This window comes from Epinephelus moara, chromosome 22 (genome assembly GCF_006386435.1).
Source record: "Epinephelus moara isolate mb chromosome 22, YSFRI_EMoa_1.0, whole genome shotgun sequence".
Lineage (NCBI taxonomy): Eukaryota > Metazoa > Chordata > Actinopteri > Perciformes > Serranidae > Epinephelus > Epinephelus moara.
Genome location: NC_065527.1, coordinates 10,633,529 through 10,705,617, shown reverse-complemented (window position 1 = coordinate 10,705,617; position 72,089 = coordinate 10,633,529). Strand labels below are relative to the sequence as shown.

The 72,089-nt window shown below is 41.6% G+C and overlaps 4 protein-coding genes across 4 annotated transcripts; 3 read left to right on the top strand and 1 right to left on the bottom strand.

Annotated features, from left to right (window-relative positions):
• Positions 1-30,519: 30,519 nt before the first annotated feature.
• On the top strand, positions 30,520-37,324 carry gjb9b (gap junction protein beta 9b). Its single transcript, XM_050035652.1, has 3 exons — positions 30,520-30,674; positions 35,128-35,605; positions 36,096-37,324. The coding sequence occupies exons 2-3, from the start codon at positions 35,216-35,218 to the stop codon at positions 36,522-36,524; spliced, it is 819 nt and encodes a 272-aa protein (XP_049891609.1). The 5' UTR covers positions 30,520-30,674; positions 35,128-35,215; the 3' UTR covers positions 36,525-37,324.
• A 1,464-nt stretch (positions 37,325-38,788) lies between these two features.
• Positions 38,789-46,050, top strand: pef1 (penta-EF-hand domain containing 1). Its single transcript, XM_050035653.1, has 5 exons — positions 38,789-38,885; positions 41,065-41,293; positions 42,518-42,673; positions 43,234-43,377; positions 43,557-46,050. Exons 1-5 carry the CDS (start codon positions 38,865-38,867, stop codon positions 43,784-43,786), a joined length of 780 nt encoding a protein of 259 aa, XP_049891610.1. The 5' UTR covers positions 38,789-38,864; the 3' UTR covers positions 43,787-46,050.
• A 2,209-nt stretch (positions 46,051-48,259) lies between these two features.
• Positions 48,260-51,538, top strand: smim12 (small integral membrane protein 12). The gene is made up of 2 exons (XM_050035654.1): positions 48,260-48,366; positions 50,469-51,538. The coding sequence occupies exon 2, from the start codon at positions 50,497-50,499 to the stop codon at positions 50,767-50,769; it is 273 nt and encodes a 90-aa protein (XP_049891611.1). The 5' UTR covers positions 48,260-48,366; positions 50,469-50,496; the 3' UTR covers positions 50,770-51,538.
• Positions 51,539-63,546: 12,008 nt separating this feature from the next.
• On the bottom strand, positions 63,547-68,056 carry gja4 (gap junction protein alpha 4). The gene is made up of 2 exons (XM_050035651.1): positions 67,900-68,056; positions 63,547-65,734 (listed from the first exon to the last, which is right to left on the bottom strand). The coding sequence occupies exon 2, from the start codon at positions 65,723-65,725 to the stop codon at positions 64,577-64,579; it is 1,149 nt and encodes a 382-aa protein (XP_049891608.1). The 5' UTR covers positions 65,726-65,734; positions 67,900-68,056; the 3' UTR covers positions 63,547-64,576.
• Between the last annotated feature and the right edge of the window lie 4,033 nt (positions 68,057-72,089).

Here is a 72,089-nt window from a genome sequence, read left to right as displayed (position 1 = left end):
TTGTTCATAACCTTGAAGAGCCGAAGAGAAGTAGCGTGTGAGTGCATGCTCGTGTGACTGTGCATGCATGCATTTAAACAATTGAATGTGTTTACACACCCGCAGTATGCATCTTGATGCGTGGCCTCTCATCATCACTAAGTGGATTGAGCTGCATGATGGGCATATCAGGCACCCTCGGGGGACAAATGCCACGCGAATCATATAACGTGATTCTCGCCTGTCGTAATGGGTGACAAGTGTTTCCTGTCTGTCCACCCACCATCCTCTCATCCATCCATCCGAGAGCACTGCCTCTCCCTAAGCTTCGCCCGAGGAGACGTGGAAGCGGGGACGATAAGATGGAGAGATCGACAGGAGAGGAGAGAGAAGAGGGGAATAATGAGGGGGGGAAAGAAAGACAAGATGCCTCTGTGCCTCGCTCCGAGCCAGGAGATGCCCACGAGTCTTCAAGTTTCTTGTCTCATTTGCTCACAAAGAAAAGGCAGAAAAGTGAAATGTCTGCTGTGACAGAGAAATAGACTCCGGCGAAGGAAGATGCAAACACAGGGTGGCTTAGGCTAACACTGGCCCACAGCTAACGCCTGCTTGATTGAACTTTTTGTATATCTCATCTCCCTTTCCTCTCTGTCTGTCTTGCACACGCACATACATACAAAGACACATTACCCAAAAAGACGCGAAGAGGAAGTAGCACACCACCATGTAGAAAATGTAGGTCTGCTCTGTTTTCTCATAGCTATGCTAATTAGGTCAATTAATACAATGCATGTTTGGCATCACGAAGCGGTTGGTGCAGTTCGCAGAGCATTAACAGCCATGTCATGCCAATTGCAAGTCTGCAGCAAATTTCTGCTCAGACACCACCATTTGGCTCAGATACGGGCTCAGCTTAGTCTCCTGCGTGGCCTTACCTTTCTCATCAGAGGGAGACATGCAAAACTGGCCCAGGACCAGCCACCACCCATTTGAGGGAAAAGGCTTCTCTGGCTCGCTCATTTAAATGAAATAGCGGTACCGAGCCAGGCTCTGGCATTCACAGCCTCTTTTAATTGCTCCATACACTATAAAGCGGGAAAAAGGAGCTATTTGTCTGGAAAGTACACTTATCTAATCTCTTTTGAACTATTTCGCTTGGAAATACAGCTCTGGGAAAGCCAAGACAATTAGCACCTTTTAGAACATATTGAGATGGATCTTGGGCAAATTTCAAAAGGCGTTTGGGGATGATGTGATCATTTGAGATTTTTGAGTTGGAACTTGGCACTGCTGTTAAAGATACTGAGATCCTTCCCCAACATCTGAACATGGAGATTACAATGGGGCATCCTTTCATTCGGGGACTGCACATTTAGTTCCAGTATGAATATCATTATTATCATGCCATGTAGTAGCTCTTACAACTAAATTATTTAAAGTAGGCACATGTGCACACATACATCTATACCATATGTATAAGTGTCAAGTAGCTCCCATAAATACTCGTGCAGTCTGTAAATATTAATAGCAGATTTGGTGCTCTTGGCAAGCCCTCACCCACCAAAAACGAAACGTCTTATCTTTTGTATTTATTGCATTTATTACAAACAAGAGCTAATGAGAAGGCTAACAAACAATAATAATTAAGAAACAATAAAAGAATACAGCAACTGCAAACTGTATGTTCCTCTTCATCTTTCTTGTGTTTTTTGTACTGCACCCTGGATGCCTTTTGCCTTTTCTTTTTCTCTTACTGCATACTCCTGTTTCACCAAAATTAATGTGTTTTTTTTTTTTTTGTACATAGAGACAGAGTGCAACGTGACATAATCTGAAAGCCACGCCCCCAAAGGGGAAACGAGGCCTGCTTTCTCCTCCGCTTCTTCTCTCGTTCGCTGTCATTCTGCCTCCATAGCCACGCCTTCAAGTCTCCACGACTGAATTGCTAAAATGATTTGCTATAGCTAGCTAATAATTAGCTAATAATAAGATGGCAAAGGATTATTTTAGCACGCTATGCCTACCAGAGATGCAACGGTATATTGATAAGCTTAATATTGCCGGTCTACCTCAGTGTCCCTTCTCCTTACCTTGCTCGTCTTGGAAAATACTGCTTGAATCGCGGAGCGCTGGGCACAATTATAACAGAAGTTGCATTCATACTGTCACTGCTTCAGCTTAACATACATAAATACAGTTAACTGTTACTCTAAAAAATACATTCGGAGGGTTTGACAAAGTGTTTGCTGCACACATAGGCATACCGAGTGTCAGGATCCCACAATTTCTTCCCTGTTGAAGCCTCACGTTTTATTGCTTGTATCCACTTTTGTCTTCTACAAGGTTCCGTTTTTCTGCTCAGCAGCTGATAAAAGCTAGGCTCTGTGTTTTTATTGGCCGTGCAGCCCACCACACAGCAACTTTTCAGCATTTGGACTTAGGGAAAACGCAACGGGCTGGAAACGGAGGGGGAGAGTGTGAGGGGAAAGCGGGCCTCGTTTCCTCTTTGGGGGCGTGGCTTTCAGATTATGACAGGTTGCACTCTGTCTCTATGGCAAAACCTGCTAAAAAATGGGTGAAAGACTCCTTTCCCATTGCCAGTGGACTAGAGCTGTGTACAGGCCCTGTAGTGGATGAGTGTGACTTTATTGTTTGTTTCTTTTTTTTGTTGAACTCGTGTGTCACATTCGATGTCATGAACAGACCGGAAAACAGGTTAGTAAACAGTTGAAAATAACTTGAAGGCCAGAAATGTCACAATGGTTACTTCTTATTTATATCTCTTAATCCCAGTTCAGACCAAAGATTCGGGACGTTGCAGAGAAAAGTTGCAGCCGTGTGAACTGGCTGGTTTGAAATCAGCTGGTCAAATTGCCAGCGGCTGGTTTTAGAACATAAAGCACTTATTTCAACAGCCAATAAGCTTGTAGTGAAGTCCATTGGTCTAGTTAGAATGACCGCAAATGGTGTGTTCACTTGCTGAAGCAGGCGCTCTGTCCCCGCCGAGCCCTCTCTTTCCGTCCTCACGGTGTGCCGGTGTCAGACGGTCAGTTGCTGCTGCTGCTCGCTGTATGTGCTTATGCCCCCCACACACACACATTCTCACTGACTGATTAATTGGTGCTGGTTATTTATATTATTGTGGCATATTTATAATGAATACAGTCCATCTGATGCTCATTTTCTTGCTGTTTCATCACTACTACAAATGCACTATCCTCATTCATATGTTCACAAGCTACAATTATATTCAGCCACAAAATAAGCCTGAAAAGCTGGAAATCACAACAGAAGAACAGAGAGTTGTTGCATAGAGATGATACACATATCTCATCTAGTTGCATTGGTGTGAACTGGCAAATTTTTATAACGTTAGAACGGCTCATCGCAAGTTGTTGCCTGTTTCAACTGGTCTCGTCGCGACTCTTTGGTCTGAGCTGGGCTTTACTTTATCAGTCTCTCTTTCAAACTGGGTGCCAACTAAATTTGGATCAGTAGGCCTATTCAAGTGCTGCTTGGACGGAGACAGACAGTATTTTGTGGTGGCCCATCACTGCATCTCACCGGTAAAGAGGCTAAAATTAGCACATCTGCCCGAGTGTTGTATTTCCATCTCTGCCGATAGTAGCTGGAGCTGATAAATACCCTTGACAACTGCAGAGTTATTTGTCCGGGTGTGAATGTCGATTGTAACCTTTCCCATGAGATACAAAAGCCAGATGTTAGATGTTTTTTTGTGCAGCGGAAAAGGGATTTAATGCACTCCATCGTACCCATCAATACTCTTAGGAAGATCCACCACTGACTTTTAATTATTTAATTTAGTGTAGAAACATATTAGGATGCCTTGTAAATGAATAAAAAAAATTACACACACATACCAGTGTGAGAGTGAAAGAGTTTTTGCTGCCGTTATTTTACATTCTACAAGATAGAATGCTGCAGGCACCACTGATCTCTAAAGTACTATAACAGCCATTAAAAATTAATTGCTATTATTGCAGGACCCGTCCTCTCATTATTGCCAATGAAAACAGCTCTCGACTGCATGATATACTTCTTGTGTTCCCATCGTCTGCATTCTGAAGTTAAGAGCTTACAAAGTGTACTTGAAAGCAGCACCACCACAAGGCAATTTGCAGTGTGAAAAATAGCTATACTCAGCTAGCATTATTTGACAATGATGAAATGTGAGCTCTACATTTTCCTTTAGGTGTTTGAGACAGTGCAGAAAACTGTAAAGGGGTGATGGAGGCTTAACTCCTTCCCCAGCATTAGGGACTAAGCCTGAGCAACTTGGTGTGTTTCTTTGGTAGTGCACATGAGTGAGTTTGTGCGAGTGTGTGCGTTCGAAACGTGTGTGTCTGTGTGTGTGTACAGAAGCCCTTTATCAGATGCTGGCAGAGTGGAGCACGGGGGGATCGATAGAGCTTTGGCCTGAAACAGGGAGACAGTACCTGGATCTCAGCCGGCCTCCACCATTCCTCTCATTGATCTTCATTACCTCCACAGACTGGAGCTCAAGCAAGAAGGAGCTGGACGCAACGGCCCATACACACAGGGACACATACTGTACACACTCCCACAAACGTACGCACACACACATGCACTCACAGACCACACAGTCACAAACAGTCACAGTAATTTCTCTGACTTTGCAGGGACCTGAAGTGAACTGAGGCAAGACACCACTCATCCAGATTAAATGTAAAGAGTGTATGGACAACATCAGACCTAGGCAGAAAACTCAATATGTATTCATATTATGCATTATGTCTGGATAGGACATTCATTTTCAAGTCCAGGAATGATTCAGTCCACATCAGTGAAAGCGTATTTGAATGAGTCTAGTTTTATTGGAATGAATATATATTTGTATGTAAACCAAAGAACTACAGACAAATTATCATGTATTGTGTCTTCAGACTGTCCATTAGATTAGCTTCTGAATGAGTGTCAAGCAAAACTTGAAAGTCAACATGAATGAAAACTCCTTGAAGATTAGAATCATGCAAAGTGTGGCATCTACAGTTTCATAAAGAGGACTGAGCAAACATTTATCATGATCAAAAAGTCCAGAACAACTGAGTAAATTGACCTTGAGTTGAGTTTCTTTTGTTGACTTCTGTTTAAAAGTCAAGAATGAACAGTCCAGCTCAACTTTTGAACGATACCACAGTTTATTGACGGCCACTGCACAGCAGTATCTTTTAAAGGGTTACTTTAATGTTTTAGCACTGCACTTAAGTAAAGTTGGAAAACTTGCAAGAGATATAAAAAAAACATAATCAAAGTCTAAGTAGAACTTTCCATCCTTGGTATCAGTGAAGCTCCAAAACACTGGATCCTACAGTACTCATCCCATAATGCAACTCCCCAGACTGACAAATGCCCACATCTCTGATACTCCAGACTATCCAGTGTGTAGGAGACTTCCTGTTAAGTTTCAAGATCAGTCAGAGACGACTCACCCAGAGCCACAGAAGTGACCTGTTTTCACAGGCTGAAAAGTCCTGCAGGACACAAATAAACTATAATCTCATGTCTAAGTTTGTTGGAGTTTCCTTTTAAGGGTAAACATGAACAACTCTCCCAAATCCTAAAAGAAAAGTGATAAAATTCACTTTGTGACGTCATCAAGTATAAAGTCTGGAGCTGCTCTACAGACAATGAATGATGAAAAATGTTATGGCTAACACCGAGAGCACGCAGGGGAATGTTCTGAGTATATGGATACATTTTCTGTTTCAGAGCTGAGAGCACTACAATAGAATAAAGTTCATTTGGGTGTGTGGCCCAGTTCAGACAAAGACTCGCAACAAGATGAATTGAAACTCGCAACGTCTTCCAATGTGTCGGTCTGCAATATTCTGAAACCCTGTAAATTCACACTGATGCTACTAGACCACAGACCATCGCACACAGGTGTGCACCAAAACAACCGCACCGAGACCTTCTTGAAGAGGTGGTCTCTGTCCGAATACGAACGAACTCTGGTGCGGTTCGTTTGTGGTGAGAACGTGTTCCGACTTCGATCTGAACCAACTGCAGTCACATGACACATTGTTTGGGTTAAACATGAGCATGTTACAGTCCTGGAGGATTATTAATGTGCACCTCCTCCTGTACTGCCTTAATATGCACATTCAGCACATCCAATGCATCAAAACATTGTTTTCTAGTTGGAGCCGCGCCTCGTTTTCAAACTGTATGGTTTGACTAAAATGAACAATGACAGCAATATAGTCCACGATGAGCAGCGCTAAAATCAACCTGCGTAGTTGTCCCTCCATTGTGACATTAGAAAGTGTCACATTTATCTTGCAAGTGTACTCTTCTTCAACGTTTTGTTTACCTCCTGGATTTTTCCCACATGGAAATTCGGACCAATTAAGAGCAGCTTTCTCACACAAGGTATTTTATCTGGTCCGCTTGTAAATGCTGCCGTGAGAACACGAACCAACTCTAGGCAACTGTGCAACTTTGTACTAAAAGTAGACCCTGATTCAGACCAAAGCAAGACAACTCTAGGTCTGAAAGCACCCTTAGATATGAATGAGGATAGTAATAGTGAGATACTGGCTACAGTTTGACGACTTGAGCTTCAGATGTCTTAGACATATTCTTTATAAATACATCACAATAAACAAAACGACCAGTGTCAATTAATCAGTCAATGAGTATGTGTGTGATGTGCACATACAGCAAGCAGCAGCAGCAACCCATCGTGAGGACGGAGAGTGATGTCAGTCAGCAGCCGTGGGGGTGTAAATGAGACGGACTCGACAACGGGCTCAGTGGGGACAACAGGCTGTTGTCAGAGACTGGCACCGCAAGCAAACACACCGACTGCAGACAGTTTGTAACTGACTTGGCCAGCGGACTTTGCCACAAGCTGATTGGCTAGTGAAACAGGTGATGTGCCTTACATTCTAAAACCAGTCACTGGTGACTTGACAAGCTTGAGTCCCTGGTGACACAATCAGTCGGCTTAAGTTGAGCTAAGACCGGCCAGTTATATCCACTGCAACTTCTCCCTGTAACATTTTAAAATAGTTTCTTGAATTGAGCTTTAAAAGCAAACAAACATTCTGTGGGTCCATAAAATCAGTCTCTCATTCATGCTCTGTGAAACAGCTCCAGACTTAATACTCGATGACATCACAAGTTTAAGACTTCTCTAGTTTCTGGCTTTAAGCGAGAGGAGCTCATGTTCACAAATATTGTTTGAACTTTCCGAGGCCATGGAAATAACATGTTGGAATTCTTAATATAGGTGGTGTTCCCCTTTAACACGTGTCTCCAGATTAAACAGCAGTGTTGAGCAGAATGAGGATTATTTACATTACATATTTGAATCTGCAGGTTTCATTTTCATATCAAAGCAATAACAAACACTAGAAAGGTTAGCTATTATGTTCACAAGCAGCATGGAATAATTGAGCGGAATTTATAATGCAACTAATTACAGTAATGTAATCACAAACTATTAGATGCTAACGCATTGAATGCATTTTTCCAATCAATACTGGGGAAGGTAAAGTGATTATTGTTGTCGACACTGTTGATTAGGTAATGTTTTGTTTGCACACGGCTGCATTTGTTTTATTTGGAGTTCCAAATGCCTTCTAGTTTGCAGGAAAGCCTCTCTGGACCATCTCACAGTTAGCTGCTCCAATTTGGATGTCATTTGTATTCAGGACTTCAGAGAGGTATCCTGATCTCAACAGGGCATAAAATAAAGGTTAAACAAAAAGGAAATAATTCAAACTAGGACTCTGTTTAGGAAACATTACTGTTTCATGTCCAAATAATGTAGCTGTTGTATTCATTTACAATGGCTCCCACGTGGGCAGCTTTCCTACTTTATTATTTACACAGACAATAACACCAAAATTGGATGTAAAAACATTTCAGGTTATAATGGAGCTCCGACTTTCAATTAAGTTGCTAAGGTTTTAGTCTATTTAAAGGGAGTAGTATAATTGCTTTATTCAATTCAATTATCGAACTGAATGTCATTGACAACAGCGATAACAAACAAGCATGCAAATGCTGTTTTTAGTTCGAGAAATTGCCTGAAATACCCACGATAATCCTTTAAAGATTTTTAAACACTCGCAATCCAAGACAATTCACAGTCAACAGAAGCAAACAAGTCCAAACAGTTGGCGAAGATGCCAAGTCTGGCTCGTGGATTAGAGACTTTGTTTGTGCATTTGTTTGGGTGTCTCTGTTCACCTTGTCTCCAAGAAGCCAGGCATTTAATGCACACATGGGAAAGTGAGTAAAAAAAAAGAGGAAGAGAAAAAGCAAGGGAGGAGAGCAAGTGAATGAAAGGTGGTTTATTGAATAACCAAAGCTCTCAGGTGCCATTCTCCCCTTGTGACTTAAGTTAATTCAGTTTCCCCCCCCAGTCCCATCAAGCCTCGTCTGGAAAGTAGACGGCATCAAAGCAGAGCCGGAAAACACTAAATGATAGTAACTCAATTGTTGCTGGGCCATCATTGATTGTTTGCCCGGAAAGAAGTTGGAAGAGAGACAAGACACTTATTTTCTCCACCTCTCCCACCTTCAGTAATCACTTTTGGGATGTGTGTATATGTGCATGTTTGCACCTATTAGGATGAAAAGCCTTCTGTGCAGAGCTTTCACCTGTACGTGCAAAGTATATGTGCACAAAGCACTAATGAAACACAGTAATTTGAGATAAGGGAATAAAACACAAACATGAAAAACAAAGAGCGCTCTTTGGTTGCACATGTAAATAGATGGATATTTAATTAGTGCCCACAACATTTTGAATGCTCTCACACACTCAAAGACTGCCACTCCATATATTTAAAGCATGGTATTAAGCTGAAGTGCAGACAAAAGTGAAATTTCCTTTGCTTTCCTGAATTATTATTTTCTTATCCAGTGGTCCAGCCTTTAGAGCCTCAGCTGTGCCTTGTTATTCATTAGGGCTATCTTCTTCAAAACACATTAATCAAACCACATGCAAAACAAATGCAAAGTATGGAAGTAAGAACTGCCTGTATGTTGGTATTAAAGGGGCACTCACTGATTTTACTGTTTCACTTTACTCATTTTAGGGAGTATCATTCGGCTTAGGAGAACAATTGTATTATGTTTTCTGTTGTTCTAGAGGGAGCTTTTCTGAAGTCTAAAATAGCCCTGACGGTGTGTAACTGTGGAACCCAAATGTCAGAATAAATATTGACATTATACGTTCCTGCAAACCACAAATATGTAACATTTCATTTGTTGAAGCGTTATGTTACTTTAAGTTTCAAAAGCGCTGTGGTTAACATGTGTTTGAGTTTAGACACGAAGACTATTTTGTAGAAGTTAGAAAAAGATCATGTTTCGGCTTACAATAGGGCATAACCGGTTTTGGTGGCACAATTATGGCTGGAAATGCCGCCAATGTCTAGCTACACCCAGTTGTTGGGGTGCAATCACAGCCTGAAATACTGTTGATGTCTTACTAAAAAACACCTGATTTTGGTGACATAATCACGACTGGAAATACTGCCATTGTTTTGCTAAAAACCACCTAGTTTTGGTGGTGCAGTCACAACAGGAAATGTATGGAAATACACTGATCAGCCAAAACATTAAAACCACTGACAGGTGAAGTGAGTAACATTGATCATCTTGTTACAGTGCAGTGTTCTGCTGGGAAACCTTGGGTCCTAGCATTCATGTGGATGCTACTTAACGCACTCCACCCACCTGTCGATGGCAGTGACCTTCCCAGCAAGACAATGCATCATGCCACGTCACAAAAACTGCTCAGGAATGACCCAAGGAATGGGACAAAGAGCTCAAGGCGTCAACCTGGCTTCCAAATACCCCAGATCCCAATCTGATCGAACATTTGAGGGACGTGCTGATACCACAGAGGTACCCCAGATCCACGGTGGGTGCTCCTTGGACTTGACTTGGCTCTTACCTGTTAAGGCATGGATACAGGACCTCTGGAGGGTGTCCTTTGGTGTCTGGCACCATGGCGTTGGTTTCAGATCTTTAGAGTCCCGTGGGTTGTGAGGTGGGGTACCAGCACGTCCCACAGACGTTTCATCAGATGGGGATCTGGGGAATTTGGAGGCTAGGTTGATGCCTTGAGCACTTTGTCACGTTCCTCGGACCATTCAAGTTTTTGTGGTGTTGCATGCCGCATTGTCCTGCTGGAGGGACCACAACTACTGGGGAGTGCCGTTGCCATAATGGGGGTGCCTGGTCTGCACTGGTGTTTAAGAGATTCCAAGACAAGATTCCAAACAGAATATTGCATTGTAACAAGATGATCAGTGTTGTTGATATGATACATGTGAAACATACAAATGTCACATATCTGTGGTCTGCAGAAATGTACAATTTCAAAATATTCTTATTGCAGCTGAAATGTGATGTCATCGGGGTTATCTCTTCTTGGGCTTGAAGGCTGCAAATTTTCAGCCCATATATTACAATTTCGGGGTATGTAGTTTGAAAGACATGAGCCGGTCTAATAAAATGTGCTAGTGAGTTGCATTATGGGAAATGCAGGATCCAGTGTCTTGGGTCTTAACCCAATACTTGGGTATCTCAGCCTCAACTGCTTCAATTTTGACCATCCCTCTTTTAATCTGTGTCTTGTACTTCCTCCAACTTTGTTGAATAATAAATTGCTGGAATGCCCCTTTAATCAAATATACATCTGTATGCATAATTCTACGATCCCCATCTGATAATACTCAAACATATTTTTTACATAATAAAATACACCAGAAAGCATCCCCTTAAAAGCTCTTGTAAACTAGATGTAGGTCTGCATGTTCTGGAAAAACAGAGCAAATAAAAAAGACATAAAAGTAAAACTTCACCGACAATAAGTTTGAGCTACTGCTTAATGAGGGTCTTCTGCAGCAAAATGTTTTATCTGCCACGTTTACAAGTGGCTTGTCCAAGAAAAAAACGATCCCAGCATGGGGCCAGGAGACAAATCCTGTGGAGGCTTTGTCACCTGTAATAAGAAGTGTGCCACAGGTGAAGAAAAAATGGATTGACCTGAAAGTGATTGCAAAAGCGGGACTGCAGAACACAAAAGAGATGTCAGAGCCACAGGAGGGGGGCAGAGTACCACTTCAGTGTTATCCATAGATGACAAAATAGCAGCAATTATTGCTGAGACGTCTCAGAAAGCCATCATGCCAGATGGAGACTCTGAGAGGAAAACTTCTACAGGGGATTCAAGGACCAGCAACATATGGGGTACATAATACGGCTTTAATGTATTGTAATAAGGGTACTGATACTTAAGAGTTCATCATTAATGTAGAATGGTTACAAGTGGTTGTCTTTAATTTGCTTGACACTGCTCCACAAGCCGCAGTGGCTCGAAAAACTGCTGCTGTTCCTCCGTTAGTAATTAAGGAGGTCGAATTAAAATTCAAATGAATACATTTAATTCTGAAAGATATTGTTTCATTGTGGAATAAAGGCCTATGTTTTTTTCCAGACTATTTATCACTGACCAAAATAAGTTGCTATTTTTACTGTAAATAAGACTCACTTTAAAAGCACATCCATGTTACTACAACAAAGCTGACAAGAGGTCTTGCATTGCCTGAAGTCATGCTTGACCTCAACTCTCTAAAGGCGCCGATGTTCATCATGCTGTTGGAGTTTGTGTGATAAGTCATAATTTATGCAGAGACGTGAGCAAATACTGGTTAGTAAACAAACTGCTGACATTATCCATAGAATTAAACACCTTGTTTTTCACCTGGAGTACATCTCTGAAGGTGGCTGGAGGAGCTTGACAATCCATGGAGAATTAACTCAAGAGTAAAATGATTCCACCTTGACACTTGTCTTCAAGGTTAAAAGAACTTCTTTAATAAGAAGTTCTTTAGGTTGGGCATCAATCTTTATTTTTTCACTCCATTCAGTTGTATTGGACTTTCTAGGGACACAGCTCGACCTGATTTTGTTATAGCATCCACCAACACCCTCCAATTCCTACAATCCCTCCCAGCTGGCTGTTTGTATTTAATTTCCAAACAAAAACACTGAACTGGGAGGATATTTGAGGATGGAAGGCTGTTATTAGGGGCAATTTCTACAGTTACTGAAGCCTGAAAAATACAAAATTGGGAAATTGGTTGTGGGTCAATTGGGATGAAAAAATGGCAACCACTACGCTGAGTTTGATAGGCTCAGACATGAGGGCTCATTTATGCTCAACGTTAGATATGGAGACGGATGGAGTCTTCTGTCCGTAGTCTATGTTCATCTTGTATTTGTGCACATTTTCTGAAAGCTTATGGATATGGATTAAATGGGGTTGTATACTGGAGATCATTTAGGCAGTGTAGCGTAGTTCAAGTGAGATACAACTCTAGGAGACGACAAAGAAATTTAAATAATAGCGGACTGGAACGAATCGGTAATAAAGTGAAAAGAATTCTCTGCCCACATGTCTGGATGTATGCATATAATGGTCTATAATGATGCCTCTATTTAAAGGTACATTATTATGATTTCCTCCACCATCACATCGTTTGTTGTTGTGTGAAACTTTTGACTCTGCCCTCGAGTGCTATCTGTTGCCTGTATTTATGCCAGCATAAAGGACACATGAAACAACACATTCTCACTCCGACCTCATCAAATATCAACATTTGGTCATGGACTTTCCACGTCCAGATATGACGTGCAAGGTACCCTGGGTGTGTTGGTTGCTGATGTTCTGGGACACCATGTCAAGTTCTGGCTGTTACATGCATTGTCGTCTTTCAAAATACACTTCCGAAGTCACAAGAAATTTACCGTTTACACACAGTCTCTTTCAAAATAAATTTACTACGTTAGTACAACATTGCGACTTGACACTTTTCCCCCCAACAATAAACAGATGTGGTGGGGTTAGGCAACAAAATCGCATGGTTGGGTTAAGCCAATGTAAGCACATGATTAGGAAAAAAATAAGGTGTAGGAAAAAAGAATAGGGTTTGGCTTTACAATCTCAAGGGACACAAACACCAGTCTCTTGGGTGATGGTCGGTGTTTGTTGGACCCATCCACCATCCCTCCCGTCAACCCAGCTCGGACTTTATTTTCGTTCTTGTCCCGCCACGTTTCCCCCTGATGGTGCCGTAGCATTGTTCCGACCTCTCATTGTTCCGACCTCTCATTAGTCCGACGTCCTTTTGTTCCGATATGTGATTATTACTGTATTTGTGTACCATAGAGGATCAGCAACGCAACAAAAGTAGGCCACTGGTCGAGATACAAGTGTCATAGAGAGGAGAGAGTGAAACACCATAACCTCCTGTTATTAACTCTGGGGTCCGGGTTGTGTGGGGAGCTCTTCGTGGTGCTGAACGGCTCCCAGCGGGCGTATTTCTGCCTTGATGGTGCGCTGCGACCGGCTCTGTGTCAGCTGGGAAAGGCTTGAGGCGGAGCAGGCTCACGGCTTATGTGTTTGTCACTTTCTTTTTCATTTTAACCCACACCATGATCTTTTCCTGACCCTAACCAAGTGGTTTTTGTGCCTAAACCTAACCAGACCTTAACCACAGGGCATCATGATGATTTCGGAACAACGGGACTTTGGAACAATGGGTTTAATATGGTCGGAACAATGGGATGTCGGACCAATGGGCTGTTGGAAAAATGGGCAGACCCCCCCCCCCGACGCCGCCGGGTACCTTAAACTAAAACGGCAACTGGCCATGTACGACTTCGGAATGAGACCTGGTTATGAGGGCAGAGACGTTTACAACGTTTGAAATGGACATATCTACTTTCATATGTAAAAGGAGTATAAATAAGCCTTAATTAGCATCAAGGTCATAATTCAATGTTAAGTCTGCTTTTTGAGTTGTCAAAGAGAGCTGGGTCTCCAGGACCCAAAACATTATATAAAGTTAAGCTGTGATTGTCGTTGGAAAAAATGTACAGACTTTTATTTCATAGTAAAGTTGGAGATTTCCCTACATATTTACCGTAGACTGTATAAAAATAAAACTCATGGACAGAGCCACAGTGGCATCACCCATTGGTTTGTGCACTTGGCACATTTTCGCCATCTTGCATTTTTGGAGCCAGAATAGACCATATGTGGATGTGACTCATAGACTGTGGTGATGCCTTGCAGACAGCCTGTCACTCAAAGCAGCCCTGCACTTAACTATGGATAGCTTTAAGCCTTGATAAAAATGCAAAAAATGTCTTTTATCCACCATCTAGTGGCCATATGAGGAACTGCAGCTCACTGTTCTTCAATATTTTCTTTAGCACTCTGGCTGTTGCTAACTGGGATAAAACCAAGCAGAAACCTCCGAGGCTGAAAAATGAAACAGAGGTGCCAAAAACTGAAAGTGAATCATTCTCCATAGACCTCCATTTAAACCAGCTGTGTGGAACTTTTTACCATTTATAAAACTCTCCCTAGTTCGTATCACAACATTCATGACAACTATACGGGGGTTACGGGGATAGAAAATGGTCTTTGCAATGAGCTCCCAAAAAAACAGGAACAACCCAGTCAGCTCATTCATTTGTCATTCCCATCAGTTCAATTCATTTTTTTTTGTTCATTCATTTACAGCAGCTTAAAACGAGAACAGTGATCACTCATATTATAGTCTTAAGGTAGAAGCTAGTCGGCTGCCACTTAGAGATCCTCACGTGCATAGGTGATGCTGCATAACAAGTTGTTCATCTGTAATGAGAAGCCTCACAGAACAAAGAAGTGAAATTATAATCAGTGTCTCTTCAAGTCATTTCCTCAGCCACTTAAATGACTGATGAAGATGTTGTTAAAGAGGTATGGATGGGCGATGGGAGTGGAACTATCTGAACAGACATTGTCAAAAAAAAGAAGAAAACAAAACATGTCATTCCTGGGTTCCTTTGACAGGTGTTAATGTGTTATTCATTTGGGATAAATCTGTGGCACAGAACTTGTCTATCATAAGTTCTGTAGCTTGATGATTTCAAACTGGGTTGAAAGCTCCGATCCTTGTTTACTCACTCTCTCCCAGCTTTGTTCTCTCCATGCCGCTCCAATGCACGTATGGCATCTTGCTGAGTCACTTGGAGCCAAACAGAATCACAGCTGAAAAGTCATTACAAAAAAGACTGGAAAATAAGAGAGGCTGACAAAAGATATGAAGAGAGTGGCAGTGTTCATTAGCGACAAAGTTTTAAAAGTCATTGTAAAGTTTTAGCATAAAAAAAGAAAAATGTCCTCCTTGCTAAATTTACTCTGACTCCTATGTGGCCAAAATTCACTCAGATTAAGGCAAATTTAATCATGTCATTTCACATCTGCGGTAATAAGAGCGCTGTGTGAAGCCAAAACGTTTAGGAATGTATCGCTGTCCAAGGTCTGTAGCACATTAAGTGCCGACGTCAGTATGAGCATCAAAGTTTCGTTTTTAACATCCATGCTAGATTAATGATATTTCAAGCTTTCTCTTTTTGGCTACATCCATCTCGCTAGAAACAGTGAAAAGGTCACTCTCATGACTCAAACCGCTGACACGTTTAATAGTCCTCTGAACAGGCTGCAGTGAGTCATGCAGAGCGTCTTCTTTCTTTGAGGGTGTACTTTGAGGATCATATGTGGGTAGAAATGTGTGAACAAGTTGTCTGTGTGATCTAACCACAACTCCTCTTGACCCTCACCAGCATGAGCGGATTATAAGACCATGGGCCCATGGGCAGAAACATGCAAGGGCCCCATCACCTCTGCCACATAGGAGCAAGACACACAGACTTTGTGGTGGTTTTGTATCTCTGTGTAGTAATCATGCATCTTCATTTGGTTTTGTGTCTCTTTGTGGTCATATTTAGTCTCTTTGAGGTGCCTTTGTGTCTCTTTGAGATCATTTTGTGGATTTTTTGGGTCGTTTGTGTCTCCTTGTGGTTGTTTTGTGTCTCTTTGTAGTCTTTTTGTGTCGTTTTAATGTAATTTTGTGTCTTCTTGTGGTTGTTTTGTGTCTCGTTGATGTAATTTTGTGTCTTACTGGGTAACTTTGTGTCTCTTTGAGGTCATTCTGTGATTTTATGGTAATTTGCGTCTCCTTGTAGTCATTTTGTATCTCCGTGTGGTTGTCTTGTGTATCTTTGTAGTCTTTTTTGTCTCTTTGAGGTTATTTTGTTTCTTTTTAGGGTAACTTTGTGTCACTTGAGGTCATTTTGTATATTTTATGGTTGTTTGTGTCTCTGTAGTTATTTTCTCTCTCCTTGTGGTTGTTCTGTGTCTCTTTGGGGTCATTCTGTGATTTTATGGTCACTTTTGTCTCCTTGTGGTCATTTTGTGTCTCCTTGTGGTTGTTTTGTGTCTCTTTGTAGTCATTTTTTGTCTCTTTGAGGTCATTTTGTGTATTTTATGGTTGTTCGTGTCTTCTTGTAATTATTTTGTGTCTCCTTGTGGTTGTTTTGTGTCTCTGTGTGGTCATTTTGTATCTCCCTATGGTAGTTCTGTGTCTCCTTGTAGGTCATTTTGTATATTTTATGTGGTTGTTTTGCCTCTTTTTGTAGTTTTTTGTGTCTGTTTGAGGTGGCTTTGCATCTCTTTGACCCCCTTTTCTCTACAGTACATAAGCTCTGGTTCTTGATCAGAAACATTGTAATCAAGGATGTGTCATCAACAATGCACAAACACAAGTAGACAGTAGTAGTAGGATGGCCGATTGCATTGATTACCTCGGAGCGTTTGTTCTGTTGTTACAGGTATTTGTTTTTATCCAAAAAACAAGCACGGACGAACTGTTAATGAGATCACTGTAGGCTCTTTATTTCCAATGATGTCTCACTCAACCTCTCTATTGTTGTCTTCCCTATCCTCTTGTCACAGTTTGTATTTCAGGTCAAGAAAAAGCTACTACTTTGGGTTACAAGGGGGAACCAACTTTTTGTGTTCTAAACCAATGTGCTTTTAGTGGAAATGCGCTGAACAGTTCAAAGGTGCAGAGGGAGAGAGAGAACCTGTTCCATGTTCATGCAAAATGGGTATTTGTAGTCTTTTTGGGTCTCTGAGTCTCTTCCCGGTCAGTACGTGTTAATTTGAGTGACATTTTGCAGATAAAGGCCAGGGAGGCCCCTGATACTTGGGATCCTGGGCCATGCTCACCAGTCAGTCAGTCAGTCAGTCAGTCAGCTTTGCCTCACTCAGACACTATAAGTAGTAACACTCTTCTGTAGACAGTGTGATCTCCTAACTCCACTGAGCACCCTGTGGAAATTAAAGGGCGCTGCTCTGACTGACAGGATCTGACTACCAGCAGTGTGTATGTCTGTGTGCACATATTATTTCTGCAGTAGATAACTGAAGCTAGAATACAGAGGAACTGCAAAGCTCTTCAATGCCGAGTGTATTAACCACCTCTGCTGTGTCATTATGAGCCAGGTCATTCTCTCGAGCAGCAACAGTTTCTCAGAAACTGAAACATAACAAGAGGGTATTTTAAAATTTAAAGAGCTTACAGATAGCATCAGCAAAATCTGAAAGCTGCCTTTAGTGTGGCTGTTAAAAAATAGCCTGGGATATTTTAGACGCTGAGCAGGAGTCTACTGGTGTACAAACTTGGCTTTGGCCTCAATGTCTGATTGGAATGCTTTCCAAAAAGCAAACAAATAAATTCTTAAAAATAGCTATCCTTAGAGAATGTGGCCACAAAAGAGTATTTAGAATATCACCCACAAAAGCCTCACTTAAACTCACATTACAACTATTTAAAGGATCATTGAGGTTCATTACCAGGTAAAAGACAAACAGTTATTATCTAGACATTTTCATTTGGTGGTAAAAGTGAACACAGCCAAAAAATGTTTGTAAAATTCCCTCATTGTATTGAGTTGGTCTGTACACTGTGATGGAAGTTAACAATGGACAGTTTGGATAGTAACTTTAAAAATCATCTGAGCTCTCTCTTTCAAAGAAGGCTAACATGGGGGTTTGTTTAAAACATCTGATTTAAACAATCTGACTGACTGTCTTTTTAGCCATGTTGGTTGCGAGGGATGGAAATGTCCATCTGTCGGTCCACCACTGTGGTCAAGACTCTCAATGACTGTTGGATGAATTGCCTTTGGATCTTGCACGGACATTACTGGTCCCCAGAAGATGAATCCTAATGATTTGGTGATCTGTTGACTTTTTCTCAAACTAAACTGACTTGACATTTTAGCTTCTTACTGAAATATTTCAACAACTATTGGATGGATTGCCATTACATTTCGTAGATATAGCCCTAATGCCCAGAGGATAAATTCGAATGCCGATAGAAAATCCTTGACTTTTCCCTCTGGAGCAAACAGCAAGTTCACTATTTTGGTTCTAGGTCAATTCTCTTAAGAGCCATTGGATGGATTGTCATGAAAGACATTTGTCTTCCACTCAGGATAAACCGGATAATGAATTCATCTGACACTCTCAAAAGTTTAATTTGACCAGTACCCTATGACCAAATCTACAAAAAACTAGAAGCATACCCAGCCTCAGCTGTACTTTGTGTTAAGTGCAAATTAGCAAATGTTAGCATGCTAACATTCTAAACTACAATGAACATGGTGAACATAACTTGCTAAACATCATCATGTTAGCATTGTCACTGTGAAAAAGTTAACATGGTAATTTTAGGATTTAGCCCCAAGTTCCACAGACTTAAGTGCAGCCTCACAGAGCTGCTGGCTGTGACGGTTGCTTTTGCTCAAGAGGTAGGAATCCTACAAATAGCCTACAGCAATGCACTGGGCCATACTGGATCAATAAACTTACTTGCTGTTGGGCAATGCAAGCTAGGCCATTTTAACGTTGTTAATGATATGATGGCTGGCTGGTAACAAATGATCTCGAATTACAGTTAAGCTAAAATATGTTTCTGTAACCATGCAAGGTGAGAAATAGGCAATGTAGTAACAGAATCGTGTTTCATATTTTATCAGCATCGCTTAATTAAACCCTTTGACATCAATATTTGGTTCCTCCATTTTTACAATACAGGAAACAGTATGGAGCCAACCTCCTGTTTACAAATTCTCATATTACAGCCAAACAGTACACTAAAATATGTGTCTAATGACACAGAAACAAACAGAAGCTTGTTTTCTATTTCTCAATCTGCCTCCATACTCTGTGTTCATGGTGCATAAGTAAAATCTGTCGTTCGAGCAACAGACCTAGGCCCAGCCCAAGTAGGATTTGAGCTGAGATGAGCAGGGAGATCTGGGTGCAAGTAACATGGAAAGAAGTTCCCCACAGTTCATTTACACACACTACCTACATTGCTATGATACAGATCTGGTTGAAAATCGGCAAAGTACGTTTCCCTTTAAGCCACATTCAGATTGGATTTATGTCTTGAAGTGAGCTGATCGTAACATCACTGGCTCTGGTCAGTGATTTTAATCCTGTTGAGATTGCGTATGTGGGTATTTTTTTTACCCCCAACCTGATAATGATTGCATGATAATGATCCTTGTATTTTGGAGTGAGAAGAGCTAACATGTAGGCCTATTCAGAAGTATATGACGACAGAAAATGTCAGTTGTGTTTTTTAACCTTTAGATTTGTTCATATTTTGGCACACTGGCACAATTAAACGTATGCCAAATTAGCTATTTGCAGTTCCTATTTGCAATGTACTTTGGTATTAAGTAAACAGTGATATTAATGGTTCTCCGTCAAGTTATGAAGCACCTTTTTTCTATGATTTCTGAGCACAATTATAGTGATTCATTCACGATGGACATCAGCAATACTAATGTCATCGGGAAGTGTAAATAGCTGAATGATATCAATGTGTTTCATGTCTGTGTGTTAAGATTTGACTGAGTTAAAATGTTCATACCATTACAGGTCATGTCCTGTTACTTTAAGATTGTTAAAATGCCATCTGGAGTGATGAGTTAAATTACAGAGGAGCACAGTGACTATATTATCCCCACCTCTGTCTGTAATTTTAATCCTGTCCAAATAGGACCGAAGAGTCTGATAACAATAACCAAAACTATTCAAACAAGACCTAAATTGCAATCAATAGAAATTATCTTTAACTTCACCAACACTACACCTGCATTTTAGAGAACATTAAATTGAAATGCATTGTTATGCAGGGCAGCAGTTGGCCTCTAAAAAGGTGTAGGATTAGATTAATAATGGATGTTTGTAGAATAATGATGAATATGTCTCCTTGCAGAGAAGTGGTACACAGATTAGAAGAGGAGACCCCCAAAGGAGTGGCATCCAATCTGCACAAGATCTCCCCCCTAATACTCCTTGCTATGCATGCATTCCCATCACTTGGCATCATCCTACGCTGCATTGTTATGCAGGGTTACAGGCTAAAGGCATCACTTTACCACCAAGATAATTGAAGATAATTTCTGAATAGCATGCATTATTTATTATATGAGAGTTTACATAATAATAGATTTTCAAATTACTGGCGCTCTTTTTTTATATTTCCGGGCCATGGACCTGAAATATAAATCACACAAACAATTTAAGTTTGAAGAACCTAAATTAACAAGGTCAACAGTTAACATCAGAATCACAGTCCTCCACTTATTAATAGACAATAGACATCATAGCCTTTCACTGCTTAATCACTAGAAGCCAGATTGTCTGCTCTAGCAGACAACAAAACAATGTAGTGTAGTTTTACATGCAGCTCACTGCTCCCTCAAACACCACAATCACTGCCAGACTCACATACAAAAAGGAACGGTTGCTCTCTGGAATAGCAAACCCTGACCTACTCACTGTAGCAGAGAAGACAATAAATGGCATGTGCTGCCATGGTACCACAGACCCTTTCCCCAAATCTGTTACATGTAGTTATGTGTTATTGCGTTTGCAACAGACAGTCTTGCAACAATAGATTGAAACTCAAAATTTGTAGGAATTTTCCAAACAGCAGGTCTTAGATTTCAAACTAAAGAAGACAAAGGCAGGCATCTCGTTAGTCGAAAACTGTTGGCTCAGAGTAATGCAAGTATCAGATGATGCCAGTGCTAAAACTAAAACTGTGAGTTGGTTGGAAATTTCATCTCCAGCTTACTTTTTAATGTTTGCAGCTAATTAGTTTTAATTAAAAACAAGCAGCCTGTAAAAGGGTCTTAAATATGCACATGCAGGCTAGATCCATGTAATGCTAAAAGACTCAGGCTAATATGTCCCTGAACTAGAAGTCGGCATCACCTCCAACCCAGTTGTTGAATCAAATGTTGGCAATGTATGTTTCTGCAAACCACAGATAATGTTATATTTCTACATTATTACGTTGCAGATATCTCAAAACTTTTTGTTTCAACAATGCTATGGTTATTGTGTGGTTAGGGTTAGACACAGAAAACACTTGGTTATGGTTAGGAAAATATGATTTTCTGGTTTAAAATGCCCGTATTTGATGGCGCAATCTTGGTTGGAAACACAGTAAAGTCTTGTAAAACCAATCACTCTTTGTGGCACAGAGATGTCTGGGTAAAAAGAGACATTTTGTGTGGCGCTACGCTATCGTTGCTGGAAACACAATGATGACACATAAAATCAACTGCATTTTGAAGCACTATTCCCCATGAAAACAACCTTATGTCTCATGAAACCAACTGCTTTTCATGGCAATATCCCCGCTGGAAACACAGCTGTAGCTTGTAAAACCAACTGCTTTTGTTGGCACTATCCCTGCCGGGAATAAAGCGATGCCTCATAAAGCCAGCCTCTTTCAATTCAATCAATCAATTTTATTTATAAAGCCCAATATCACAAATCACAATTTGCCTCACATGGCATCACAATTTGCCTCACAGGGCGGCACTGTCCCCAGTGGAAACACAGCACTGTCTCTTGTAAAAAAAAAACAATCACTTTCGGGGCGCTGTCTCTGCAGGAAATGCAGCAGTGTCTCATAAAACCAACAGCTTTTTGGCACTATCCCTGGTAGAAACACAAAGATGTCTTGGTGAAAAATAACCCCTTTTCATGCCAAGTGGCAACACAGGGATGTGTTGTAAAACCAACTGCTTTTCATGGCACTGTCTCTGCTGGAAACACAGCAATGTCTCTGTAAGAAACAACCACTTTTGTGTCACACTATCCCGGCAGGAAACACAGTGGTGTCTTAGTAAAAAACATGCATTTTTTGTGGTACTATCCCCCCAGGAAGGTCACCTAGAAACACCCATGTTTGGTGGCTAAAAAGCCGCTGGAAATGCTGTGACGATTCGTAAAAATGCAACTTGTTTTGTTGTTTGTTTGTCTCGATTAATGGTCTTGCAGCTTAGCAGGCATCTCGCTCAGGTGTCATGCTATCTAACATCCCCTACATCCACATGACAAAGTAAGCTCATAATCTACATCACTTTAGAAATGTTATGATATGTAGGAAACATACAACACACCATATCTGTGATTTGCTGAAACGTACAATGCCAACTTTTTCTTCTGGCAACTGGACCGCACCTCCAGGTGATAAGGAGCAACACTGTTAGCACTGCAGGTACAGCTGGTTAGCCCTGTTAGTATAGCATGATAAATTAATCTGTATTTGTTCTAACATAACCCTTTTGGTTTGGATGCTGTACAAGTGCAGCAAAGAAGAAGACAGTGAGGCCATGTTTGTATTTCTGCTTTTGAAAAGTTAGCCACAGTTTGTGTAAATACTGACCTTAAATGCTGGTTTCATCCACGGCGGGCGAATATACGTACCTTAGAAGATGCAAACCGCTGCAGGATAATAACAGGTGAAAACATAATGTTTGCAGCCTGTGTTGTTGCTAAGGATTTTTCAAGTGTTGTTGTGCAGTGGAGCAAGTTACATGCTCACCTTAGTGAAAAGCATAATTGACTGTTATCCCAGCAAAAAGCCAAGTACATATGGAGTCACACAATCCTACACATTTTTATTGCAACTCTGACTCATTTTGTGTATTTCATGTGGAGCCCACTGAGTATAATTAACGGTTATTTGATTGGCTGTAATCAGTGGCTCTCAGCATAAATCAGCTCACAGACACTTTTGTGTTTTTCCAGTCAGTCCCTCTTGACAAACCTTCCTCTCCACAAACCAGCATCCCGTTGAGTCAGTGTAACGGACAGAGAAAGACAGGAAGAGAGAGAGAGAAAGAGAAGATGGTGACCTCCTCGAGGGGGCATCCTGACATCATCCACAGTGGCGGTGGAGACATGGTGCTGTCACAACACACAGCGAGGGGGGGCCGGCTCTGTGTCACCAGCTCTGACACACTGGGGAATGACCCAAGCTGGAGCAGTGACTGTGACAGTAATGGGACAGGTCTCTGGGAAAGGGATGGGTGGTGGTGTTGGGGATAGAAACAAGAGAAGGTGGAGGGGTGAGTTGTGGGAGAGTGGTATGTTGAGGATGATCAGAGAGACAAGGCATAAGAGTCGACAGGATGACTGTGTCAGCATGGATGGATACAGCATTGTTTGGATATTTGAAGTAAAACCGTTCAGACCTGACAAGTGAAAAGCTATGTGTTGCGTTTTTGAACATCAGTATGTCAAATTAATGGTGATGGTTTTGTACAAACAAACAGACCAATGTCAACAGAACATGAACCCTTATTTGACCGTTGCCTTTTCCTCCATCTTTGTAGTTTGTTGTGAGAGACAGAAGCTCGCAGTCTTCTTAGCAAGAGTCTTATTTCTCTTAAATGTCTCGAAATTAAATATCTCAGTATGCTTCCATTACCAAGTATAAAGCCCTCATTTTCTTTGATTTCCCATGCAGATAATAAACTTGTCCTCCAGTTTTATTTCACACATTTCTAATGGGACTCATTTAGCAGCTCCAGCATTACAAGAATATGCATGTGCATGCTCAGCCAATCAGTCTGAGCCCATTTAATCTTTCAGGGTTCTGACCTATAAAAAGACAGAGGCAACAAGACTCCTCTATGCATTCAGGATTGCCAGCAGGAATTGTGCACACTATCCAGAGAATGCAGTGGTGTAATCCACCATTTCAAGATACACCGCTGAATGGTGCTCTCCACAAGCAGTGTGGGAAAAGAGGTGTTGATCCAGTGATTTGCTCATTTGGTTCAGTTTTCTCGATTCTACAACGTCTGCACTTTCAAGAGGGGTTTGGGAGAAGAGGTTGCTTTTTGGCCACCCTCACCTAAAATGTTTTTCTGCTATAGGAAGAAAACATTCACTGATATATTCCTCTACTCCCTCAGCGGGAGTTGCTTTTCATTCTTCAGGCCCTAAGAACACTTGTGAACCCACATTTTCAGGCAGGCCTCTCTTAAATTGTTGTCACTAAGTCTGCCCTGCAGACTCACAAGAGTGAGTTACTTGTGTATTTTTCAGTTTATTTCAGATATCTTCCAGTAAAAAAGAGCTCTGAATCCCATCGCTTTCAGGCGCTTCGCCTCAGACACTCCTTTAGAATTAAAGCGAGGAGTTTTTAACTGTTATGAAACCTTCTCAGTGTAATACTGATGCCTCTATATGACCTACATAAGAAAATGACACCAGCAGCAACAAGGCTGGCTATTTCTATACAGTAAGTGGTGTAATGGAGGCTACAGGATATACAGACCTCTTTTTCTGGCTATTAACAGTATACCCTCCTTTCAACCACAAAGCTATCGAAATAGTATACCCACTTTCTCCTCAGTAACCTACTCCTCTTTGTAGTAGTACACCCACCTCATCAACTACTACTGTATATAGTTATTCTTAAAGCTGAGGTAGGCAGAATTTGAAAATACATCCTCCTCCTGCAGCTCTCCCCTCACCAATGTCTGTTCTAAGCACCCACGGACACATACATGTGCTTTGCAGTGTAGGCCTTATCCAGTGTTTCGAATACATTGGTATTGGCAATCTGTGCAGCAGGCACTCAGGCTCGTTGGCATCGGAGGGTTGCAGGAGAGGAAAGCCACCAGAAACATCAGTGAGGCTGCAGAGAAACCCTCAAGGTGGCTGTGGATCAAGAGGGCCTACAAGAGAGCAGAGGGACTGATCACCCCTGGCTGGGTCACCCAGGTGAGAGTGCCTGATGATCTAAGACCCGAACACCCTATGACCCTGGGTTCATCTCTGATGATGTGTCCTAGCGGCACCATTTAGGTGTTTTATTTCACTACAGAGTTGCACACAAACTTTTCTCTCTGTTTATTAGACCACAAATGAGACAAGACGTAGCTAGCTAGCCACCCCATGGTCCACCTCACTTCCCTGGGAGGAGAGGGGGCAGCAGCTCGGGAGACAGACCTTCAGTCAGTGGCTGTAGCGGCTCATGTTTGTCCAGCACAAACCCTGAAGCACTGTGGGTCACAGCAGGCTGGTGGCCAGCAGCAGCCCTGGATCAAACCTGTTTAACTGCAGCAACAGAAGGTTTGCTAATCCAACGGAGAGTCAGGGTTGTACCCCGGAGCTGGCACACAGGCTGAAAGAGCCTAGGTTAACATTTCCCTGGCAAAGTTTTACAGTGAGTAGCACCTTAGCCAGTTAAAAGGAAGAACAAAAGGAAAAAGCTAAAAGGGACAGTGATAGAGCACAGGCGGAAATAAGAGTCAACCTCGGTCGGTCAACAGATGGAGAGAATTGTGGGATTTGAAAGGATTCAAAACAGATCCTGAATCGTCCCTCTTTCTGACAGGTATTCAGGTTCCATCTCTACATGCATTCAAGTTGGTGGCTACAATAAAGTTTACTTTGTTTCGCCATTGTCATACGACAGTTATTATTCTTATACAGCAACAAAGTGATATATTACCTCATCACTATGCGTCCTGCAAACAGCTGTGTTGAAAAAAGAAAACAAAGGAGTATGTAAAAGAAGTTGCATTTCTCTTCTACTCGCTCCCAAAACAAATGCTAGCAAGAAGAAGAAGAAAATATATGTTTGCTTGTCCCATTCGCATCATTAGTGGTAACTTGAGAAATATCAGGATTTGATACAGATGAAAACATTCTGTAGCGTCTTCTTTCAGTGGTTCCCATGTGGATTTATGGATATTTAATCACGATGGACAAGCAGTGATAATGATATCCTCGGGAGGTCTATAGCACTGGATGATATGAGATAAATAAACAAGATAAAATGCTTTAAAAATGTATGGGGGAGAGAATAATATCCAAGTGCAACATAATGTATTGGGGGTTTCTTTCTAGGGGTGCAGTGAAAGAGTGGTGTTCAGTTTCAATTTCTTTGCAGCTGACTCGAATGGTCCCACATTAGCCATTTATGCAAATGTGGTTTCACCAGTCCATTTGACCTACATCAAAACCAGTATAGTTTCCTGGCAACAGTGGTGACATGCACTATGATAATGGAAATTTTACACCAACATGCTCACACATTGAAAACAGTAGTGAAAGCAGTGTATTCGTGTTAGAGGGATATGATTAGGCCCCGTCTACATGTATACAGATATTTTTGAAAACCGATCTTTCAACTATGTTTCGGCCTCTCAACAATGGCAGACTACTGGTTTGCTAACATTTTGTGCACTGCTTGCTTTAATGGTTATTTTACACTTAAACACTGCTTCACAAATAAACGGAGGCATATGCTGCACTCAGTGTTTTTGCTCCATCTCAGTGTCCTCGGTTTATGAAGATGAAGTTTATGAAGAGAGAAATGAAGATTTCAGATCAGGACTGTTCAACCGGGTGGATGATGAGACGCTTTCCAGTGTATGATTGTTGTCGGTGAGGGGAAAAAAAGGAAAACTTAAGCATGTCCACATCATCGCTCATGTGTTTGAGTGAGCCTTCCTTCTTATATTGAATGTGCTGTGGTGGGTGGTTAAGTGAAGAGCGCTGATCATGGAGTATAGCAGTGATGTCATTTCTTTACTCTCACCAAAAAGCTGCTGGTTTTTAAACCTCTGCGCTGATGATAGCCATGGCTGGAGGCATTATATTTTCAGGTTGTACGTCCATCCATACATATGTTCGTATATCCGTCTGTCCATGAATGCGATATCTCAAGACCGCCTTCAAATTTGGCACAAATGTCCACTTGGACTCAACAATGAACTGTTTAGATTTTGGTGGTCAAATGTCAAAGGTTAAGGTCAGTGTCAGCCAACATTGGCCTCATTCTTGTGAACCTAATATCTCAAGAACACCTTTAGGTAATTTCTTTAAATTTGGCACAAACGTCCACTTTGAGTCAAGGATGAATTGATTAAAATTTGGAGGTAAGAGGTCAAGGTAACTGTGACCTCATCTGTCGCATTCTTGTGAGTGTAGTATCTCAAGAAAACCTTGAGGGAATTTCTTCAAATTTGGCACAAACATCCACTTTGAGTCAAGGATGAACTGATTAAAATTTGGTCAAGGTAACTGTGACCTCGTCTGTCGCATTCTCGTGAACGTAGTATCTTAAGGACACCTTGAGGGAATTTCCTCTAATTTGCCACAAACATCCACTTGGACTCAAGACTGAACTGATCAGATTTTGGTGGTCAAATGTCAAAGGTCAAGGTCACTGTGACCTCACAAAACATGTTTTTGGCCATAACTCAGGAATTCATATGCTAATCACGCAAAAAAATTCCACAAATGTCGAATAGAATAATATAATAAAAGTGATGATATTTTATATCCAAAAGGTCAAAGTTTCAAACTTCACTGTGGCGTCATTTCTCAGAACAGATGGCAGACATCTGGTCAGATACTGAATTGGTGACACTAATCATGGGTGCCCACTTTGAAACTGTGTTGATAGTATAGATCTTCTGTGCTGTCAGGGGGCAAGATGTGTGTGAAGCATCCATGTTTTCATTGACATGGATGTGAACTGTAACTACAACTTGACTGGTGTGCAGAGGCATACAGCTGCCAGGCGCTGATTCTAGTCTAAATATTAAATGTGTTGCTCAGTCCAATTAAATCATCTGGAATAGCTTGTATTTAGACAGCAGCATCCCTATTGACAACTGACTCTGTAGCTTTTCTTGGATGCTGCCTCTTTCTTTATCACAGATGATGTGGCTGCTTAGTTTTAATAGGGGAGATGAGATCTCTGCTTCTCTGTCTGCTTAACATTTTCCCTCTCTCTCTCTCTCTCTCTCTCTCTCTCTCTCTCTCTCTCTCTCTCCTCTCCCCTCTGTCTGACAGAAAAAAAAAAACTGCAATAAAACGATGGAGCATCAGCATTCTCTAGAGGCCAGTGAAGGGCATAACATATTCTTTGTAGAGAGACATTCATCTTCTCTTTGTCTGATCTCTCTCCTGTCTGCCTCCTCTCAGTGCAAGATATTATAATATTTATTGCAGAATACAGGCTTAGCAGACTGTACCATTTTGATTCTGACACTTTTTGGAAAAGGACTGACTGGTGTGATGTAACAAGAGGAAGCAAATAAGAAAACCTGCTCTGTGGCTTGTGAGGAAGTTTGTGTAGAAGGTTGTCTAACATCACGTTGGCACACCCTAACTGAACTTAGTAATTAGCCTGAGGTCTGTTTTTCTTTCCCTTCGTCTCTCCCCTCTCTCCTCTCTCTCGGTCTTACAAACATGGTAACAACACTGTAAAAACCTCACAATCCTGACATAATTCTGAGGTCATTTACCACATGTATGTGTTCTAAAAGTGCATACGTGAACCTTTGTTTACCTGTTTGCTATCTCTTACTTTGTCTGCATTCATGGCATACACAGCCAACAAGTGGGTGTGTCAGTCTACTACCGGGAAATCCAACAAACAAACAATAAAAAAAAAAAACACTCCAACAGGTCTGAAAGCCGCTCCCTCCTGAGGAATGCATGGGATTGTTTGCAGTGAAGACACATCTAATATCTGTTTCCTACAGGGATTAGCTGCCATGTGTTAATTTTGATTACAGGGCTTGGAAGACATAAATGTGATACAAGACGGCGGGATATAAATATGATCTCAACGGGGGGTTTCGGGTGTGTTTTTGTTTGATATGTTTGCTGACATCAGCAGGCCCATTACAGGTTTTCTTTTAAAAATGGCGTACTGTAATTTCCCCTGCGTTTTCTTTTATTTTCTATTCCAAACTACTGTTTAGATATTTATCAGACTTTCATTTTGAGCAGACTCAGAAGGAAGACTTGACATTTTTTTGTCTTTTTGTGCACATAAAATCATCACAGTGCACAGTAGTATGGCAGGAAATGCAAGTTGATGACACTAAGTGGGATCTAAAGGTTAAGGGAACAGTTCACCCCCGATCAAAAAAACATAGGCTATTTTTTCCTCTTACCTGTAGTGCTATTTATCAGTCTAGAACTAGTTGGCACTCGGCTTGTGATGGTCAAAGCACCAAAAAAATATGTTGGAAAAACTCAACAGCAATATCTCTTTCCAGAAATCATGTGTTACTCAGATAATCTGCAGACTTTTCTTTGTACCAATCACAGACTGTATAAAAAATGGACCTAGCTACTGTGACGTGACCCATTGTTTGTGGACACCTGTTTTGAAGCCTTGAGTTTGGCATTTCCGCTGTTGCCATGTTGGATCTTTGGAGCCAGAAGTGACCGTATTTGAAGGAGAGGGTGGAGCTGCGGAGGAGCAAGGGGTGGATATGATTCATAGACTGTGGCTGTGTTGCATCGCAGACAGTTTTAACCTCAAGCATATGCGTAACTTTAAGCCTTATAAAATGTGAAGGGGTGAGTTATCTTAAAGTTAGCTCCCGTATAGTCATGAATGTTGACGTTAGACCAAAACCAGGTTGTACCAGGTTGTACACGTTTTTATTTCTGCACTCAAGTTGGACATTTTCACCGTGGGAGTTTATAAGAATTGACCACAGTTGGAGCCAGCCTCAAGTGGCCATTAGAGGAACTGCAGTTTTTGGCACATCTCCATTGGCTTCATATTTTAGCAGCTCAAACTTGAAGGATGCCATTAATGTTTACATCTTGCTTTGTCATGAGCATGAGCCTCTCATCCATGTGTGGTGTGTTGGTGCGTTTAACAGGTGTAGTTCTGTAGACAGAAAATAGTTCCTACATGAAACTGCTCACAGCAAGGTCTGTGGATTATCTTGAGTAACCAGGTCGTAATTTCTGGAAAGAGATGCTGCTGTTGAGTCTTTCAAATGTATATATATATATATATATATATATATCTATTTTAATATATATATTTTTAATGTTTTTATTTTTCTGTATGGCCGGTATCGCCACCACTTAGCAACTCAAACAAAAACAGTACTACGGGTAATAGGAAAAATTATGCACTTTTAATTTTGGGGTGAACTGTTCCTTTAAATACCTTAAACCTAAGCATTCTCACAAACTGATGTGCATCAGTTTCATATCAAATACAACACTATACAAGTCTTCCATCTGTCTGGTTACCACCTGCCTGTTGCTTACCTTTCCTTTTGGTCTAACTCATTATTATCATTTTCCATTCCTGCGTCCAACCGACTGTTACACTGTTTCCTTTCTCTGACGTTACCTCCGTCACTTCTCTGTCTTCCTTCAAAAACACCCCGAGGCAGGTCTGCTCATGCAAAACAAGCCAAGATTGAAACTGCCAGTGTGTGAGAGTATGTGTCAGTATGCAATGCTCCACCCGTCCCTCCCATTCCTGACTCTTCCAGCTGGTCCACACCTCAAAGCCAACCCCCTCAAAAATATCCAGGTGAGACTGTCAGTTAGCATCCACACGAGGCCAGCTGGGGACAGGAAAACTTGTCTATTACACTGCTTCTCTGTGTCTAAGGTAAGAGACTTTGTCTATATGTGTAGGGAGTGTTAAATCAAGAAAATACATGTAATGTAGATACATTTCAGTTTCATATCAGATGAATACTAGAAAGGATTCAAGAGGGCAAAAGATAGCGTAAGAAAAAGGGACACTAAAAGGGCAAGAACATTGTTCATTCTGTTCCTTTTCCATCACGCAGCGAGGGAAGATCTTGTATGTCAAGGAAAGAGTTCAGCCCCGGTGCGTACAAAAGAGTGAGATTTGTAAAGACAGATAACTGGAAGCAGTGCGAATAAAACTATACACGGATTGCTTGCGCTTTACTCCTGCGGTTGATATGTGTTACCTTGAAAAAAATGGAATAAAGTCAGGTTGAGGGTGAGAAAGGCGAGATGTGTGAATGACAGGGAAAGACAGAAAAGCAGAGTTGGGGAGAAGAAAAGGAAGGGGGGGGGCTCACAGGAGAACTTGAACCCCACCTTATTAGTCAGGAGCGCTGACTCATACAGACAATGTAGACTTGGTGGATAGAAAAGTATTTGCAACTAGCTCAACCTGTAGAGCAAGTCGCAGTCAAGGATCTACGCTGCGTCAGATGAGGCAGTTATGTACACAGGGAGCTAGATAAAGCTGTAGACATAATGGAAATCTGCCCTGAGGATCAAGGGAATTTAAACAAGTGTAAATGGGTATTTTCTAACTATCTCTGCCCATAATACTGCACCTGTTTGTGTGATGCTGAGAATGTGTTTGGTCACTTAGAATCAAAACTCTTGCACATTGTTTAAGACTCTTACATAAATCCAGGATCCCGCACCGGAGCTGTATTTGCATTGCACTGAGTATGAATATTTTAGAATCAAATGCTTCACATAACCTGAGGATTCTCAGTTGAGAAAGCATGATACTACATCTCGTCTGTCAAAACAAAGAGAAAGACAAACACACGGCAAAGAGATAGACGAGGCCGGCTGCTGTCGGCGGGGAAGGCGACATTGCAATCTAGAGCAAATAGGAAAACAAATTGTGGTCCGGCTTTGCCATCTCCCCGAGACAAGATATACTGTTGTCTCTGAGGTTGTTTTTATTTTCCCTATCCGGCGTGAATGTCACCTCAAAGTCTGTGAATGTGTGAGTGTGATTTTTGTATGAAATTGAGAGAGAAATCTCCCTGATAAATGTTCCATATGTTAGTGCGAAAGCGACAGATGATTAATACCACTGGTTGTGTTATCCACTTAGAAGGAGAGGTAAAGTGCAGGTAACATCAGCGGTGATTGAAAGCGTCTGGCTTTCAGTAGCCCATGTTGTGATTCCGAAGGCATTCAGCGAGTCTTTTTATGCCGTATAATTTAATAGTCAGGAATGCTGGATGAGAGAGAAAATAGCAACTAATTTGACAGCTCAATATGTCTACAGTGATGTCGGAAAAGCAGGAGGGAAGTGTTTCTGAATTCAAATACTCTGGATTAGACGAGACAGAATTGAAATGGAACAGTGGACAGCAGGGCTGTTATCCAGCTTGTTCCCTGTCAGGCCGTGAGCATTCATCAGAATGAGATGTAAATGCATAAGAGGAACACTTTTTTTCTGTTGCTGAAGAGAAATCTTCGACCCTCCTTGTGTTTACACTTATGTAACAAAATCAAATATGGATTTGAAAGATGTTTCCACCCCTCACTCAACAATGACTCTTTTTAAGCACTCATTCTGCACATGCATGCACACACCTATGTGCAAACACTTCATTTACACACCACCAAACCTCAGAGAGACAAATGGGAAGAGGAAACACATCGAGCCAAAGAAATCTGGAAGCACACCCACACACAGAGAAACACAGAAACCCTGCTAACTATGCAGGTCATCCATAACAGCTCCATCTTTAAAGTCTGCACACAATCGCACCATTAAATCCGCATGGTGCTATTTTAACTAAAATCCCCTTTCTGTCTCAGAGCACAGGTCCCGCGGTACCATCAAGGCATGCTTAACAATCACAAATGAAATGCTATCCCCTAACAGTGCTTTGAAGAAGCAAGACTGCAATAGGCACTTGGGATTACACAGATGGCTGTGGCGGCCTGATCAGCCACACTGTTCAAATAGCTGACTAATAGAGTTGAGTGTTGGTTTGTCTTTTCAGCAAAGGGAGGCTCCGATGATGACTCACTCATTAATGTATAAGGAGGCGGTCATAAAAAAGGCAGCTCTGTGTAAAGACGGATCAGCTATGACCGGGAGTGTGTTTGTGAAAATGATGTGTGGTTGTTTTGTCGCCTCCCAACTGATCATCATTTCAAAATTGCTTTTTTGTTTGTCATTGTTTCTTCAGCTTCTAAGTGTGGGGGAGTGACACAATAGGAAAGTGGTAATATCTTTTTGCAGTATTGCTATAATACAGTATTACTCATATAAATAAAAAAACAATATGAAAGTTGAATTGATCTGAAAATGGAAAAAATATTCGATAATTTTATTAAAACACTTTTGTATTTTGTCATTAGTTGTGTCCTTTATATAATTTGAAATCAACCAGAATTGCCTCTTTCCCAGGTCGTCAAACATTGTCACTTTGTCACAGACACTGGCATCTCATATAGACACACAGTTACTCTTTACATATCTGTATGATGCACAGCTGTAAAAGCATTAGTATGTTGGCATAGATACAACAAACAAGGTGACAATGGTGGAGGCTGTAATAATGTACTTTTTAACGGAAGCAGCATTGCAGACGGTGGTGGTCTGTGAGGCCAGTAATTTCATTGCAACACGTGAATGTTCTGCCATTTTCTGAATGTCTTTGTGATGTCCTACACTCGTATCTCGCTTGAACTTCGCTACGCTGCCCCCATGATCTCCAGTGGTACTGCTCCGTTTTGTCCGTATACGTGAGCTTTTGGGAGACGTGTGCAAATACGGACAAAAAACAGCAGAGTACGGACTGAGGGCTTTGTCCGTATCTGTATGTAGCTAACGTTGAGCATAAATAAGTCATAACACGTGGTTAGGTTCAGGAAAAAGATCATGTTTTGGCTTGAATAAAATTGTTACGTAACATAATGTGACATAAGTATGTCTAGTGAATTTCATTAAGACACTGACGGCTTCCTTTGGTGTTGATATGATAAAGCATCAGTATTTGATGCTCTGGGAATGAGAACAGGTTGGATTGCATTGTTGATGAGGCAGCTAAAAATGTCTAAAACATCAAAGAGCCCCTATTTTACATGTCAAGCTCAGTTTACATGCATGTACCATTCAGTCTGTGAAAACACTAACCCTTTTTAGATAGGAGTTGTGCAAATTTGCAGGAAAGCCCAATCAGTCTTCTTTCAGCATTGGCAGTATAAAAACAAAATCAGGGAGTGCAGCGAAATGCCGCCTACCTACTTTTGTTTATACAGAATGTGCCTTTTTCAGGGCAATGGGGGGCGTGAGCAAGTAACAAAACGTGTAGCTCAGCGTGTGACGTAAACAGTGACGTGGGAGGGAAGCCATGGCTGGTCAGTCCTTCGGCAATTCTCTCATAAGTCAACCCGTTCTTCACCGTCCCCGTCATCTTACGGTTAATGGCCTCTTTGTTTGTTAGGGCAAGGAGGGTGCGCAATTCCTTGTCTCCCCAGTTGCTCATCTTTACAGTGTCTGTCAGGTTTGCGTTTCCCTCTTGCTACTAGCTGCTCATTCCTGCTATCAGCTGTTTCCTATTTATCCACCGCCAGTGGCTTGCACGTGCGGCGTCATCAGCAGCTCCTCCCACAAGTCATCAACAGCCCCTCCCGTTGCGGAAGGCCGCCTCGGTCTTTTTAAACTAAAAGGGTTCCACCAATATGTCTATCCTACAAGGTGGAAAATTGGGCACCTCGGATCAACTCGCCAATCCGGCTCTGTGTGTCTAAACGCTCGCAGCTTGCCGGCAAAACGGCTCAACATTCGCGGAAAATCTGGCAGTGTAAAAGGGCTAATATAATATCTCCTGGGGCTGTGGAGGAGCTTTGTCGAATCAGAGGAAGCTACCCTGATGATGTCACAGTGGTGTCATCAAGGTTGTCAGCTTGGTCGTGACAACAGCAGATTTAAATCAGAATGTCTGGATTATAAACTGGCAGTGTAGAGTTCGAAAGATGTGGGCCTTTGTCAGGCAGGAAGGGTGTAAAAAAAAAGACACCATCTGATTGATCCGGAATTTCACACAATTTGAGGGACTAAATTTTAGGATATCTTAGCTGCAGCACCGATTGTGACACGTCTTTGTAAAGCTGTGTCTCTCAAGTCGTCCAACTTAAGGGAGGTTCATTATTAAATCACTTAAACTTTGCTGCACTTCTTACTTCATAAAATGAAATAGATATAAAAAGAAGAATGTGCACTGCTCTTTATCTAATAAATGTAAAGAGAGTTTTTCAATAAGTTCTTGAACCATCATCCCTTTTCTAATCTGCTTTGTCTTTCTTTCACTTCTCAGGTTCACCTCATCCCACCTGGTCTCCTGAGGAGCTCCTTCATCCCCCTCAGCCTCCTCCGTCCCCTCCTCCACCTCTAAGGCAGCAGTCATGAACTGGTCTGCGTTGGAGGCCCTCCTCAGTGGGGTCAACAAGTACTCCACTGTGTTCGGCCGCGTCTGGCTTTCCATGGTCTTCGTCTTCCGGGTGATGGTGTTCGTGGTGGCAGCCCAGCGAGTGTGGGGCGACGAGAGCAAAGACTTTGTCTGCAACACGGCCCAGCCAGGGTGCAACAACGTGTGCTACGACCACATCTTCCCCATCTCTCACATCCGTCTGTGGGCCCTGCAGCTCATCTTCGTCACCTGCCCGTCGCTAATGGTGGTGGGGCACGTCAAGTATCGTGAGAAGAAGGACATGCAGTACACCGCCTCGCACAAGGGCGCCCATCTGTATGCCAACCCCGGGAAGAAACGTGGGGGTCTGTGGTGGACATACCTGGTAAGAACAGAGGATGTGAAAGTTTATTTCTGGCCTCGCTGCAGACGTCACATGCGGACACAGCTGTGCTTCGGCTTCAACCAGACCGAATTAGTCATAGTTAGAAAATGTCAAAAATAATTGCCATGGACGAGTGGCTATGCACAAAAGGCAGGAGAAGACATTTGTGTAATTATGTTTGATTTGTTTTGTCCTGATCGCAAGGAAAAAAAACAGCTCTGACAGCTTATCTTGCACCTCTTGGCCCAATCACAAAGAAGTTTCACCATCACTTCAAATGAGACAGAAGCTGTATGAGAATCTTTATCTTTTTTATTATAGATCCTGCATTAGGTCAATTATCTTCCTTCAGTTATTATCTCAGACTGGCGACTGAAAAATTGCATAGATCTTGTTTGATGGATGGACAGGAAAATTGACTTTTGCTTCATTTATTTTAACTTCCTGAAAAATGTTTCTCCCAGTTTAACCCTCATTTATTTTCCAATAGGTGAGTCTGATTTTCAAGGCCGGCTTCGACGCTGGCTTCCTCTACATCCTGTACCACGTCTATGAAGGCTACGACATGCCCCGCCTGTCCAAGTGCTCCCTGGCGCCGTGCCCCAACACGGTGGACTGCTACATATCCCGTCCCACCGAGAAGAAGATCTTCACCCTCTTCATGGTGGTCTCCTCTGGTTTCTGCATCCTCATGTGTATCTGCGAGATGATTTACCTCATCTGCAAACGCATCCAGAAACTCATCAAGAGGAAGACTGAGGCGGAGAGGAGGTTGTTCGCAGAGAATCACGAGATGACGCCGTTGGCAGCGCCCAGGTCGGAGTTCAGGTCCCAAACGTCAGTCAGAGTGGATCCTACAGTCTCTATCCAGAATCTCAGTAATATCAAGGAAGAGGAGGGGCCATCTCAGAAAAAATGATGAACAATTGGTTGAAAAAAAACTGAGCAAAGTACTGAAGGGGCTATTGCAGGCAAATGCATTCATCAGACTCTGTAGAGAACTGCTGCTCAACACCAAAGAGATATCCATCAAATTCAGGGATTTCTGAGGCAGCGTTTTGTAAATATTATCATGTCTGCAGGAACGCACACCTTATGCATGTAAATGAATCCCTCAAAAGGGAGGATTACAGAGGAAGTAAAAGGGTTTAGAATATTTTTTGGAATTGGTTTGTGTGTGTGTGTGTGTGTGTGTGTGTGTGTATGAGTGTGTGAATGTGTGCATGTCTGTGTTTGTAATTGTATTTTTTGGACAGAAGTACACAGTATGTTTAAGCTGTTATACCAGGTACTTTGTAAATAGAAGTATAAAATGTTGAAAGACCCCAAGTGATGTAAATACTGTACAGTTCAGAGAGCGAGCCCTCTCCCTGAACACACACACTGCCCTCTAATAGATAAAACAAAACACAACAAACACAGAGCACTTCCTGTCGGGTTGACGCAGTAATTGGAAGAAATCACTTGAGGGTTTTTTACTCTCAGACATGCAAGATGAAGAAAATGCTCTTTATTGTTCAAGAGTTACTCCTGTTGATATTTTGTGAATTGCTTAATGAAGGTATGACGCATGTATGAACATACCATTGAAAAAAAAATACACAAATGTATTTATACCCACAAATTTGGATTTTTTTTTTGTAAATGAAGACTCCAGATGATATATTTAATTTTTTTGTATTTATTGTTGAGATCTATAAAGTTATTTCACTGTCAAAATATTTCCGAGCAAGTGTCCTTCGTTCTTTTTGAAAAACCTTTTCAGGATTATCATACGTGAAACAATCAGCAATCAGAATCAGCCTTAATGTTTCGAAGTATGTGAACACACGTAAGGAATTTGACTTCTGTTTTGAGTGAATTCGATTAATTTGGGACATTTTTTGATAGATTACCAAGGATATATTCAGTTGACTACCTCAAGTGTTACTTTAAGTGCATGATATGTATCTTTGCTATATTTCTTTTAAAAAAATAAAGTTGCCAAGTAAAATACTTAAAATACTTTGAGGTAAAATGCAAAATTGAATCCAGTTATCAGTTAATATTGTCACGTCAGTTCAAGGAGGACCCAAATGCAGGTACAAGCAGGTAGGCCTAACTAAGAGTCCATGAAAGCAGAGGCAAAACTAAACTGAAAACCAGCTGGGAAAATACAATGAACTCAAATCCACCATCCAAACAGAACACCAGGGAGGAAACGGAGCAGGGAATGACACCAGGAACACAAGGGTGAGAACAGGAATGACACATGATGAACCCAGATGAACTGACAAAGAACAAAAGGAAACACACAGGTACTGTATATACACAGAAAACTACTCACAAGAGCGAGACACAGCTGGGGTAGGACGACACGGGCAAGAGGAGGGAAATGGAGATTGGCTTACAACAAGGGTGGAGCAGACAAGACTAACACAGAACAGGTGTGAAGGGAAGACTCTGGGAACAGCTGGACTAATGAGACAAGTGTGACAGAAAACAGCCGGGAAAACACACAATGACAGGAAGTGAAACCAGACACGGCACATGAGGAAAGAATCTACAAAATAAAACACATGAATGAATAATATGAAACAAGGAGCACAGACAGAAAACTACAAAGCAAAATCCATAGGGTAACAGAATATAAACAAACTTAGGATCATGACAAATATTTAAAGAACTTCAAAATACTTGTATGTGTACATTCATTACATTGATATAAAGCTGATTCTGATTCTGAATTAAAGCTTTAAGTTAAGGGCTCATGTCTGACTGTAAAGATACAAAATGGGAAAGGACACGATATATTTTGCTACAAAAAGTCAAAATAAAAATAAATGCATTGAAATAATACAATAATTAAGCATTAATACAGCTCCTATACTAGTGCATTGTGCATTTTATTTATGTTTTATGAATATAGGAATAGTATAGAACTTATAAAACTTGATGAGATTAAAATAAATCCCTTAAGAAGGCCTATTGTGAAGTCAAACCTCCACTATACTCTCAGTTAAGCCGGTATCTATTGCATAACGACACAGTTAGTGACTAACTTACAAAGTATTGGGTTGTCATGAGAGTGACGGACACAGTGTTTCACGCCGCTTCGCTCTGACGTCATCGCTATCCACTCTGCCGTCCAATCAGAAGCAGGAGACGCGGGTGCGGCTGTGACGGACCCGGAAATGCACCAATAGTTACCCCGAGCCTGACGATGCTGTATCCGCCTTCACGGCTGCTGCCTTGTTGAAGGAAGTAAAGTCTGTCAAACATGAGTTTCCACCACGGCCAGGTATCTATATATGTTCATAAAAATAACATGCTGATATTGTTAAATAGCTGTACTATCTGTTTTATTGCCTCGACGTAACGTAACTAATGGTTTATGACGTAGAAACACAGGTAACGTTAGCCATTCATTTGTGTGCTAAGGGTAGCAGTTAACAATGTAAACTGTTGCTACATGATAACATCAGTCAGTAGCTTACAATGATTATGTTGAGGTGTGTTTTGCTAACGTTATATGAGTTTAAACCGCGCTAACATTGCTGGTGTTATAGTTTAACACTGTGTGTGTACGTGTTTTTAACTTAACAGGGTAGTCTCTCTTATTTCTTGTTAACTTGTGTCGATGTTTTTGTAGTTTTTCTGAGCAAAATGTCCCTAAATGACGTAGATTGAGTGGTGGAAAAAGTGTTCACATCTTTGCTAGCTAAAGTAACATTATCTCACTGTAAACACATTAGTCCTACGTTTAAAATGTTTACAGGAAAGTACAGAAGTAAGTCAGCAAAACGTGAAAGTAATAGTCTTGAAAATGGCCTCCTCCAGAATCTTATAGTAAACTTATAGTTGGATTATTATGTATTAATTATGCAAGAAGCTTTGATAAGTTTAATTGAGCTAATTTTGGCTGCCTTGAATCCAGGCTACATGATCCTGTATAATATTTTAAACTAATTACCTGTAGGGTTGCTGTGGTATGAGATTTTTACGGTACAGTAACTGTCTCTGAAAATATTGTCAATCAATCAACCAGTTTTATTTATAAAGCCCAATAATCATATGTGTATAATGACAGTAAAACTATGACTAATGATAACAGCAGCAGCAGGAGGCATCTGGCAGGACCACGGCAGCAGCACAACCGTGTGTGGTTGTGCTGCTGCCTGTCACACCATCCAGGCACCGCTGCGATATAAGTTAACCTGAGAGACAGTGGCGCACAGTATCACAGTATCACAGAATTTTTATTATTATAAGTCAAAATGACCCTTAAAGGAATTAAAAAGGAACGGTTATTTTTGGTTGAACAAACGTTTTATTACTATAATTGAAACTTGAAACCATTTTGTTAACAGAGGTATGTGTAAAATTTCTACGGTTTAAAAAATAACTAAAATAAAGGGGAGACTCTTCATCCAGTTGCACTTTTTTTCAGTATCGTAGATGAGCAAATGTACACGGTATGATAATGATAACTGTCAACTTTTGCATCACAGTATACCTTAAAACGGGCATATGGCTGCGCTGCAACCCTAATTATATGTTTGTAAGTGTTATCTTAACCTGCATGTTAATTATATATGTAGTGAGCTACAAAGAATATTTTCCTCTGAGTTGTAGTGAGGTGCAAAGTATAAGAAAACAAATATAAGCAGGTTAAGTTCAAGTATCTCAAAAGTGTATTTAAAGGAATAATTCACCCACAGAAAGACCATTTGTAAATCTATTATTTAGCTCGTGTTACCTTGAATTCTTGAAGAAAACACTGTTTTTCTCACATGCCTCCATGGAAAAAGGAAACATATTGATTTATTATAGATTGGGACCACGTTCAACAACGCAAAACTAAATCAACACGTGTTTTCAAACTCTCACACAACCTGTGCAGTATAATCCAAGTCTCATTTATCCAGTCGTATGCTCAGTACTTCCTAAACACATGAATTTTCACGAAACCTGAGTATTGGGGTCTGGCTTTGAAGAGAGTATAGATAAGATTCACTTTCAGTTCAGTTTTAAAGTATAAGGTTTTGCTGACAATTCATGTGTTTTGAAGTATTGAGCATAAGGCTGGATAAATGAGACTTGGATGATACAGAGTGTGTATGCAAATGTTTTGATTTAGTTTTGCTGATGTTAAATAGGGTCCCCAATCAATCATTAAATTAATATTTTCACCATTGGGGGGCATGCGAGAAAAAAACATTATCCTTACAAATTGAAGGTAATACAGCATGACTAATTGATTTACAAATGGTCATTTTGTAGGTGAGGTATTCCTCTAATTACAGTGCTTGAGTAAATGTATTTAGTTACCTTGCATCACTAGGCAAGGAGTATTTAGCTCATGTGTTTTTCATCTCACAAAAGAGGTTGTACAAGGATCCATCTAGCCACACACAGCCCGTTTAATATCTAGCACTGATCATACAGTTTCAGTGACATTGTCTTGTGTGTCACTGTAGGGCTATCCAGGAGGAGGCAACCCCCGACCAGGTGCTCCATACGGGGGAGGCAGTGGTCCATATGGGCCATATGGTGCCGCACATCAAACAGGAGCTCCTCATGGTGCTTATGGAGTCCCAGGTCAAGGAGTGCCATATGGGCATGGACCAGGGGGTGCCCCTGCCGGGCATTATGGGGGTTACGGGGGACAACCCCATGGAGGACCTTACGGGCACCATGCCTCTGCAGGTAAATATAGGCCGAGACTGGAGCTTGCTTCTGCGGTACCTCTGCCTGTGGGAGGCATATTCTGAACACGGAGAGACTGCAGATGGGTTCTCATTCCCTTTCTTCATTGCTTCCCTCTCATTTTCTCTCCTCCTCACTCTCTGGTGGGATGACGGATAGAAAATGACTTACGTTCCCAGACAGTCATGTAGAGACAGGGTTCAGTTTGTGCCCCTCAGCAGGATTACACGGCTGGAGTGATGACTCCGGTAATACTGAGTGAGGGCTAAACAGAGTACGAGACAGATGGGTAAAGAGTGTGCTGTGTGTGTGTGTGTGTGTATATGTGTGTGTGATTACACTGTTTCCAGTAGCAGCTCAGCGTAAGTCAGAACCTGAAATCCCATGTTGCTATCACTCCCCACAGGGACAGACTCCATCAGGGTCTGGCCTCAAGTGTCACCTGTCCCTTTCTCCCCATTCATTTTCCTGACAATCAGCCCTCCCTCTGCTCCTCCCCTCGTCTCACACTGTATTTTCTAACACCCCCTTTCTCTTCCACTATGTATTCAGGTAATGGCCTCTTGCCCTGACACTTTCTCCCTCTCATTGAAATGACTTGTCCTCAACCCTTGACCCTGCAGCTGCAGTTTTTTGTTGCTGTGTTGTTTTAATTTCTGTAAGCAAATACCGTAACTGCATATAAAACCGTCTTAGTTATAGTAATTATATTTGCCATATCAGTGCTACACACAGTTTATGTTATGGTCATTATATATTGTGCTTTTTTCCCAATCCAGTGCCTTCTAAACACCAAAGCTAAAAGCCTGAGTCAAGCACAGATGTATTCTTTTTTATGATCAAGTTTCTGCTTGACAGAGTCAGCGCAGTTTCAACTGTCAGACAGCAGGAGCGTGTTTCTTCATCTCTCAATAAATAAGTAATTGTTTTGCATCGGAACAAGGCAGCCGCTTCATTTGTAAGAACCCTCTTCTTTTTCTTGGCTCTTCTTCTATTTCTCTTTTCATATCCATTACCCCTCAAAGCATGAGAGCTTCAGTGAAATAAAAACTGGAAAAAAAAACCTAATGATGGGAAATAATAAAGGGAATAAATCAAACTCGTTGGCTCAGACAGATTGAAGAAGTAGTGATGGAAACAAGAGCATGCTAAGAAAACAATCACGGGCACCTTCAGAGTCAGTCTTCACCATCTTATTACTGCTCTTATTTCCCCTCTCTGCAGGTAACATCCCTCCTGGTGTTAACCCAGAGGCATACCAGTGGTTCCACACTGTCGACACGGACCGCAGTGGCTTTATCAACCTAAAGGAGCTGAAGCAGGCTCTTTTCAACTCCAACTGGTCCACTTTTAATGACGAGACCTGCCTCATGATGATCAGTAAGTCATGCAGTTGCAGCGAGGTGCTCAACAGTGTTAATAAATTGGTATTTGAAAGTGTTTCTTCAGGCAAAATGACTCAGTGTTTAACTATGTAAGATACTGTTAGTGATCTTAATTGCTACATCAAAGAGGAGGAAGAGGTTATTTAGGAAAAGCAAACAGATAAGGGCAGGGCAGAGAACGCTGGCTCCTTTTATATGTGTGTTGCCCTTTAAATCTCTCAACCTTCTGAATATCTTGTGTTTCTAAAGGGAGACATTTAGGCAGCCTGGAGTCAGGCTAAAAAACGACTGAGTCATGTTCGTCTCGGTACCTGTTAGTCTCTACATTCCAGTTGTGTTTGCAAAGCAGGGACTCGTGTTCCATTATCATAATGACAGATGTGTGACTCTTATGGGCTACTTTTAAGCAACACAAGAGGATCCATGATGATTGACGACGGGATCGCCAGAAACATGCTGAAAATGTGCTTCACGTTTTTGCCCTGTTTTAAAAGAATGCGGATCTTTAAGCGACGAAAACTGTGTGAACATGCTGTGCTTTGTGTTTCCTGTTAGACATGTTTGACAAGACACGGTCGGGCCGAATGGACCTGTTTGGCTTCTCAGCACTGTGGGACTTCATGCAGCGGTGGAGAGCACTCTTTCAGCAGTACGACAGGGACCGCTCAGGCACTATCAATGGTGCAGAGCTACACCAAGGTATCCCCAGTTGTGTGTGTGTGTCTGTGTGTGTGTGTGTTAAAGTTGAACAATTAACAATTATATCCCCCACAGTCCTACACACTGGACCTTTAAAACCAAAATGAAACCCAAGACTTTCAGCAGAGGAAAAACAAAACTAACTCCGACCTTGTTTCTCTTTCCTCTCCTGTCCCCAGCCCTCACTCAGATGGGCTACAACCTGAGTCCCCAGTTTTCTGAGACGCTGGTGCGACGCTTCGCCGTGCGAGGCGCACGACCGGGCATTCAGATGGACCGCTTCATCCACGTGTGCACCCAGCTCCAGAGCATGACGCAGGTCTTCAGGGAGAAAGACACGACCATGACGGGCAACATCCGCCTTAACTATGAGGATTTCCTCTCGGGGGCCATCACCAGGCTCATGTGAGCCTCATTCCACTGGCTATTCCCTCAGCACTGTGGATTCACAGTATCATTCCATGTTCAGGTCATATATTACTCAATGCTCTACCATAAGTGCCCCTACCTGTTGATATACATACAGTATATCAGCCAGAACACATTATGCCATGGCTTGTTGCTGTAAATAGATAAAGCCTTACACCATGCACTTGGATAAAGTTCAGCAGCTGTTATAAATGCAGCTGAAGCCTTTACTTGATGGCTTAGCCTTCACCAGGGGTCAGCAGGTCACAGTCATAATCTTACCATACATGCCTTGATGACACAAAGATTATTGTTTACTAGTACCAGTATTTGATTGAAATTCTGAATAGTTTAACTGAGATAACAGGAGAGCTTCTGTTTACATGTGAGATTTGCTGACAACCTACCCGACAACCCCACTAACCACATATCTGTCAGGTCTGGATCAGTGTAAAGACTTGACCAGGGGAGGCTACAATCACCAGATGACATTTCTCTGCTTCTACAGTACAGTACCTGCATTAGACTGCATGACAGTCATTATCCTGTGAATTTGCTCACATGCAGCATTAAAGGGTTACTTGAGTATTTTTCAAACTTTATCCTATTTTCTCAAGTTTTTGTGTCTAAGGGTGTTTTCACACTTGGTCCTTTTCAGCCCTAAACGACCTCTGACGACTTTTGCACATATGTGAACACTCCAAGAGAACTCAGACCCATAACCATACTCAGAAGGTGGTCATCTGGTGGTTCATCTGAAAGCGAGGGGCTTCATAATCAGACTGCAGTGCCAGGTCAAAGTGAAAAAAATAAGCTACATCAATATATTTCATAATATTTCAAAGAGGACTGAGGGTCCATCAGAGCTGAAGTTGACCAGATAGAGAACTGAGTCCTCTTTGAATTCAACTGTGAGTCTTTTTTCTGTTGGTCCACTTTTTGGTGCACTTGAAGAGGACTGAGTTCGGTTCATTTAAAAAGGACTATATGTGAAAACACCTTAAGTGACCGATGAAAACAACATTTTTTTAACTTGGTCCAGTCTCCAGTGGTAAAACAGGCTGCAGTTTGACCACTCGGGGCATTTGTGCACTGTCAATTGATGTCCTCTAAAACTTGTTTTTGCCACTGACAGGCTCAGATTGTTAAGTGTCTACCAACATTATGGAAAGGAGATAGACCTGCTTTTCATGAGTAAGATCCTTTTAGTTTAGCTAGACACAGCCCTGAAATAATTGCCAACAACCTCACCAGACTCCATTTAAATCAACAGTCATTTTGGGGTGTATAGAAGAAGCATGTTTTCACATCTAACTGGGTGAATTTAGGGTTTATTTACCAAACCAGAGTTGGTGACTGTTGGAACTGCAGAAAGATGAACCAAGACAGTTTTTGTGAGTTGTATTTGGTCTTGGTTGACTTTTAAAGAAGTGTGTTTTACAATGGTAAAATTACTGTTCATTGAAATGGAGTCTGGTGTGTTTGGCGACTGTTTCCTCATGAAACAAAAAGGATCTCACTCTTCGACAAAAAGCTCAGTCTCAGTAGGATCCTTTCTATAATGTTGTCAGACACTTTGAATAATAATCTGAGCCCCTCAGTGGCAAAACTAAACACTTCAGTGGATGTGAAATCACGGTGTACAAATGCCCCATTTGGTTATATTGCAGCCTGTTTTGCAGCTGCCAGCTGCAGCCTTCTCACTCAATACTGGACTTCAAAAACTGTTCCCATTAGTTGCTTCGACACAAAAACATGGGAAAATAGGTTGAAGGTTGAAAAATACCAGGTACCCTTTAAATTATTCCTATGCAATCGCCTTTTAAATGTATGTATATCAGGAAATATTCAGCATTTCCAGAGTGTATTCCCATGCAGTGGTTGCACATTGTTTCGAACATTGCTTTATATTGTATGTGTGTAATCAAGCTAAACAGGGCCACATTTTATAATATCAGAAATACTACACTCTCACATTTAGTGGGGTGTTGCTGGTAAAGCTCTGCCAGTAAGTGTTGAGAATGAAAGAAATTTATTTTAGTTTTTGCAAAGGTGTACCTCCGTTAGCCAGTTTTAACCATAAATAAAATATCTGTGGACAAAGAGACCCAACAGCACGACAATGTGTTCCCTGTAGTGAAATGGGATTTGCAGTGATGGTGGGGCCAGTACTTTGAGAGATGATACACTTGTGTTCTGAAATCAGTGAATATGCCAAAATGGTACTAACTGCCAAAAACAAATAAATGCTTTTTTTTTTTGTCACATTTTGACTAATTCATATTCTTGTACTTAAATGGAGGAAAATCTAGTCATAATTGATGTTTTATCTCAACTAAAGTGCAGTTGTTTCTGTAGTTTACTGTATTTTCTGTTTAACATCAGTCATGGCAAGTTGAAATCCAAACCCTACTCATGACCCCTTGAACCCAAAATGCCCCAAATCAGTGACTAATCCCTCCCTCGCAGGCCAGATTGGCTGCACAAAAGAGCAAAAGAGCCCGTCTTCCCCTTCCACATCTGGCCCTTCTGTCCCTCACCATCTGTGACTCTGCTTGATCGCAGTCCGTGTCAAGAGTCCTCCTGCTCCTCCTCGTCTCTTTCCAAACCAGAGGCAATCCATCAAATTCTCTGGTGCATCTTTTTTGGTCATATCTCTCATCCGTCTGCTCCTTACCCCCTCACCCTCCGCCTCAATCTGAGGCTAAATTTAGCCGTCCCAGGTCCTCCACTCTCCCTCCCGTGTGACACATCACCTGAACATGCATGTGCTTTAGTGTCTCGACCGCTGTCTAAACATTGAGTTTGGGGACCAAAAGTGCACCACGCTTGTAGGTTTCAGCCCTCAGAGAGAACCTTTTCTGGCTAATGTGATTCAACAGTAATTTAACCAAAGTTCTGATTGTCATTTCCTGTGTAATGAGGAAATTTCCCACCACTGACCATGCCTGACATCTGTAATTAACTCGGGCAAATAGAGCAGGTCTGCGGGGCTCCGGTTAGTGAGGATGTAACGCTTCACTCTGTCAGCCCCGGTTTGTGATTGAGATTGATAAGATGGTTGTATTTTTACATAAAACTCTTGGCTAGTGCAGCTCTAAATCTCATTTACTAATGAACAGGAGCTGATGAAATAATCCTGGCGCTGCTGAGGTTGCTGGTAAAGCAGAACTGGCACTAGTAATGTTGTTTTCCCGCAGGGGGGATGAGCACATTTCACTTTATCTGACAGCACTGATCAAATGCCAGTTCTGGCAACTACAAGATGGACAGCATAGAGGGAGGAACTGCTTAAAAGAATCATTTGGAAGCGTGAAGCGTAATCACCCACACAGAATCCTGCTAATCACAATAATTTGAACACTCATTTGAAGTCGTAGCATATTAATACAAATATAGCTCTGTGTTTTAAACTCTCTGCCTCTGCACAAATGACCAATGAGTCAGAACTGGTCATCGCTCCATGACAGGCTGCATTCCAGTCGCTATAGATCAGCCCTGCACTCTGCATGCTATAGTTTTGAGCCTGGGAGCTGAAATATCAGTGTCATCAATCATACGGAGCCTCGCAAAGAACACTTACCGATTCACTACCCAGAAACTACAGTAGCATATTTTCTTCCCCCTACAGTCAACGCTGCAATTTATGGCTTCCCACCGGGTGGCTGAAATGTACACAATTTCTCCACATCCCTCATACGCAGTTAAAGTAAACAACAGCAAAACTTCTGAAACTGTTTGTGTCTTTATACAGCGCACCAAGCCTCTGAATGTGTATCTGTCCTCACATGCCAAGCTGCGCTCTCAGAACTAAAAGAAAAACCATCTTTGCATTTGAGAGGTTTGTCATCCAAGAACGGTAGCTCACGCCTCGTCAGCGTACGACAACGCTGGTGACAGATCTGTCAGCCTTTCATGAGTATTCCCCAAGAGGAGGATTTTTTTTTTTTTGCAAGAATGCCGTCGTGGTTTGATCACAGAGAGAGATGGTATTTGTGAGGCTTCCAGTCAGGGAAGGGACAAACATGCATGTATGCACGAGCACAGTTCCTCTGACTGTTTATTCATAAAGCAGATGCTTTTAGGTTATTTGATTATGAAGTATTAAACTGTTTTACAGCTTAATAAGAGGTGGGAAACCTTTGTGTCAGGTCTCAAATGATACACAAACAAGAAAATTACATTATAAATGTTGCAATGTTATATTAGCATACTATATAACCAAAGTAGTGCATCACTGAGTCTTTTTTACTGCAGTGAGTCCACATTTTAATGATCTTAAATTGAGTATACATGTATTTATAGTTAGTCTATATAGTAAGTAATGTCAGGTGTTATGCAATTGGTACCTAAAAGAAACAAACAAAAAATGAAATGCATGTTTTGGCATTCCTCATCTCAATGTAGTGCCCTATTTTGACCACTAGGCGGTACTAAAACATCGAGGAAAACACAGTTACAACCCTCTTAGTTATAGCAGAGCGAGGCTCATCAGCCAATCAAGTTCAACCAGGAAGTGACAGACTGTCGCAGAGATATTGCGTATATCTCCACTGCTGCACCAAAGTGCTAACGGTAAAGGTGAGTGAAGGCTAATGAATGAAACTAATGTCATTTTCAAAATATTAGAGCAATATAAACACCACACGGACTCTTGTAACAAATATGGCGGATGCAGCTTTTGAATGTCACCGCTCGGACTGTGACGTTACTTATTAACTTATGTGACTGTAGCCGGTTACAAGCAGTTTCGTGTCGAGACTTTTACGCAATAACGCCTGTTACATAATTCCAAACTAAACGATAATTCTAGGGGAAATAAATACGAAACATTTTCTCATATTTTAACATGCCTCACAAGTTTGTTCCCGCCACGCTCCTCGCTATCGGCTGGTTATGATAATGGTTAGCCGGCGCCATGCTAAACTCCATAGCAAATTTGACCATTTAATTTTTGTTTGTTACGTACAAAGTAAACCACACGGTGTCGGACATAAATAAATGCTCTTTCAGAATTGAGGAGAACCTCTTTCCAATTCGGCAAGACAACAACACAACAATAAACGCATTTTGTCATAGTTTTTTAACTTGTAAGTTGTAAACCATGTCTGAAGTTCCCTTGAGAGAGCCCAAGTTAGCATTAACGTTGACATAGCAATGCTAACGTTATGTTGGCATATGTTTAAGCTGTTAACGTCTTTGTTGTTTGTCTTTGGACTTACGTTTTGGGCTGTTTTGCTCAGGGCCTTCTCGTTTATTCCGCCATTCGCTTTGTAAACTACATGTTGTTGGTTGGGGCGAAGCAAAGGTGAGGAGGGCATGAGAAGGACAGACAGGCCTTGATGTCTGGTGTCTGACTGGCGTCTTGCTTGTGTTATAAATACACTACACTAGATTTATACTGTATGCATGTGTGGACACTGTCAATTTCAGTCATCCCAGGTGTCAACACTACAAATCCAGCTGGATTATTTTCATGTCTAATAAAGATTATTATGCCCTCAATAGTTTTGATATGATATTAAAGTGTGACACACTTTCTCTGCAGATTTCCCCCCTTGTGGTTAAAACCTGATGGAAAACAAAATGTCATTTTTTAATATACTGTCTTGTTGGTAACAGTGTGTTATTAAAGTCAGTTACATGTTGGCACTTGTACGTAATGCTCTGTTAGGTACATTTACCGTAAAACTTAAATTAAAAGCCCAGTTCCAGTAAAACCTTTTACTAGCCTGGTGTGGCTGCACATTTTGACAAATATACGCCTGTCTCAATTAGAGGCCTAGTCTGGTTGTAAAGCAGCTCATTTTTTTTAATAGAAATTCTTCAGATGTATAAAACTGGGTTGTTTGCTACTTCAAATTAGGTGTCCATTGCTTGATGACGTTGTAAGTTAATCATACTCCTTCAGTCCGTTATGGTCCTCAGATCAAAAAACTAAAAGAGTTTTTCATAAAAATTAGTCCAAGTTGTGAGTATTGTTTTCACTGGATAAAGTGGGGTTGTGTCAGTTAGGGCTGCAACGATTAGTTGACTAAATGACTATTAAAATAATTGGTAACTATTTTAGTAGTCGACTATTCGGTTTGAGTCATTTTTTCATAGAAAAGTACTATAAAAGTACCCCAAAATACTCTTAGATGCAGCTTCTTACATTCAGATATTGGCAGCTTTACACACTCTCCCATGATGGTGAACTAAAACCCTTTGGCATGAGTACGAAACAAGACATTAGATGACATAGTTTTTGGGTTTGGGAGAGACAGACCGACATTTTTCAACATTTTAACACATTTTTCGATAAAATGATTAGTCGACTAATTGAAGAAATAATCAACAGATTAGTCAACGATGAAAATAATCGTTAGTTGCAGCCCTAGTGTCAGTATGCCTGTATGTATGATATATTATCTGAAGTCTAATTTTTATTCAAATAATATTCATACTGGTTTAAATTTGGTTGTATTTCCCGGTCTTTGCCGAGCAACAGTTTTGCGTGAAATGAATTAAAGGCCTGTCCCATGTAGACACCTGTCCCAGATATTTCAGTGATTTAAGCAAATAATAGCCCAGGCTATTAGTTGAAGTTTTCTGGTAGCTACATTTTCCCTCTTAATATTGAATTACACTGTGATCAACTGTTAATGTAAGTTAAAACACAATTATGTTTTTCCCCTATTGAGCACCCGGGAGCCAAAGCGGACTGCAGTCATGTGGCCTGTAGTTTGGACAGCGGTACGGACCTATGCCCCTTATGTCACCTTCCCCGTGGCCTTTGTGGTGGGAGCAGTGGGCTACCACCTGGAGTGGTTTATCAGGGGGACCCCGAAACCTCGGGAGGAGGTGAGCATCCTGGAACTGAGGGAGGAGAGGAAGCTGCAGGAACAAGAGGGTATGGACAGCACCCAGGTGCTTAGCCTCAAAGAGAAACTGGAGTTCACACCTAGAGCAGCTCTGAATAGGAACCGGTCTGAGAAGAGCTAACCTGCGCTGGCGTGAGACACTTGAGATTACCCTTTCTCAGCAGGAGGATAATGCAACGGGGCAACAAGGGTGAACCAGAAGGCAAAAACATCCTTTCCTCCTACTCACATGAGCCATACATCCTCACTCCTGCATCAGCTTACCTGTGTAAAAACACAATTTGGACTTTTATGGGGTCAAATTTAGTTTTTATGTGCTGGATGTGATTCTTTGACCTTCCCCTTGGTGTCACACATAAAGCCTGTTCATGCACTGATCAACAATTAAAACAAGACACTATAATTAAAACACCCTTAAATATGGACCCAAGCTTTGAACTGATGACATGGTTTGATGGGCATTGGTCATTTTCTGTTATATTTATATCTAGTTGTGGTATTATGACACAAATGTTGTCTTCGCTGTTAAATCACATGCAAATGATGCAAGAGACGACAAAGATGCAAATCATCTTCATGTTCCAAGTCTGTAGAAAAGCATTTCTCCTTTTAATCATTTCTGTATGTTGAGAAAGGACCTCTGATTGTGAACATAAAAGCGGAGGAAGAGGAGAGAGACAGGTCTTTGTTCTAGTTCTTTTTATCTCATGTAACCTTTGATGGTATGTGACAAAAGATGCCAACAGTGTGGGAGGTTTCTCAGGAAGTTTAAGCTAGTTAGTCTGGAAAATCTACACAATACTTTCATTTTAGAAAGTCTGGATGGTTTGCACACCAAGTTTTAATTATTATGAAAAATATGATGAATAAAGGAAATTTGTTTTCTGAAAGTGTGTGCTGCTGTGTGATATTTCAGTTATCGCTGGCAATCGTCTCAGAGAATTCTCGACCTCACCGTCTCTCTCCTACTGATTATTTCTTCTAACAAAGTAATAAAAGTTTCGGTTTTTGTCACGTGTTTCAGCCGCATTGTTTCACATTCAGGTCCGAAAAAATATCTGATCCCACTTGATTATGAAACAGTGCTGCAGCCAAGAACAGAACGAAACATCAAAGTCAAAGGAAGGAAGTAATGACTCTGCTCATTCTGCTTTAAGGAGGAAATGGTTTTTGAGGGAACGCGGTAGACAAAGCAATGATAAACGGGGAAACCGCCAACTCATTAACCTTTTGGAGTCTGACTTGTGGATGTTTCTGTGTTTTGCCTCTGGTATAATATGAAATGACTAAAAAAAGCCTACAGCTACAGCAGGTTTGTGAGCAACAAGTCCTCATCCAAACTTCCACATGTGCTTATTCACAGATACAGTGACAAGTGTTTTTAAAGTTCACCAATCGCCCACACATGCAGTCTATTTCAGATACAAAAGATTCTTATACAGTAGGTACAATGGTTTTAGATTAGAAGTTGTAGGTTAGGGCAATTATCACAATGCAATTCTCACTATTAATAGTTAGACATCTACTTATGATAAAATACACTAAATTAAATGGATATTCTTTAGAAAACAACCCTAAAAAAGAGACACCTGTTAAATGTTCGAAGATTAATCAGGTTGTCTGCAGGCTCTTAAGAAGTCTTAAAATGTCTTAAATTCAGTTTCATACATTTTAACCATTTAAATAGTCATAGGTCTTAATTTTCACAAACATTTTATCAAATTTATCCATCTTTTTGTCAAAGTAAGTTCAGCTGTCCTGTTTCAAAGTCCACATTTCTTATGTTATTAATCTTTTAACCTACCACTGAACCAGGGGCGACTGCTCTGAGACAACAAGGGAGGCCGAACTTCTCTAAAATTTCATAGAAGAAATAGTCAAATATGCACTATTGAATTTACATTAAAATAAGAATTTACATTGCATTAAATGTGCGCTAGGATGCATTTAACATGATGACTATGATGTTCAAACGTCAGCTGTTTCTCACCAGTTTTCAAACGCGACCTCCCTGTCATACATTCTCGTGTCAGCACGGTGGACGCGGAGCCTCCAAGCATTCCTATGAGACAGCGCTGAGCAGGTTTTTTTCATGCAGCAAAGCGAGACGGTCATTGGATAAATGCAACAAAATCGTCACTTCCAGGGAGGCTCAGCTTCCCTGGGACCTAATGGAGCAGTAGGCGGGACAGGACGCTCAGTGTCCAATGATGATTGGAGGAATTGTCTAAAAGGCTGAACCCGTTTGAGATTGACAGCGCTTTGGAAATACACACTGCCATCGCATTCCGACCTCAGTCCCATGCGGATATTTGCGAGTGGAGTCTTCTTCTTTAACCCATCTGAAAGTCTTTGAGGTGTGTTTTGCTGTGGTTCTTTGGCATGAGTGTGGTTGAAAAACGGCTTCAATTAAATGTTCCTTTTATGAGTTACTGCCTCGCTACAATATGACAAATTTCATGATGTAAACTTAAAGTGAGCTTCCCCTGTTTGAAAGACGAGCAGCCGCCACTGCACTGAACTTAATACTGTCTTTTTACTTTATACTTGCCCTTACCTGGCAAAATGTAGTTTCACCTAAGTCACTCTATCCACCATATTCCCACATAAAATCTACTTCTGCACAGAACTGTATATATGTATACATCTTACCTGCAATGTTTGAATAAGAAAACAACGATTTGTTCAAAAATCTTTTTGGAATTTGGTTAAAAACTCTTGAAAATGTCTCAAAATGCATTTAATTTAAGAGTCTGACACGTGTAGACACCTTCATTTATGAACTGAACTTGGATCATAAGCACAAGTGGATTTAAGTGGAAATCTATTTTAAATTGGAACAAGTTTATAACCTAAAGGTGAATTTGAATTTGTCCGTAGAACAGGCTTGCACCTGCATTCACTTGTACCTAATCATAAAATAAAGATGATACCAATAACAATGCAAAAACAATCACAAAGTGACACTTTCTTCTATGAATCTGTCGCCCCAGTGTATGCTGGGAGGCTCCCCAGCAGCACACTAATCTTATCTAAGTTTAAGGCTGAGTCAATCATTTGATTGCTTATTGGGGTTCCAACTCACTCATGCTCTTTATTTCAAAATAAGAGCGTGCACTGTTCTACCTCAGATTAACCCGCCAGTCCTTTAAATGCATGTAAACACCACAGTTAGCTGGATAAGGATTAATATAATTATAGCCTGATAACTGTGATAGCCTGGATTAGTTTAACCACGTTTGAAGAGCAGTCACAGATTAATCTGTGTTTGGGATCAACTTGGACGAAGCTGTCTTTGGATAAGTATGACGATGTGAAAGCAAGCATTATGTCAGTGACTGATGCGTTTATGTCTCGCCTTTATCAACATGTTTGTATGCAGATCACTGTTGCTCTTGTTGCTGTCTGTCATTGCTGTTATTTTTACACTATAGAGCAACATGTGCAACAACATAGCTCTGTGAAAACATTCCTTTTGATGCAAGAATCAGCAGCACATGAGGCTGAAATTCACTTCAAGTTCTGCTCTTTTATCTCACACTCCATCACTACCAGATTTATATAGTAGTCTAGCAAAAACAATGATTCACCTTCGTAGCTGTGTGATTTGACCCGTGTGGTGATTAAAAATATGCTGTGCTTATTTGGACTAATGTAGCCGAGTGCTGACAGAATATGTAGGAAGACGTTGCCTGTGTGACCTTTGATCTCCCTGTGTAGGCAGAAAGAGGGAAAAGTTTCCACATACCCAATCAAGGAAATCTTTACCGTCCTCATTATTAAAACAAGAGCAGTGATGTGGTCAGGGTACAAAGACTTTAATAAGAATCCACCATCGATTGAAGACGGAGAAGTTAGCGTTGTCGTAAAACGCTACAAAATGAGAAAACTTTATGAAGCTTTTTAAATCCGACACGCAATAACTCACGTGCACTTAGAGAGAATTGTAATGATTGTTTTGTTGACACTTTTACTCCAGTCCCGCGGCCCTTCCTGTGTTAAATAATGTAGCAGAAAGGTCCATCTCTCCCGTGCCCCAGGAGCTCTCTTAATGGATGATAACCTTTTCAGTGTGCCAGGATAAGTTCCGCTACGTTACCCTGCCAGCTAGTGAAATGGGGAAAGATTATGAGGCCCAGATTTACATTGGCACCGGAGTGGTGAATGCTGTGCTATCGGCAGTCATCAGCTTGTACTCCCCTCTTAAGTTTGCTATCAATGGAATGACCCGCTTCACTCCGGTGACCTCGCTTGTGCATGCTCAGAGAGGCAATTACTGCAAGCTGTTGGAAGTTTCCATAGTGAGGATGGAGAGGTGGCGGTGGAGGTGGAGGTGCAGCAAAATTATTCTGAGACAGAGAGTCTTAACAAGCAGTGTGGTGTGTTTAGGTGTGTGAAAGGTATGTGTGTCCTCCAGGGAACAATCAGAGGACAGGTCTGCCGTCTAACAATGGTCCAGAACTGGACAGTACTGTGGGAACCGAGCACAGAGGCTCCTGGGAAAGGAGGGGGGATGTTGGAGGTGCTCCATTGTTCTTGTTGGATGATGGGGATAATGGGTGCGGGTGATGCTGGCTGTTCCTTTTTTGTTTTTTAAGGAGGTCCAATCCAACATCCTGAGTGGACAGGCCGGAGACGGTGTTCCCTTTGCTGCAGGAACAATAGAGCTGTCTGCCTGCTGGGAGGGCACCACATCCCCTATTAAATAACCACACAAACACACACACTTACACACACACTACCAGGAATACAGGTACTGCTGTGCGTCAAACTCATACACACACTTGTAGCAGAAATCAAAGTTAAAACATTTGAAGGTATATTTTCAGGACATTTTAAGAATGAAAAATGTTCAATAAGCAACATTAGTCAACTTCTTTACCTACAATAACACTTTCAAAATGATTTTGCGCACACACTGACTTGAATCAAGGGAAATGGCAACTCTTTGATTCCTGTTCCACACCCCAATCACCTGTTCTTGTACCATGTAACTTTGGTGAGCTGGTAGGACCTCCCTGAAGATGGGATAACACTAAACAGCAGTAGCTAGCTCAGTTGTTTGCAGCTTTCTATTTTATTTTCTCAATGCTTCATTTTTGTGTGCAGGGATTCTGGTGGGGTCTTTTATACCTACTATGTTTGGTAACCATTTGAAATACAGATTTAAAAAGAAGAAGAAAAAGCGACCTCAGTATTTTTAGTACGGACATCATGGCACAGGTAAAGAGACCAAAGAGGAAGGCATTTCTCAATACCAAGTACACCAAGTTCGGACTTGCACACTTGGAAGTTCGGACTTGGCAAGTTCGACTCGGGAGTACAAACTCCCAAGAAAAGGCTGCCTTTGCCGCTGGTCTGTGAGAAATGCATTCTGGGATACCTGGCTGTCAAAAGTCCACACAAGTCACTTCACGATGCATCCCAGATGGAACAGGCAGATCAAGCTCACATCCGGGCATTTGGACTGTGCTTGGCAGGATGCGGACTTTGAATTGGAACAGTACTTGGGTTGCGATTGATGATGTTTCACAAGTCCGAAAGAACACAAGTACAGGCAAGAACGCAGATTGAGAAACGCCTGAAGTCACAATGAAACGCTTAGCAAACTAGAAGGGCCTCGTAAGCCTGTGTGTGTGTTATCTCTGTGAAATGTGGTCCTGGAGACTGTATTGTATTGGGAACATAAGTGTTTATGTCCTTCTGTCTGTCCGTAGACAGATTTAGTCAAACATTAGCCTCACAACTGTGCAAGATTCAGTCACAAAACTTTACAGGTGTGTAGTTGAGACAGAACTAGGGGGATAGGAAGAAGGAAACGGGCTGGAGTGGTCTCTAGTTGTTATTCTTGTTGTTATGTTAGGGTTCATCTCTAATGCCACAAATACAAATATGCAGTGTGAATCATTTTGTAATATTACTTTACACTGTCAGTCAGCATGGTTCTTTGGCTTCTGATATTATATTTATTGGTTTCAGATCCTTCAGTTGTCAACAAGTACACATGCACAGAGTCTCGTTAAATTTGAAAACATAAGTTGAGCAACATGTTTCCTCGAAATGTTGAAAAGCGGTGAGCAACGGACCTTAACAAAGGTTTTCTCTCGTTTGGTTGGTATGTCAGTGGTGTTACCCAGTCAGCAGCGACGTTTATTCAAAGGTAGTGCACTTGCATAATGTAACAGGGGGCTCAAGGCACCACCTTTTCCATTTAAATAAACATTTTGCTACCTTGGTCAGGGCTGAATGAGCCCCAGCTGTCCGTGAGACTCAGGGAGATAGGGTGACAGCGATACAGCCTGTCAAAATCTTTCATAAATAACATCGGCAGAGATGTACACCCTGCTGTTGGATTGTTATTGTCTTCCCATCAGCCATGAGACAGGTCAATACAGCTGACATCAAGACAGTATGAGCAGTTTGCAACCCAGCAGGAGGAATTTGTTATTATGACGGTGGTGCAAAACTGTAGGGGCACCAAATTGCCAAAATACTAATTCTTGCATAATGTTGCTTGAAAAGGTTGTTGTGATGAACATGTTAGCAAACACTTTGCTATAAACACTTCCAGCAGACACTGAGCAACATTAGCATCCATTTTAACTGGTGTTTGTGGCCATTATTCACTTTCTTTTTAGCTCCTTCTTTGGTCTCCACCAGCTCGTACTTGCTTATTTACATGCTAAATGCTCCACTACATTCACTAGATTTGCCAACTTTGTCTGTTGTTTGGTTGTGGGCAGGTGGCGCACAGTCTGTTTAGCAGAGTTTTGTGACTGAAAAAAGTTGGAGTCGATGAGGGCAATGAGAGAGGAGCAAGACATTGAAGTTGTGAAACATAAAACGCTAATACGCTCCACAGAGCTGAAGCAGATTGTAGAGTTGGACGATATTTATCTGTGGGTTTGTCGCTATCAATGACCTTTATAGTCATCTGACTTATTACTAATGTAAAAATATTGATTTGTCCAACTTCAAATTCAACACCCAGACGTTAACCCCAAAAGACCACTCTCTACTCAGTGATGCAAACAGTCCTAAATAATTCGACCTGTAATTCAGCTTGACAACCAATTGCTTAAAAGAGACCACCAAATAAACATGTACAAGCGTGCCTTGTGCGTGCCCCACCCTACCTCATATACACACACATGCACGCACACACTCTGCAAGCTATAAGTGGTACCAGCCCTCTTAATTGACTCCAGCCGCGTAGCCGGCACTTTGCCCACTTCCCTCATCCTTCACTGGCCTTTGATGGAGCGGCCGTGACATTAGGTCAGCAAAACATGGGGGAGCTGGGACAAAACAATGCAACAATGCCCACTGCCGTCCAATTGTCAGGGTGGACAATCCCACCCGACCAATCCCTGGGGAGAAACAATACTGGAAGAGGAAACAGATACAGACCCGCTTCCTTTCCAGAGTTTAAATTTAGGAACTGCTCAAAGCAGTTTTTGTCTTGTTTTGTTGAGTAGCACAAATGCCCAAATTAAGGACTGGGTGCCTTGGACGTGACATTGTTATTGATACAGAGAAAACCGTGTGTCGACATTGTGTGCGTGCACAGAACGTTGAGTGAAACAAAGGGAGTTGGCACATGCAAAGCTATAACATAAAAGCTAAACCTTGAAAAGTGGTCTCTGCTGTGTGAGGCACATTACTTCTAATTACAGTCAAATAAAGAGAACTTGTATAACTTCGACAACCTCATTCACCCTTTAGCTTGCTGTTTTTAAACCATGCTGGTCCCCGCTGTTTGTGTGTGTGTGTGTGTGTGTGTGTGTGTGTGTGTGTGTAAGTGTGAGTGTGTGAGATAGAGAAAGTGAAAGTCTGAGTTTTGTGATCTGAGGTCACGTTGGTCATTCCTAACTTCTTCAGTGTGCCTTCTTTGCTTTCTCTGCCTATACAGTTCGCTTCCTGGAGATTCGCAGGACTCTCAGCGCTACAGCTGGCAGGAAGTATGACAACAGAGTGGCTCATTTTGGACAGGCTTGGCGCATACAGTCGGAGTGTCCTGTAAAGTCCCTCCAGAGCCCGACTGTAAGACCTTCCCTAAGGAAAGAGCTGCCGCCCTCTGAAACCCAGTAGCGACTTGATGGCACTTTGAACTGCTTTACACTCTAAAAGCATTTGTACTGTAGTGCTAGGCAATAATAATAATAATGATATATATTCAAATATGCTCAAAATGACCCCCAAACACCACTTGCCTCACACAGAACGGCAGCACACTGTAATACTACAACTGGTGGTAATAATAATGGCAATTTTCAGTTTGTTTATTTTCTTATCATTATGATTGCATTTGCTAATGACAATCTGGATAGCAGTGCATTGTTGCCTAACACAGCATAACATTTTTTTTATTTATATATTTTTTATTCATACATTGAGAGTATTTAGAGCAAATTCGAATACTGGGGTGGGTGTGTGTCCCTCCATTATTACTGGATTGCTGTGGGTAGGTACAATCAATCAATTGATGTGTCAGCACAATGTTCCAGTGGTTGGCATTGTCACCTTACAGTGAACCCAGGGTGGGGGAGCCCTTCTGTGCATGTTCTCCCCGTGTCAGCGTGGGTTTTCCCCAGGTACTCCAGCTTCCTCCCACAGTCCAAAGACATGCAGGTTAACTGGTGACTCTAAATTGGCCGTAGCTGTGAATGTGAGTGTGAATGGTTGTCTGTCTCTATGTGTCAGCCCTGTGATAGTCTGGTGACCTGTCCAGGGTGTACCCTGCCTCTCACAAAGTGTCAGCTGGGATAGGCTCCAGCCCCCCTGCCACCCCAACAGGATACGTGGTTACAGAAAACAAATTAATGAATGAAAGTACGCCGGACACTTCTCACCCTCAACAGTCGCCATTTTTCTGATGTAGTCACGAACTTCTCAACTTCTGACATGGCGGCTGGGGATGACAAGGAGCCTGTTTTACCCATATTTTTTGCACCAGTACCAATGCTGTTGTCAAACAAGAATGTGAGTGTTAACATTAGTTTGCTAACTAACAGTAGCATTTGCTATCTAGCTAACTTGCTCCTAGCTATGGCAGCACTTTTTGATCAGCGTTGACGTTGTGACGTAAGTTTGGTTTTTGTGTGGGTGGAGATAACGGTCAAATATTGGCAATAATACTCCACCCAACATTTTCAATTCTCAAAAAAAGAGGATGAAGAAGAACGGGAGGCAGTTAAATTAAAAAATCTTTGTTACTTCCTGTAAGTGCAAAATGGCAGTGCAGAATTTGAGACAGCGCTACCCTGCTGAAATCAGTGCACCACATAAGAAGAATATAGTATACATTAGGGCATTAACGACTTTGATTTTTTTCAGGTCGACTTATCTGTCAATAAAGTCGAAGTCGAGTCGACAAGTCATTTGATGACATCATCACATTGACACGGCGGAGGAAAGTGAAGTATCTCCACACATGTGATGTGTGTCTGAAGGCCCGAACATACTCTGGCGGAACGTACGCAGAACGGAGTCCGCGGAGTTCTGCGTAGACTCAAAGCGGACGTCTGCAAGCCCTGTGTGCGTAAAGCTCAGATTTTATGACCGCACGGACTCCGCTCCGCGCACCAGTGATTGCTCGGCATGTATTTTTCACATCGCAGGGATTTTTCACGGACATTTTTACAGGAAACTGCTCCACTTATAGTACGCCCGAGTATGTTCACTTATCAAGGATAAAGTATCAGTGTAAGCCAATCAGAGGCAGCGATTGCATTCCGTACACAAGCACACAGAGAGAGAGAGGGAAAAAAACACACTCCTCCCGAGGTGTGTCGACTTGTGCCACTGACGTCGACACGTCAACAAATCGACTTTTCTGTTAATGCCCTAGTATACATAGTGTACTACATTGAAGTGTACTAATGGAAGTATGTGATTTGAGTGTTCCCCTCAATCATATGTTGGCTCCCTAAAATGGCACTCAGTCGTCAAAACTTTGAGAAGCCTTGATCTAAGATGTTTGTTTCGAAATGCTCTGAAATGGTCAGTTCAGCTGTTAAGTTTTAAAATTTTTGTCCAGGTGGGAATTTACCCCAGACCACTCTTGAGGGTGGGGTCGCAAAAAGTGTTGATTAGAAAAGGTGCCCCCCTCCAATCTATGTTAAATAGGTGATTACGGCCCTGCTGTAGTGCGTAAGTGTACACTCATTCACTAAACTGAGCTACTGCCTGTCTTCATGTGTGATCAACGGTATGTGGCTTCACCAGCAGAGTGAGGAAGTGCATCAGCGGTGACTTCAACAATGTCAGGAAACGCAGTCAGAATGGGGCAGCTGATCCCAGAGGTTGCATGTATAACCGTTAAGGATGACCTGTCGCACAGATTGGGGTCTTCCAGCTAATGACTCAGGTTATTTGCACAGCTTTACACAAACAATTAGCTCCATTGTGAAGTCCTTATTGGAATATCCTCTTGAAGCAGCGTGTGTCTGTGTTTGGGAAATAGTCTAGACTAGTGAATATTAGCCAATCAAAACAAAAAATATAAGAAAATTTGATAAAAGCTGTTGTGATGGAGGAACGTATAGCCTAAGCGTCACTTTTACCTGCACTGTTAGGAGGCTTGATAGGAGGGCTGCAGTTTCTCTGGCAGGTAGGTATTGACTGTAGAGAAAAAATGGCCGTTGGAGCAGCAAATAACCTGCAATGTTGTTCTCATCTTGGAGGTTTGTATTTGCTCCACTGAACAAGAGGTGAGAGTTTACTCTGTGGAAAGAATAGAGCGGGGCGTCGGGCTTCTCCGGCTCGATCGGCTATAAGGAAGATGGATGTAAAAGGGAGCTCTGCTGTTCCGCTGCTGGCTTTGGTTGGCAGCAGAGATCCCGATATGGGTCACACTGTGCAATCTGTTCCGTGACCCCCCGGCTTTTTGTGGAAACACATACATGAACGATCACGTGTACACACGCACGCGAGCACAGGCTCATGCACCCACCCACCTGCACTGCGATAACAAGACAGCACGGGAATGCCAGCCAAGTTCTGTGAACAGGCATTGAACTGGGCAGCTTCGGCAGGCTCTGTTTGGATTGTTCTCTCAGCAGTATCTGCCAATTTATTCTTGACACAGGGAGCAGCTGCCCACAATAAACACATTCCACTCTGAGGACAGAGAACCAGTCTTCCTATTATTATTATTAAACGATAAAACATTTTGATAAAACTGCAGCAGAAGAGGAAAAAAAGTTTTTTATTTTTGTTTTCAGCTGCTTGTTGCAGCTCTTGTTTGGCCTCATGCTGTTCAAGCAGTTTGTTTTCTGAGAACCTGTCTCACTCGAATTTCCCATAAACCTCCTTTTCCTGCTATAGATAACTGCTTATCGTCATGGAGACAGTTCTGTAAATTGCTGGAAATGAATGCTGTGCTACAGAGCGCTGCGGCCGCGTCTCTGAAAAGACGTATGGCTGCATTCATTGAGAGCCTGGGCGAGCACCTTTGTTGAAGGTGCTGGATTTTTATCAATTTCTCTCCACAAAAACAGCGCTAACAGTCAGGGCTCCCCGAGGGATATTAAATAGAGCCAGCATAAAGTGCTGTTCCACCTTGTATGAACTTTTACTGGCATATAATTGATGCCTTTCTTCCCTCTTAAGCCAGAGCTATGGGTTTGAAAGCAGCCATTGAATTAACATTATTTCCCTCCATTTTTCCCACTCAGGAGGTTATGCTCATGATGCCCTGTACGGCTCATCCACTTCTCCACACCTCCGCCTTTCGATCATTCCCAAAGTGCTTTCACTTGAGCGATTCAGTGCCTCTATATTGTGACAGTATTTGGATAGCTGTTGGACACAAGCAATACACACTAAAGAGACATTTTCCCCACACAGAAATCTCATCCCTACAGTACACAAGAGACCAGGTTGTATGGAATATAGTCTCTGTATGGCATCTATAATTCCCCAAACAATAATACAAATGTAACACTTTTGTTATTGTACTATTTTTTAGCAGTATAAATAAAAGATGTAAGACCTTTTTTATGCACACAAGACTAATTTCTTTCAAATTTAGGTGTGAACGGCATCAGAATTACACAAGTTTGCCTTGGGCTGGTCACAATAAAAGGTCACTTGAAAATGTTCAGTTTTAATTTTGAAAAGGATATTTTATTACTATGAATTCTGAATTTCACATGACTAGAGCTACAGATATACACAAGTTATGTCGGGACACGTGGTCTGCAGTTGTGCGGCTGGTTGGATGTACTGCCAAATTGGAGATGGCTTATGATAGTGAAATTAACTTTTAGTTCATGGGCAACAGCTCTGGTGGACATTTCTGAAGTCAGCATGCCTATGGCACCCTCCCCAAAACTTGTGACTTGGTGGGCTTTTCTCATGTGGCTCAGCGGTAGAGCGGGTCGTCCACCAATCGGAAGATAAGCGGTTCGATCCCCAGCTCCTCCAGTCTGAGCAAGATTCTGAACCGAGGATACTTTCATCGGTGTGTGAGTGTGTAAAAAACCGAGTAGCAGGTGGCACCTTGTATGGTAGCTTCGACCACCAGTGAATGAATGTGTGTGTGAATGGGTGAATGTGATTCCTAGTGTAAAAAGCGCTTTGAGTGGTCGGATGACTAGAAAAGGCGCTGTACAAATGTAGGCCCATTTAGCCACACCTGTCAGGTAGATGGATTATCTTGGGAAAGGAGAAGTGCTCATAAACACGTATTTTATCAATTTAGTGACCAAACTTCAATAGAAATTATTCATTTGTGTGTGTACAAGTCTTTCTCTCTTTAAATCTGGAAGAATTGGAGTAAAAACAAAAGTGTTATGTTGAAATTTTTGTTCAGTAAATCCTTTGTAGAACAGGTAAAATGCATATACTGATAGTTATTCATTTTAATACCGTAATTTGACCATGTCATCATAAATTTATGTAACTTCAAACTTTATTTCCCACAAAATAATAAATAATAACATTGGTATTTCATAATACTTGAAACATTAAATACAGTTTTCCCAAAATTGGTCATTTACTTTCATTAAGTTTGCACATGTCTGTACCGCTTTCCGTCCACTCGATGTGCAATCACTAATGCATCTTTTGAGTCCTCTCAAGCTCTCGAAAAAGGTTTGATTTTCCAACTGGATGCTTGTCGTTCCTCCATTATTCAGCTCTCATGATCTAGTATGCAGTGCTCCTCTCTCGCCCCTCTTTCTTCATAGCTAAATTACTATGGTAACTGGCAATGACAACTCACTTACAATCCCAGAATTCCTCTGGTTTGGCTCCCCTGTGGCTTCCCCAGTTCACGTCCCCAACTCGAGTGACCGAGACACCACTGGGTGAAAGGGGAAAAGTACATTGCGTGTGTGCATGCATGCATGCCTGCATCCACGCAGGCCTTATTCTCTTGGGAGCAGAGTGGGATCCAGAGACCAGTACATTCCGCAGTGTGGACGGAGCCATGGGAGAGGGAGAGACGGGGGGGGGGGGGGGGGCTTCAAAGAACTCCAGCAGTTACAGTGCAGATCTCAGAGGAATATGCTTAAATCTGGTTCTACTGCACACTCTCCCATACACACGTATCCCCAGCCCCTCTGCAGACCCCCCATCGCACTGTATTTTTCCACTGTCGCAGTCCGCCCTAAAAGCCATTAAATGTAACATCTTATGACTGTAATCTTCTCTCATTGTGGACTCTCATTTTCTTTGCCTCGAGGAGTGTTCTTGAAATGTTTTCAATAGGTCCATTTATTTCGTAAATCTCTGTTTGAATGTCTGCCTGCCTCTGAGGCATCGAGTTCACAGTGCAATAGTTGTTCTTCCTTCCTCCGTTGTTCGAGCTCTCACTCCTGATAGTCAAGTGTCATGTGCAGGATAGTATTTATACCATAAAATGAACGACACCAAACAAACCTTTCATGTTCCTAAGAGACTTATCACCACATCTGAATGCGTCATACATAATGTTTCTGCTTGGAGTGTCCTTTATAAGCACCCTTAGTGTTTTTCCCAGTGTGGTGTGCGTGTTTCTTATAATGGACTCTCGGGGAGTGTGTTGTCTTTATAGCCCCCATGCAGTTCATATAACTGGGAAGCAGGTCACTCCCAGTCTCCCCAGGTCCCCAGTTCACCTCTATCGCCAGATCGCCATGGCTCTCACAGGGGTTGGGATAGTACGCAGCCTCCCCCTGCATGGGGATGTTGACATGACTCCCTGCTCTGTGGGACTGTAGCGCATCCTGTTGGAGTTCTGGAGCCTCCTGTTGAGCCGGTACCTGCTCTGACCGAGGTAGGTAGTCTTGGTGCTGGGCAAGGTAGCGTTTCTCCAGCCGATGAGAGATGGCGAGCTGGAGGAGGTGGAGAAGCTCGACGAGGTTGAGGAGTAGGGATATGGCAGCGATCACCTGAGTGTAGATGGTAAAGATGGTCTTCTCCGTGGGACGAGAGACAAAGCAGTCCACCGTGTGAGGACAAGGAACCCTTGTGCACTCAAACTTTGCTGAAATGAAGAAGCCATCATAAAGGAACCACAGTCCTACGATGAAGCCGACTTCTAGGAGGACTTTTAACAGTATGCTAAATGCATACGCACACAGCAACCTGCCTTTCAGCTTTGGAGCCTCAGGAGGAGCCCTGTCAGCTTTTCTAACTTTCCCACCGTCCTCTTTTTTCTCCGTCTCTTCTGCATTGTCTTTATTCACACTGTTATTGTCCCTTTCTATCGCTGTTTCTCCTCTCTTACCCCCAGCACCTTCTCCTTCCTCCTTCCCATCCTCCTCTTTATTCTTGTCTCTCCCCGCCTGTATAGCCACGTATGCAAAGTAGAAGATGGTGGGCGTGGAGACGAAGATGACCTGGAGGACGAAGTAGCGAAAGTGGGAGATGGGGAAGGCTTTGTCGTAGCACACGGCGGTGCAACCAGGTTGTCTCGTGTTGCAGACGAAGTCGGCTTGCTCGTCATCCCAGGCAGATTCGGCGGCAGTTGCCAGAACCAGCATGCGGAACAGGAAGAGCACGGTGAGCCAGACGCGGCCGACGCCTGTCGAATACTCCTGGCCCTCCTCCAGCAGGTGCTCCAGGAAGGACCAGTCAGCTCTGGACATCCTCTGCTCCTGAGAAGGACAGTTGGACGGACGGGGGAGAACGAGAGAATGTCAGAAATAAGATTTTTGAATAAACTCACCTTTTGCGGCACAGAATATAACCAAGGACACTAAATGAGGACTTTTAAGTTAGTGGCTGTTCCTTTTAAACTCCCCTAATGTGAAGCACGTGTCTGGACCCCATTATACCTGCCTGCACGTGTAGTCGTTCTGCAGGTCATACAGTTCCTCTACCTTTACATTTATTGCTCCATTGTTGAACAGATTGGCTTCAATGTGCCACTTAACACCTAATTGGCATATTTTGTTTCCACAACAAAATCCTCAAAGGTTTTTATTAACGCACGGCTAATGCACAAGTGTTTAATGATTTCTATAAGCAAACAAATGAGCTAAGTCTCTCCAACCTTTTCACTATAATGGTGTCTTTTTTTTTTACTGGGGAACATGTGTATCTAGCTGCAGCCCCCCCCTCTATTAGTTCTTCCATGAGCTCACATCATCGTTCGGGTGGGCTCCAACTCCTCATCACCAAGATGTGAAAAACAAGGCCTCCATACACTAAAATGAACTAAAGCAAAAACACATGGTGCTTAAGTTTACGTGTAATATGAAAGGAAACTGTGCAGAGTGAAACTGGATTGAATCAGTCCAAGAGGGGGCCACTCGTACTTTTACACTATACAGCATTATTATACACAAGCACATTCATTTTTCTAATTGGATTTATGAATCAATTAAAGCTTGGACAATACTGAGGTATTGATTTAAACTGTTAATGATAAATGACACAGTCAGTGACTTGCTGGGAAGCTCAATTTGTGTGTGTGCGTCTCTGTACACACACACACACACACACACACACACACACACACACACACACACACAAATGCATCTGAATAAACATCCTGTGTGGGGGAGTTGAGGCACCGCTTTGACACTTGTCCACTTGTTTAGACTATTTATGTTTTTTGTTATTTCTTCCCCTCTTGAGAAAAGAAACTGTCCCTAACAGTGAAAATACAAACTCTTGTGACAGGATGAGACAAGACAATGGACTGTCAGAGAGTCTGGCCTGCTGAACAAGCACAAAAATGACGAATGCACTGATTCACCTCTGGGAGTATTGTCTGGAGCATTACTTTTATCTCTACAAGACATTCCTCAGAATACCAACAGACTGGAAATAGTTCCAACATAGAAAAGTAGCATGACATAAGACTGTTAACAAAAACTTTGTTTTATTTTTTTAATTTGAAAGCAACAAATATAAGGGGAAAATGATCCAAAGTGTTAACCATCCGCAGTGTGGGTACCACCTCTCGTGGCAACGCAGCTCACCTTAATGTGCTCATCAGTGAGTGATCACCACAGTCAGAACATGCTAGAGCATTGTGGAGCGTATGCAGGGAGTATTAGAGTAAAGAAATGGAAAGGCGAAAGCCATCCAAGGCCTAGTACAAAAAAAGAAGGCAACAAAATTTGTATATGTGCCTCTTAGTTAAGTTATTTGTGTTCATGTCTCTTTGTTGTTTGTGATAAACACAGTACATAAATAAAATTATGAAAGTTTTTCGGGGGGGTGTGAGGGATGGGGGCAGGGGACGCTTGCCCCGGGCACTGAATCTGCTCAGTCAGGCAGTGATAAAATACAATAAAACACTAACCCAAAAAAGACCGCAGACACTACAAGTTACAAAAGGCTTTTCACAACACCAATGATAAGTCTATTTTTAGTATCATTTCTCGCCTTATTACTGGCATACTTTTAGTTCTTTAAGTTGTCTATAGAAACCATATGGAATTTTAAACAACACCCACAACAAAGCAGGGTAAATAAATGAATAAATAATCATAAAACTCAATATAAAGTCCCACAGATTCATCATTTATATTGAAAACTAAAATACTAGAGATTCCACTCCACTTTAGAAAGCTCACTCTTTAATTCACTGCACATAAGGTGAAAAAATAATAACACAAAAGTATAATTACGCACCAAAAGTCAGTAGAAAGTACTTTTTTTATTCTGCTACTTTGTGGGATTAAAAAACAGTATCAAATACACGGCAACTACCGGGACATGACTATGTAATATGACAATACAAGTGCTGTTTTTTGGTCACATTAAGTATTCTAACTTGTGTTTGTTCCTAATTGGAAAAGGTGCCTACCTTTCTCTCTCGTGAAGTGGGCTTTGTCTCCTTACTGGCGCACTGGTTTCAGCACTCAGTGTCCTCTGGCCGTGTCCCTCCGCTCCTCACAGCAGCGGTCTGCAGCTCCGCTCGGGTTTGTGTTTGCCTTCTTTAAAAAGAATCGATGTAATCGGAAAAAGTGGGGAGAACTTTCCCATGCCCGCTCCTTTGGCCCTCCCTCAGGAACTCCGTCCAGGAAATGGGATGGATGAACTCAAAGTAGCTCTGCGTAACTGCGCTCCGGCGTTTAGGGTTTAACTCTGTGTAAAGAGCACAGATTTGTATTAATGACACGGGAATATCGCCTGACTTCGCTTATTTAAAGGTGAGAGGTGAAGGAGTTTAAGAAGTCAAGGCAGGAATGAACGATAGGCTGCACTGGAAAGAGTGACATGGTTTTAAAAGTCGTGTTTTCAGGGGGGAAATTAAACACTTTAATTTACAGTCAGTGCAGCACTTTTATAATAAATAACCTCACAATTAGAGCACCATAATCAGACCAGGAACTCACCGAATACCAGACCAGCCTCCCAGTGTCCTCCATAAACATTATTTTAACTTTATAGTATTTTGTGCAGCAGCCTTCAGAATACTTCTGATCATGTCTTTGTCCTTTAAGCGCACACACCAGCTGTTTTTTTTCTTCTATTTTTATTTCATTTATTTATTTATTTACTAACGGGACTGACTGTGATGCTGTAATTTTCCATGATGCCACGCAATGGCGCCAGTCACCTTATTTCGGAAAAGCCCATGACGCACCGATCAATGGTGCCTCATATACATGCCTCTTATGAAACCTTATATTTTCAGTTGTAGACCGTTTCAGTGAGCTCCATAGGTTTGCATCTTCTGCATGATTTAGTCAAACGTTTTGCTCATCAGTTTTGCTACTGTCTCATATCACACTGCAAACTGTAGGTATACTGTGGATGAGTTATGTTGTGGGTCAAATTGTGTCCATTAAGATTAATGTAGAAAAATGGAATGGAAAGTATATTTACACAAGTACTGCACTTATTTTAGTGTTTCAATTTTCTACTACTTTACACATCTACTACCCTAAATTTTGAGAAAAATATCGTACTTTTTATTCCCGTACATTTATTCAAAATTGTAGTTGCAAGTTTCTTTTCTGTTTCAGATTTGGATACAAAATATATTAAAATGAGAGATTAAACTACCTTTTCAAATTAGCTCCATCTCTGCCAACTACAACATCAATGTAGGGGAGACTGGTTATAATAACAGGGTGGTTGTAACGGCACCACTTTAACCAAGACAGGATGGTATATGAGTCATGTAATATGTTTTTGTACAGCCACTTCCTTCCTTCCTGACATATAATTTCATAGCGATGTGATGATGAATTGTGCAGATTTTACAGGCAAAATACTGATTTTCCGGTATGACAGTCATTTTTAGGCAAAATGTGAAGCATTTTATCTTCTCTAATTTTAAACCACCATGCTGCGATGGCTATCCAAACTATGGCTGACGGGTGAGGATGGTATCTATCTATCTATCTATCTATCTATCTATCTATCTATCTATCTATCTATCTATCTATCTATCTATCTATCTATCTATCTATCTATCAGGCAGAGACAGTAAGGACTGTCCCTAGATAATACTCTATCTGGCACGTGACTTCGAGCAGATACTCAAGATATTACGAAACCTCAGAGAACAAGGATCAGCACAAAAGTCCAAAAGTCCTGACTGAGGCGGCAGACTTGTATTTTGAACTCACTACCAAGCATCTGACAGGTACATGTTAGCAAGTTAAACCATAGTAGGTATTGGTAATTAGTATATGTATCACTTTTTTATCTGTATTTTTGTAATTGTTTGTTACAACTGGTAAGTAACTTGCAAGTTGTAACAATGGAACTCCTTGTATTTGACATCAGTTAATTAATTATGTGATATAGTTTGAGAAGCTGGAACCATTTCTGTTTGTAGTAGACAAATAAGAGTACATGGTGCAAAAATTCAAGAGCTGTAACACAAAACTTCAGCTTGTTACAGGTGCTGAGAGAAAAAGTGTTTACATTACACCATCATCATAGTTTGGATCCTCCGCTCCCAGTACTTTAGTTTTTTTACTTAAAGGTGAAGTGTGTAAGATTTAAGGGGGTTTTGTGGTGTCTAGCAGTGATTGCAGTTTGCAACCAGCTAAAACGTCTCTCAGCTACAATTCTGTCAGTGTTCATTGTTAAGAGGGTTTTTACCAGGAGCTGAATTAGGGTCTCCGTCATGATCAGCTCCTCTTAATAACTATTTCATGTTACAAATCAGTGTTTCTCTGATGCTGTTTGGCATATTGGAGACAGGTGGCTCCCTTATTTTCTCTGAAGACACAAGATCCAGACGTTCAGGAGGTCATCACCAGGAGCCGAATCATCCACAGAGATCTTGTTCTCTCCAAAACAAATGAACCAGGTGATTTAAACTGATAAAAAACACTGAATAAAGTAGTATCAACTTACAAACCAGTGGTTTTTTGATGCTGCTTCTTGCAGATGGGCTTCAAAAACATGGAAACATTAACAGCCTTATCTGGAGCCAGTGGCTGGTTTGTGCATTACTTTAGAAAAATGGCAGGTAACATCTTGAGCTCCACAGACAAGGACCTGCTCATAAGGAAAGCACAATTCTTACATCCAGGAGATTATACCCAAACAAAACATTTCTGAATGTGATGGAGTGTTTTCATTGTATGGTACTGAGTAAACGGTCTGAGCGCTTCCTCTCAACTGGAATTAAGTTAATAACAAGGTTGCTGCTTCGTCATACTAAGTGCTGTACTTAGTTGAGTTTACTTCCCATTAAGGTTTACAATGCTATAATTAGATCATGTAGGCATCCTAGACTCTGGTGGGCACCAGGCAAAGAAAGCCATTGAACCCTGTCTTTACTAATGGCATCCAGCTGTCATATGGTACCAGAAGGCAGTGGTGGTGCACTGTAAGGTGCCGTTATAGAAGGTATAAGGGGGTTTATAGTCGTCATTGCAAAATGTGCCAATATGAGTGACCATCAGGGGCTCCTTTTTCCAGATTTCTCTGGGGGCCTGGTGTCCCTGTCCTGATGGTGGGCCCCTGCCTGTAGGCCACAATTTGTATTTAAATGATTTTAGTGAATTGAATTAAATGTAGGTACAGCCCTACTGTGAGTGTGTGTCCTAGACTCAAGTGATTTAAAGGAATTTATGTACATGTATCTTACTTTCAAATAATAAAATAACCTACTTGGTGCAGTATTATAGATTCTACCACACTTATTAGGAGAAGCTCTGTTTGCTGATGTAAACTATGCACAGAGATCTCACCTTGTGTTTGTGCTTATTGAAAAACCTGCAGCCTGTCTAGTTTTCTTCGTCAAGACCCAGACAGCTGGTGGTGCACAGGCTTTGTTTTGCAGATGTGTGGCTTCAGCTAACCCGAACAAGCCCAGGATGTTGCCATAATTCAGATTCTTTGTGCTTAGTGCTTGCTCATCGAAAGTCCTTACAGAGATAATGCAAAACCTTGAGGCGCATCTTTGCAATAAACTGAATGGAAAAATGCATATTTACAAAACAAGCCTTTCTCCTTTTGAAGATGCAAAACCGAGTATGAACTGTAAATAAAAGGTTGCTGGAAGACTAGATTTCATATCTTAAATCAATTCTGACAAAAGCAAGGCTGTACACCGCTGTGGGCATTAAACCCAATGGCTTTCTCATGGCGCCAAGAAATTGAAATGGTGATTGATCGTAAACGAGTATTTTATTCAAATACATTTACTGCATGATGGCACAAATTAAAAAAAAAAAGTCTCGCTAGCCATAACACTGTTCAGCACCAAATCACGTCATAACACAGTCTGTACAAATCCAACCGCTAATGGCCAATCCGGTTATCACCTCCTGACACCACACTCAGTCACATTAAAGTCTTTGCGGAGAAGTCATCTCCTGACAGTCATTCCCAATCAGTGCTGCACCATCATACTGTATGTGTCAATATGTAGATTATAAGAAGAGTTAGGAGGCTGGGTCCATCTACCCGGCTGCTGCGAGAAGCGGAGCTTTATAAAAAGCTTGGTAAATTGACAGTGAGTCATCCTGACAGATCAGCGTCTTTCTCTTTCTTTGGTCATTACATCTGTAGATGAATGGCGAG

Coding starts and splice junctions, on each gene's coding strand:
- gjb9b (XM_050035652.1), top strand. CDS start 35,216: ATGAACTGGTCTGCGTTGGAGGCCCTCCTCAGTGGGGTCAACAAGTAC. Junction 35,606..36,095: donor GTCTGTGGTGGACATACCTG/GTAAGAACAGAG, acceptor ATTTTCCAATAG/GTGAGTCTGATTTTCAAGGC.
- pef1 (XM_050035653.1), top strand. CDS start 38,865: ATGAGTTTCCACCACGGCCAG. Junction 41,294..42,517: donor CGGGCACCATGCCTCTGCAG/GTAAATATAGGC, acceptor CCCTCTCTGCAG/GTAACATCCCTCCTGGTGTT. Junction 42,674..43,233: donor GACCTGCCTCATGATGATCA/GTAAGTCATGCA, acceptor GTTTCCTGTTAG/ACATGTTTGACAAGACACGG.
- smim12 (XM_050035654.1), top strand. CDS start 50,497: ATGTGGCCTGTAGTTTGGACAGCGGTACGGACCTATGCCCCTTATGTC.
- gja4 (XM_050035651.1), bottom strand. CDS start 65,725: ATGTCCAGAGCTGACTGGTCCTTCCTGGAGCACCTGCTGGAGGAGGGC.